We start from the raw sequence: 72,089 nt of genomic DNA on the forward strand, positions 1-72,089 counted from the left end.
ATCAACATCTTTTCATGTCAATAAATAAATTTCTGTAAGTTCATTTTAGGAGCTATCACCCTGTTATATGGCTTTAGGTACTTTCACTATAACTCTCTCTGCTGCAAGTGTTTTCACCACCACTATTTTTGTTGCAAATATTTTTGTTGCATGACAAATTGGCTGTAAGGAAATTTAACTGTAAGAAGATAAAATCATGAACAATGAAAGAGGGCCATTCTTTTATAATGAAACACGAAAAATGAATAATAAAATTAAAAACATGTTATTGCAAAATATAAAATATTTGAATGCATTTATAATGTGAGTAGGTTCATGACAATGCTGCTCAAATAACAGATTTTATTTTGTGGATTGTACCTAAGCACTTGTTTTCAAACTTGTTTTAAACTTGTTCTTTTTCTTTTCTTTCTTTTTTTTTTTTTGTTTGTTGATTCTTCTCATTGAGCATCACATTTTTTTCTGTTTTTTTTTTTAATTTTAATTCCTATATAGTTAATATAGAGTGTTATATTACTTTCAGGTGTACAATATAGTGATTCAACAATTCTATGCATTACTCAGTGCTCATGTGTTCTCTTTATCAGTAAAATTTCTTCATTAAGGGAGGCATTGGTTTCCAAATACTAGGATGTATATTTGTAACTGAGCTTTAGAGTGTGCTGTAAATGGTTTCTACACTTCTGTTCATTTCTTGGCATATGGTCACATGTCTGTTGATGGATATTCCAAAGTTCCATGGGACATGTGGTTTCAAAAATCTGTGCCACAGTTTAGACCATTATAAGGGCTAAGATTTATATCATATAAAAGTTGGAATACTACATCAATGGAGAAATGAAACCAAACTGTCCAACCAAACTGTCAACCAATTACTATTTTTTCTCCTTTACAGCAAAATTGCCTTACAGCCAGTGGTTTGCATGGTGAAAATATTTGCAGTGAAAATGCTGGGAACAGAGATGTCTAAGCAAAGGTGTTTACTGTGTGAAGCTACCGGATGAGGTGCTGTTGAATGATTATACTGTCATTTTTCTAATCAATATCCCATCCTTATAGATTTCAGTTCTTTTTATTTTCTCCTCCTCTCCAAAACATTGTGATATAGGGACATTTTACACATATGCACTCTGTGATCTTTTCTAATTGGTGGATTGAAGAAACGTTCACTCATTTAGAGCCTTAACTGCAGGCTGAGAAATGGCACTATGGGAGGGCTCTGTGCTCACTCCAGCAGTGTGGAAGCGTGTGTGTTCCCACAGCCTCCCCATGATGGGATCTCAGAAGAAAACAACAGATTCTCATTGTTGAATCAGCCTTTTCCTGGTTTCTAACAAGGCTGACATGTTGTGTGTATTTATTCCCTGTCTGTGTTTAAACTACTTGTTCATGCTTTTCACCCAAACTTTTCTAACTACAGTGTGCACTCTTTTCTTAATTCATATAGATGCTTTACATAACAGGGAAGTTAACACATTACTATATGTGTTACCATACGATGCTGGTTTTTTCATTTGACTTTCATTTTTATATGTTTGAGTTAACTCTAAATTGTTTAATTTTTATTCCATTAAATATTCTTCTGTTCTTTAAAGCAGCATAAATATAGTCACACTGCATGTATCAGCAATTTAAATTCAGGAGGAAATACATTTTGAGAACTCTCAGAGTGAAGGGCCAAGGTGACATCTATTATCAAACAATCCACACCATTGCCAAAACACACAAACTCTGCTGCTTTGTTTTTTTTTTAAATAAAGGTTTGCTGTAAGGTTCAGTCTTTTGCAGGGAAGCAAATGAATATACATAATAATAACCTCTATAGATCTGTGATAATCCTTTGGGCACATATTGAAATGTCTGCAAAGCAGCTAAATGTGTCTCTAGGATTTAAAAATGCTTAATACATTAATCTGGAAACACAGATGTCTATCTGGCCATACAAAAGAAAGCTTAATAAAGTTTTCAGCGGAAAAATTAAGGTCCAATCTCTTTTATAGACCCTAAAATGCCATAGACCATAAATGGCCAACAGCTGCGCATATGGATCCAGAATTCTAAACATCTAAATGCCAGGAAGTCACTCTATGTGAGCTATTTTGTTTTAATTGAATGCCCTTGTTATAATAAGAGAAATGTGTTCAATTGGTTTAATGCATAGCATTCTTTTGGTTTAAAAGGCAAATCATTAACAAGGCTTTGCCTTAATGATCTATCATGATAGATATGTAGTAAGATATAAATGCTCACCCACAATGCTTCATGAGTGACATGTAACTGTACAATCAGAGAGTCACTTTGTGCTGGACATCTAACATGATACAGCTCACCTGAGCACTACACTTTCCATACTTCAGATGGAAGCTTTAGAAGCTGACTTCTGCAGGTTTGATTCCCCCAACCCAATTAATATTCCAAGAATGGTGAGGGGTAGAGAGAAAACAATGATCTGAACTGTTAACTTAACCAAGGTGAATGTCACTTATAAACCCACAAAATGAATACATTATACCCAAAGAAATAATTCTTTTTCCCATTATGCCTACCTGGACAATCTAAGATCATATGCTGGAGCCAATTATTTATAAACCAGGCATTGATTTCATTTTTTTTTTCTTCAGTATGAAACAAGGTGGCATAAGAAATGATGGTTCACTACTTTGTTTATATTAATTACATACAGGCACTGAAAGCTGATAGTGTAAGATTGATTGTAATTGAGCCATAATTTTAACACAGAGAAACATCATCCATTTACCTGGACAGCTCTTTGGTGAAATATATTTCTAGAGCTGAGATAGGATGGAGAGGGTCTAAAGATAACAAATGATAAATGTCTCTTACTTATGGCCAAGTGAAGCAGTTCTTAGTGTGAACCAGTGACTGCTCAGCTAGCAAAGGTATTCTCTGGTGATATGAATCTTGCAAAGTTTGAACATTTAAAGAACTATTTATCACCCAAAGTTCTATATTTGGCAAATATACCTGAGAGATTCTAAATTTTTGGAAATAAAATGGTTTTTACGGCAACCTCTGTGTAGTACCCAGCCACTGGACATCCTCCGTCTCTGTCCAACTGGGTCAGGTATTTGCAAAGCCAGTTCAGATGTCCAGAGAGTGTCTGCTCCACAGCAGCATTGAAAAGAAAGGCCCTTGGGCTTCTGTGAGCTACAGTAGCCAGAGAAGAATCTGAAAGGAACCTCAAGTGTGATGAAAGGGAATGCCACCATGCCACTGAGACAAACACCTGCAGCTATGGGACATGGTTGAGTTTATAACTTTGTATTGGGGCAACAGAACAGAACAAACACAGCTTTTTTTTAAATCTTTCTTTCTTTCTTTCTTTCTTTCTTTCTTTCTTTCTTTCTTTTGAGATTGGGGGAGGGGCAGAAAGACAGGAAGAGAGAGAGAATCCCAAGCAGGGATCACTTCACTGTCAGTGTGGAGCCTGACACGGGGTTCGATCCCACAGTGAGATGATGATCTAAGCAGAAATCAAGAGTCAGGCACTTAATCGACTGAGCCACTCAGGTGCCCCCATACTCAGCTTTTTATACAAGATGTTGGAAAAAGAGGTAGGAAGAAGGAAGGTGAACATTCATTCTTTCATACTCTCTCCAGCTCCAGGCCAGCAAATATCCACCCAGGCTAGAAATCCTCACCAAGGTGAAAAGAAGGAGACCAAAGGGCAATGTTGACCATGTTATGAACTTGGTCTTGGCAAAGGCGTAGAAAGGGTCAAACCAGGGGAATACTGAGGTGCTTTGGGTTATGAACTGGTCCACAGGGCATGTCCAGGTTGGAATAGAAACTGTGAAATCAACCTCAGTTTGAGTTGTCCAGGTGCTGGGAAAATAGGGAACATTTGGGAGAATGATGTGTTGGTGGACTGTAAGGTAGGCAGCATGCTAAATTTACAAAGCTATGTAAAACCTTGAGATTTCCAGCTGATCTGGATTTGGAGGTTAATTTAAGATCAGCTTTAGTACTGTTTCAAGTACAATTTGTAGTAGGTTTACAGATGGGGTGCGTGCAAGCAATGTAAGAAAGTAGTGAACTGCACCAAAGAGCCTCTCCCAGATCTTGCTTCATGTATCCCAGGGGATCCTTGAAAGGGTGAGGATGGGAAGCATAGTGCTATTCCTAGTGGGAACCCTGGAAAAGTGTCTGTGCCCAGGAGACCCCCCCTCCCCAGAGACAGAGGTGCCTGGTGACAAAAGGATTGTCATTGTCATTGGTGGGGGTGGGGAGTGGGATGTGTCTGCCTTCTCCCACCCCCATCATAGCCCAAAATCTACATTTAAAATTTGAAAATTAATGAACGTGGGCACCTGGGTGGCTCAGTGGGTTAAGCGTCCGACTTCGGCTCAGGTCACGATCTCGCGGTACGCGAGTTTGAGCCCCGCGTCGGGCTCTGGGCTGACCGCTCAGAGCCTGGAGCCTGTTTCAGATTCTGTGTCTCCCTCTCTCTCTGACCCTCCCCCATTCATGCTCTGTCTCTCTCTGTCTCAAAAATAAATAAATGTTAAAAAAAAATTAAAAAAAAAAAAAGAAAATTAATGAACGAAATGACCTTTACTGTATACCCAATTAGTAACCTAACCATAAAGAAAAAAAATATTTTCATGACTCTAAAATACAATGATTTTACTATACTATGCTCTAAGGACAAAACACACATGGAGAAATTTCAAACACATTTAGTAATTACAGTTATTAATAGTATTGGTGCTATTTTGAAATTCATACATATTTGAGCAAATATTTAATTGTGCAAATAATAACATTATTGAACAAGTAAGCAATTATATTAATAGAGTTAAGAACAAAGATTTTTAGTGTAAAAGAGGTATAATTACAAATCAGTAGCATAAAAACTCTTTCATGTTATGTTTGATTTATTTTTCTTGCTTTCATAAAACAAGGACATATTTTCTAGCTGTATCCACTGTAAAGCCCAAGTAGATTTAATGACAGTCTAGTAGCATTTAATGAACCTTGCACATGAATGTGGCCACTGGGTACATTTTCCCACTAAAAGGAACTGCACTCCAGGTCTGAGGAAGGACTATTCAAGATAAGTCCAGCACATTTCATGTGGCCAGAAAGCAAGAGGGCTGTAGAGAGCCATGGGGGTTTTGTCAGGGACTCAGCCTGAAGGAAGGAGTTCCCAACAATCAAGGGGAGCTGTTCTGAGCAGTGATGGGGGCAGAGGGGGTGGGGGGGGATGTTGCAATTGATTAAAACATCAAATCCATACAAACTCATGCTTCAGAAAAATCTAGAAACAGAATGATCGCTATTGGACATTTTTGGAAACTGCTAAGGTATTGGCTCATTATTTTGAAAACTGGTACATAAAGGAAAAGGATAAGAATCAAAAATCCTACATTTTTCATACAAACATGTTTCAAGTATCCATACAGTTGAAAGTGGAAAATTCCTCAAAGAAGAATTCTAATTATTAAATAATGAGTGATGGCCTTAGAAAAGCACCACTTGGCAGTCCCTAATGAGACAATGGAGCTAGGAAACGGTCACAGGTGGATATGAACACCACTAAGAAGTTGAAGGGCAACATTAGGCTGCTCAGTTAGGCCAGCAACACTTGAACCCATTGCTCAAACCCATACCTGTGAAGGTAGGACAATGGGGTACCATGTGCCTCCCGTTGTGATGCAATAGGAGGCACACCACAGCACCTGAGATGTATTCTTGCCAAAAACAAGAAAGTGTTTTATTCTATTTTTTTAAGCTTATTTATCATTGAGAGAGAGAAAGGGAGAGAGGAGAGGCAGGGGAGAAGCAGAGAGAGGGAGACCCAGGATCCGAAGTGGGCTGTACACTGCCAGCATAGAGCCCCACGTGGGGCTCAAACTCGTGAACAACCTGAGACCATGACCTGAGTCGAAGTCAGATGGTTAACTGAGCCACCCAGGGGCCCCAGAAAGTGTTTTATTCTAATCAAGCCTCTAGATCTAACCACTAAGCACAAGTTACAACATGTTGAAGATACCTTCATGGATGCAACATGCAGTCAATTCTACTTTGTTTAAACCATCTGCTTCTCATCAGTGACTGTGTGGCCTGGGGAATAGAAAAGGAGGGGTGTCTAGGTGGCTCATTCGGTTAAGCATCCAACTTTGGTTCAGGTCACAACCTCACAGTTTGTGAGTTCGAGCCCTGCATGGGGCTCTCTGCTATCAGCACAGATCTGCTTAGGATCCTCCGTCCCCTTCCGTCCCCCTCTGTCTCTCTGCCTTTCTCTCATTCATGTGCATGCTCATTCTCTCTCTCTTTCATAAATAAATAAATAAACTTTTTTTAATGCAATAAATATTATTTTAAGAAAGAAAGATGAAAAAAAACAAAAAATAATAAATAAATAAGAAAGATGGAAGAGAAAAAAAACGACACAAGAAACATACCAACCAACTCCATGTTGAAACTTTTGGGGTCCTAATTCGAGTGGGTAAACTCTTAAAAGCCATTTTTGAGCTGTAAAAACTGGAGATTTGTACAGAGACTGTATATATAATAATATATAATAATACTAAAGAATTATTTCAAGTTTTGTTGAATGTGAAAGTGCCATTATGGTTATTTTTTAAAATATCGTCTGTTAAAGAAACAGACTGCAGTATTTATAAATAAAGTGATATTATGTCTGAGATCTGCTTCCAAATGCTTGAGGGAGAAGGTAAGGAAGGCGGGTGTATGAGAGGGTTATAAATGAAACAGGGTTGGCGAAATGAATTGTTGAAGTGGGTGATGGGTATATTCATTAAATTATCCTCTACATTTGTGCATGTTTGGAAATTTTATTAATATGAAAGAAAAATAAGAATAAATACAGTCCATTGTCAATTCCAAGCCATGTTGCTCTCCCAGAAGTAGAAAAGGGCCCTGGAGGTTCTGAATTGCAACAGTCACACTTACAGCTCAGCCTGTTTCTGGCTCCATCCAAGGGTCAGGAAATGTATTTGGTCAAAGCAGTGTCTGATAACATCATTCAGAAACCATTATCTTAACCCACTGAGAAGAAATCTGCCTCTGAGAAGACCAGGTTGTCAGCCTCACCCCAAATCTTGGGAGAATCTGAATGATATTTTCACCAGTCTCCAAAATGAGTAAGTCATATTCAGATTATGTCATCCATGGTCTTATAGTAGCTCTTAACAATCACTGGCATGATAGAGTGGGTGCATGGCAGCTGGTGAATGGAAGGCACCCTCCCCCCACCCCATCCCTAGGAAACTCATTTCAGGGTGAGGGATAAAAAGCAATAAAGTTGTCATTGCAATAACGCTTCACCTTGTCAGGCGTGGATGCTTTCATGCCTCAATATATTTTGTTTAGTAAATTATCCCCTTGTCTGCTAAGAATAGAAGCCACAGCTGCTTAGGCATGACAGGAAAGTTGTTCATTTCTTTGAAAAGTGCTATCTTCCTTCACATAAGCATCTAATTCTAGCAAACACTGGCCCAAAGCTATGTGAGGTCCTCCAAAGAATCTGTGGCTAACGGTGCACTAAGGCTACTAAGATGAAACTTATATGCTCATAGTTCGTAAAGAGCATTCTTTTTCCTAATTTTTTCCCAGTCTTAAGAGAGAGAACAGACTTTGTGCAGCCATCTCAAGTATGATAGTTAATTTTATGTGTCAACTTGGAGAGTGTTTATGGATTAGATTAACATTTAAATGGGTGAACTTTGGGTAAGGCAGATTGCCTTCCATAATGTGAGTGGGTCTCATTCAGTCAGTTGAAGACCTGAATAGAACAAAAAACCTGCTTCCCTGAGCAAGAGGGAATTCTCCAGCAGACTGCCTTGGGGCTTCATCTGCACTATTGGCTTTCCTGGGTCTGCGGCCTGACAGTCCACACAGATTTTGGACTTCCTGGACACCATAGGTGCATGAGCCAATTCGTTATGCATAATAAGCAAATCTCATGTGTATGTGTATATATGCATGTCCTACTAGTTCTGTTTCTCTGAAGAACCCTTACACATCAGAGAAAGGCATTATCTCAGATCCTCACTTGATATAGAAATATTGGGAAGCCCATAGCCTTTCCTGAGATGAATTCTTCCAGCGTTCAGTCGTGTGTGGGGCTGAGCTCTAAGACATGACACAAATGGCCCAGGTGGGCTTCGGGTGTAGCTCTCCACCTGCAGCCACAATATCTTTACCTCCACCCTTCTCTTCATGAACAAGCATGTATTCGGGTTTGCTTTTTAAAAGAAATACTGTGCTTATCTTTTTTTCAGAGAATATTAATCTTCAAATTAGAAAGACAAATCTGACCTGAAATTTAACCTCCAGGCTAATTACTATCTGTGAAACTTTGAGCAGGTTTCTGTGCTCCAATTTCCTCATCTGCAAAATGAGGATAATTAAAATTCCTACTTCAGAGATTTACTGTGAAGATGGAAATGAAATTATAGGGTGCCAGGATGGAATGCAGAATGTGATAAAACAGTCTAACTGAGTTACTAATGTGTGACAACCTTGCTGAAGGGGAGGGGGGAGAGGTGCTGACCTGAGTAACTTTGGAGAGAGGAGCAGAATCTGTAAGACCAAAGGCTAAAGGAACTGTGCATAAGCACTGTCCTCCATATGATAGAGTTTTTTCCACAGATACAGGTTAACAATTCTGATACTGCCATGCATATAAGCTGGAATTGAACAGTTAAATAAATGGATGGCTAATGTTATTTATGGATAGAAAAGAGAGGAGATTAAAATGATCCATGTGGTAAAGGATTGGAACTGGAGACAACTTATTAACTCATGTTTACCTTAATATAGATACAGATGGTTATCTGCGGAAATAGAGGTATGTGTACATACAGAGATTAGTATACACAAGTCTATTCCCTTCCTCTGACAGTTGAGAGGGGTTAGAAGCAATGCTTCTAATGCTTCCAGTAGTGGCAGCATAGATAGAGCCCAAAGTTTACTTTCTAGTACTATTTTCCAATAACAGAAACCAGGGCTCATTTGGAGCAATGGTAGATTCTAGGACTGAAGCAGAAAATACTCAGGAAATGTCTGGAGCATCTTGTGGTGGCAGAAAGAAAGGACATGCACAAAAACAAAAGCAGAAAGATAATACTCCTGGGGTACCTCAGTCACTCAGTCAGTTGAGCATACGAATCTTGATTTTGGCTCCAGTCATGATCCCGGGGTCATGGGATTGAGCCCCGTGTCGGGCTCTGTGCTGAGCATGGAGACTGCTTAAGATTCTCTCTCTGTGTGTCCTTCTCCCCTTCTTGCACTCTCTCTCTCTCTCTCAATAATAATAATAATTATTGTCAATAATAATACACCTTAAATGTAGACGGAACATAGTGACTTTCTGCCAAAGAGGACAGTATGGAAGGTGGGGGATGGCAGTAACTCTACAGTGGAAAAATCTGACAGACACACCTCAGCCAGATGTTCAAGGTCAACAACAACTGTGATAAATCATATTGATGGTAAGTACCTTGACATGATGTAATGAAAATGGCACTCTACCCCTATGGTAATCCTCCCAAAGACTCATAACCCCAGTCTAATCATGAGAAGCATCAAATTCCAATGGAAGGATATTCTGCAAGATACCTGACCAACACTCCTGAAAACACTCCCATCAAGTCATCAACCACAAAGGAAGTCTGAGCAACAGTCACACCGTGGAGGAGCTCAAGGAGATATGATGAATAAATATAGTCCTGGATGGGATCCTGGGAGAGGAGAAGCACATCGAGGAAAAACTAAGAATATTAAAAAAGAGTACTGACTTTAGCTAATAATAATGTATAACTATCAGTTTATTCATTGTAAAAAATGTCCATCACAATGTAGAATTTATTAACAGTGGAACTGGGGTATATGAAAACTTTCTGTGCTATTTTCACAATTTTTCTGTAAATCAAAAACTATTCTAAAAATATGTTTTATTTAAAAATGAAGTCATATGTTTTAAGTTCTTGACACGATGAACGGCTACCCAACATTATCGTTTTCCATCACTACGTAGTTGCTGTTGTTGAGTTTTTATTGGGAAAAACTAAAATATTAGTAAGTAGAACAAAATAAAATAAATCTTAAATCCCAGACCACTTTTCATAGTAATGATTAGAGGAGGACCAAGAAGATTCCCCTGTTAATTTTATCCATTGATTTCAAAGTTAGAGGACCAAATTAAAAGAAACAAAAAAGGGATTACCAATAAAACCCAAGCTAGTTTACAAAGCATGCATAAAATTTTTAAAAATTAGTTTCTTCTGGTTATAAAACTTGAATAGAATTATCTACTCAAAATTCACATTAAAATGAAGAAGTGGTTTTCCAATATTTATATGTGGTACCAGAAAAGAGTTAAAAAGACCATGGCAAATGTCTCTTTCTTTTGCTCAGAATTGAGCCATATTTCCTGCAAGATGCTATAGCGTATTAGTTTGCAAGGGCTGCCATAACAACATACCACAGACTTGGGGGCTCAAATGACAGAAATTTATACCTTTAGCGCAGAAGAAAGATTATGGGTTACTATGAAGATTAAGTGATGTCAGTAAAAAGCACTCAGCAGAAAACCTGGCCCAGAGGAAGCATCCAATAGAGTGGCTGGTATTTTTTTCTTCATGACCTCCATACAGGGCTAAGACAATTCTATCCAGGTGCTTTTGCTCCTTTCTGACCTCCACACATTTGGGGTTGGCCCTGGTCTTATAGTAGGGCAAGTGGTGAGTCTGAATGTGTGTGTGTGTGTGTGTGTGTGTGTGTGTGTGTGTGTGCATGTGTATGCATACATGTGCATGTGTGACTGCATGCATGTGTTTGGGGAGGCTGGAAGCAAGAAGAGAGGGAAGAGGACCATGGTTGGAAGCAGAAATGATCCTGGCTACCCTGAAATCAGAACAGGTATGTGGCTGCCAAACTACATTAAGACTAAACTCTGGGAACCTCATTTTGCTTTGTACCTCAGCTTGTTTTTCTGAAAAGTCATTTCTTGAGTCAGATGCCCAGGTGTGAGTGTGTCTGAAATTCCTACTCAGGTATTGCCAATCCCTCAAAACTTTAAAAAACTAATGATAACACATAATTATAAATGTATTTAACTTTTCATAGCACGTTTATATATATGACCTAATTTTTTTTCTCTAAATAGCTGCATGATGAGAGTAATATAAATAATATTGGCCCATTTTACAAATGATAAATGGACCTAGGGAAAATTCTACTCACTTAGAGCCAAATAATGAGGTCAGAAATCCAGGTCTTCTGAATTTTATCCCAGAAAACCAGATATTGTTTCCTTTAGAGTAGTATAATGAGCACTGCTTTAAAATTGAATAACTAGACTCTTGTCTCATTTGATTGATAAATTTTAAAGTTGAATTCCCAATAATTATACCCATACCATAATTTTATACTGTTTGAATTTTATTTCTGATGCTAATATAAAAGTATGTGTGCTTGCTATAAAACTATGCTAAGCATGACTATGCTTATGGCCCTGTGATACAACGGATTTAAGTATACAAATTGAGCTTCAGTAGGCTTATTTGCTTGGCTTGTTTCTGTGCCTTCTGGGAAATTTAACATGCTGTGAAATCACAAAAGACTTCCAGATTAATATAAAATATAATACAGCATAAAGAACCACATAGTTGTGACCATTCATCTCGCTTCTTAGCAGTCCCCCGTTACAGATTTATGAAGGGAGAACTTCAGTCTATAAAACCAGGTAGTAGATTCTTTCCAAAGTAACTTACAAAATATAGCACATTCTGATTTGAAATACTATAGTTTTAAAACAACTGATTTCAAATTCCATTTCTGGCCATGATGAAGCAGTTGCAGGAGACCAGCAATGCCACCAAAAAGAACTAAGAAAAACTGGATGAAAGACAAAAAAAAAAAAAAAAAGAAGAAGAAGAAAAAAGTTTAAAGTATGGATGACTAGCTGAGATGACCAGGACTAAGTTGCCAAGTCCTGTAAGAATGCATCTCAGAAAGTTCCACAGCTGTCTTTTCTTCTCTGGGGGCATTTCCAATTCTTCGGGGACTGTGGGAGGCTGAGCATGTAGCAGAGGGCTGGGCACATGGATACTGCCAGGAGGAAAAGAAACCAGTGGAACTTCTGGGAAACTCATGATACAGGAGAGACACAAATTTGAGATTTGCAAACTTGAGACTCCCAAGAAAATTTGGGGATCCAAATCCAAGTGATAGGAGAGGTCACGGGAAGTTGCCCTGCTTAGTTCATTCCTCTTGAGACATGTGCCAAGATCTGGAATTGCAAAGGTCAAGAAGATTCAAAAAATAGACAAAAGCTGCTGATAAGCAAAATTAAGTTTTTGCTGTCTTAGTGGACTTAGAGGGATCTCATCAAAGAGAAGAGGTCCTAGTAGACACCTCAGGATCCCAGGTGGAACCTCTGGACAGGACACAGATGAACTAGAGGTACATGTGGCCTCACAAAACTATAACTCAGTTCTAGTCAGATTAGTTCTTGCTTGGAATAAGATCATCTATTCCTTATCTGTCTGCCTTCCAAATGAAGGAAAGGATCCCTCTGTAATAAAATAACATCATCAGAGCCTCCAGAACTTATAAACTTATACAATGTCCAACATTCAATACAAAATATTTAAGCATGCCAAAAAACATAACCAAGAGAAAGAAATAAAAAGGTTAAAAAAAAGGCTGATTCATACATGGTCCTAATAACATTAATAACTTAAAAATGTATTAAAAGGACTTTTAGGAAACAGTGAAAAGAATGCTTATGTCTACTTAGAGAAGTTGAAAAAAAAGCTTCACAGAGGAGGTGACATTTGAGTGGAATCTTGTGGAAAGACTGGCAAAGGCATGAAAGGCACCAGAGTATTTGGCAACCTCAGTCCAGAGCAATCTCAGGTCAGGGTCCATGGAGCCTGGATGTAGGATTTAGGTTGGTGGAATACACTGGGGCCTTTGTGAGGACTCCTGAAGGTGAGACTAGTAACTAGGACTCTGTCCTTCAGGAAATGTGGAGCCCAGAGAGGTCCTTCCAAGTGTCATAGTATGGTCAGATGGCTTTAGGCGGATGGCACATGGAGGCTGGGCAAGGACTTGGGGTATTAATGGCAGATGCACCCTTAGGAGCCTGCAGTAGGTCTGCAGGAGATGCAGGATGCCTGAATTAGTCAGTGGCCCTGGAGTTGCAGAGGTGGGGGCAATATTAGGAGGTGACATAATCAGAACTTGGCAACTATTTGGATGAGTGGAAGATTGATAAGGGATAACTATGAGCCTTTATCTTGGAAGCATGGAAAGATATAGTTGGCACAAGTCAAATTAGTGAGTGTAGGATGGGGATAAGCTTAGGGGACAGGATGTAAAGAGACCTGATATAATAAATTTAACAGGAGACAGGATGAGTTGCCATGACTACAGATCATTGAAATAAATATTTCTAGTCCCCTCCTACATATTTAGAAATATAAGTCTATGCTTCAAGGGAGAGATTTGGGGACACAGATTTAGGAGTTCTTAGCATGTAGGAAGAATTGGAAGACAGGACAGTGAGTGTAGTCACACAGGGAGAGTTGATGGTTTGAAAATCAAAAGACTGGGGAACACTGAGATTTAAGGGGCAGAGAAAGCAAGTGAACATTTTATTGTTTATTATCTGCTGTCATCTTTATTATTATGTCAGACCCTTATCTTCCTATGGAGCTGCAGTTGCCTTTCCCCACTTGCTTCCTCATGCGTATACCACCCCAGCTTTTGACTATTGCTTACCTCCCCCGCGCCCCACTCAGCTTCCTCACCTCAGTTGATCACAGCTGACCTAATCAACATGTGACCAAAAGACAGGACAATACAAAAGGCCCAGGGAATGAGAGCACTACAGAAGCGAAACATGAGGTCACTGTTCCACTTTTCCAGTTAGCATGAGGAAGCATTGCCTGGTAGTTAAGGACTTGCATCTGCATTTGGACTTAGTTCTAGCACTTACTTGTTGATGGACTTGTTGATGGTTGAAACTGTCTAAGCCTTGCTTTCCTTGGGATGGTTCATTTACTCAGCAAAAATGTATGGGACATCCCACATGAGCTAAGCAGGCAGCTTGGCATTTTCTTCTGGCAAAAAAAACAACAAAAATCCTTGCTCGATGGAGCTTACATTCATGGTTCCAAGCTCATAGGAGTGTTGCAAGGATAATATGAAATAAGGCATGGGAACTGTTAAATCACAGGTAAACTCTCATTAAATAGTAGCTAGTTGTATTACATGCAAGGCATTAACCAAAGCTAAATGTTGACTCTCTACTTCCTGAGTGTTTCCAGCATCAGAGCAAGCGACCTGGAGTAAGACTTGAAAAGAACAGAAATATTACAATCACCTACATTGTTTTTACTCATAAACTAACCACACAAACAGCTATGTTATCCATTCTAAACTGCCAATATTAAAAATGAAGCATTGCCATTTCAATATTTCACTTCAGCTTAAACTGATAAAGTAAATTATTAAAATTTTAATATGCAAGTGATTTTTTTATGGATTCTTTACCACTGATACATTATATTTTGTCACAGAAAGAGCTGAGACCAGCAGTGGGGTCTATACATGACCATTAGGCACCAGCCCACTCAGCAAATGTCACCAACACAATGCAGGATGACACCAGCTGTGTGGTGTGACATCTTTCATCAAAGATTCAAGAAGGCCTCAGAAACAAAATTTTAACTCCCACAGTCCTGCCAGATCTGGGTGTCACAGTAGTAGAAAATGAAATCACTGCCACCACCTTACCTCCCTCTTACCCCTGCTCCTCCCCAGACTTACAGGCACTGAGACTCATGCTGCTCATTCCCCCAGATGGCCCATCCTCACCCTGAGCATGTTATGCAGAGCAGGGCAGGAGTTTACTCCCACAAAGATAATTGAGAATTATCTTTCCAATTTCTAGAAAAGGGGATAAATGTAATAAATATATGATAGGTTGTGACACAGCTCATTGAACTTTTCTTAGACAATTTTGGAAATACAAGTGGAGTACTTTGTTCAAAGCCTAGAAACTACAAAGGCAAGTGGTGGGAACTTCTCAGTGTGTGGTCAGAGTTGTTCAGGGCCCCTGACCCAATACCCCGGTATTTTGGCACTCCTGTGGTGTGCCTTGGAGGGATTGAGGAACATTGAGAGCAAGAGCACTTTTGTCCAGTTAGCAGTTACTTTGCTAATTATGAAATTTTAATGTAATATTTTATTCATAAATTTCCTATGCCTCTAGTTAAGTGATTTATTTCTCCAAGGCCTGATCACTCATGTTAAATTGTCCAATTGGATCTGTATTTATGATGAGGATACATCCAGATCACTTGTTCCCAAAAGAATATGAAGAGATAGATGTACTGAATCTTCTTATTACTTGGTAAGTTACAGAAATTCCACATGGTGTTAGGGAAATTCAGGGCCATTTGTGTTACTATGGTAAAGCAGCAATCTGCTGTGTTACATGTTATATCTAACAGCCTATGATAAAGAAAATTTCCTAGCCACTTTTTTCTTGAAACTTCTAACTAAAAAATAAATTAATAAAAAAATTAATAAAATAAAATAAAATAATAAAATAAAATAAAATAAATATAAATGCCTGCTTTGGTAAGGTTATTCATATTACAATACCAATGGTTATCATAGTACAGCTTAATCTTATTCCTTTGGCTTATAAATCATCGATTCATGTATCAAATTCTGTCAGATAAAACAGAGATGAATTGTTTCAATCAGAAAAGGTAAATACATCTGACCTTCAGGTAGGGGAGAAAATACAAGTGCCATGAGAAAGATGCCTTGTTTCAAGAGTGCTGATCAGTATCACTCCTCGGAGCTAAGGGGTCAATGATCTCTGGAAGTAAGGGGAACAGAAAGAGAACCTGATATTCATCGTTCCATGGAAGGGCACATGCTTTGTTTTGGTTAGGCTCTTTTAGGCTGGAAGGAAGACAGAAGTGATTTGAGTTCTTGAAAAGATGCAAGAGGAAGTAAGGGATCCAGGAACATAATCTCAATTATTTCCCAGCCAGGCAACCCCATTCCACCCCAACCCACCATGAGATTGGAATACTGTGCAGAAAGGGAAGGTCACTGAGGAGCAAGTTATCCTGACACGCTCTCAGGAGCAGGAGTTACTGTCCTTAAACCAGCGCTTCTCTATCCTGGTGACTCTCTGTTATAAGGAGACCAAATAATGAACTCCCTTTGTCTATGCCTCAAGTTCATATTCCCCCAAGAAATGGGATCTGATGATTCTGCCAGCAACCGTCTAATGTAGAGGTTGACAAAATACAGTCTGCAGGCCAAATCCAGCCACATCTGCTTTTATACCACTGCTGTCATGCTCCAGCTGGCACTCCCTCTATGCTCCTAGCTACCCAGCTACCCAGCTACCCAGCTCCAGATTTCTGCACCTATTTCTGCCTACACACTGGGACTCCACTGTTGGCAACTTCCAGGCACCAAGAAGTGGTGTTTCAGGCTGGAGGCAGTGATTTAGGGAGTCACTTGTCTCCAGCCATGTTGCCCATGGTGAGATGGCTGGACATTCTGGGAAGCCCTGCTAGATCTGGGTGTCACAGTGGTAGAAAATAAAATTGACCACTGCTACCACCTCCCTCTTATTCCTGCTCCTCTCCAGACTGCCAGGCACTGGGACCTATGCTGCTCATCCCCACAGATGGCCCATCCATCTATCAGGCATGCTATGCAGAGCAGGGCAGGAGTTTCCTTTCTTGTTACATAAGTACCTATATAATATACTCAAGCTGAGTATATTATATGGATCTAAAATATTTACTGTCTGGCCCTCTATTTAAACATTTCCTGACCCCTGCTGTATAGAAAGAAGCCCATTGAGCAGAACTAATGAAGCCAAACAATTCTCAGGCCACTGAGAATGTTCTAGGTGGACCAGGCACCCATTCCTTACCTGATGTGCTGCTGCTCAGGGAAATGGGGTCATTCTACAGAGCATGGCCCTCAAGAATAAGCAGCAAGCCTAAGCAGAAGAGAACAGTATTTGTGGCAAGCATTCCAGATCATCCCAGAAGCCTCAGAAGATCGACAGGCATGCCATTGCTTGGTCTGTAGGTGTGGGCTGTTTCTAACATGCCATGGAACCTACTGCGTGTAACGCAGTAGATGGCACATAGTAATGGCAGAAGAAGCATTTACTGAGTTTCTACTCTATGCCAAGAACTGCTCTAGGTGCCAAGGTACTGTAGTAACTTAAAGTCTCTTTCCTCCTTGTGCTTCTGTTCTGACAAGCTGACATTGGTAAGTCATTTCACTCAATCCTCACCATTCCCAGCATGAGATCACTCAGGTTCTGTCCAAATCCAAACTCTATGCCCTCTCTTCCATGCCTGGCTATTTTGCAGACTGGGAGTTTAATAAATGTTAGCAAAATCGAATTTCAACTAAGCATTTTCATCAGAAAATATTGTCAAGAGTAATATCATCAAGGTCGCAACAGACATTATTCCTGACTTCAGTCCCCTTCACAAAACCAACTGGCAACTATCCATAGACAAGAGAACACTGTGAAAATCTCAGAATAAGGAAATGAGACTGAAGCACTGCCATGGGTCACAGACACTGAGGAGGACCACATTAAGAGAAGCAGCTGCACTGTGCCCTCATTGATCATCCCCCAGATTGGCATAGTACCACACCAAAAGGGTCGTCTGGGGCCTCAAGTTGCTCCAGTGGGAAAAATAGAGCCCAAGGTGAAGATCCAACTCCCCCAGCCTTGTGGGTTGCTTCTCAAGAGGCCCATTCCAGGTCTCACCCCACAGGGATTGCTGGAAAATCTGCAGGCCTTAACTACTGAAGATCAGATTGGAATAGAGAAGGAGAATAGACCTTACAGCAACCATCATTAAGATCTTGGCAAATCAAGTTCTTCTTTGTAATCATACCCAAGTAAAAGTCCAAGCCTATTGTTTTGCCTAGCTGCAGAGCCAAACTAGTGGTTCCATCTGGCCAGGGACCTCGATATGGATGTCTCTCTGATTTAGGACTCCAAACAATGGCTTTTCTGGCTTAGAGCCTATTTTGCTGCACTTCCTGGGCAGGGAAGCTAATTTGTAACCCTATCTTTACACTATCTATACACTATTATCTATACACTATCCATAAATTATCTATACACTATCTTTGTTTTGTTTCTATACACTAACAGCAAATTAACTAAAAAAGAAAAAAAGAAACTATATCATTATGATAGCACCAAAAACAATAAAATATTTAGGAATAAGTTTAACCTAGGAGGTGAAAGATCTCTATACTGAAAACTGTAAGATGTTGCTGAAAGAAATTGAAGAAGACACAAATAAATGGAAAGATATTACACATTCATGATTGGAAGATTTAATACTGTCAAAATGCCCATACTACCCAACATCATCTATAAATTTAATGCAATCCTTATCAAAATACCAATGGCAATTTTTATAGAAATAGAAAAAAAATCGTATTCCAAATTCACTTTAAACCAGAAAAAAAAAAAACAAATAGCTAAAACAATCATCATAAAGAACAACGTGGGATGAATCACACTTCCTGATTTCTCACTATATGAAAAAACTATGGTAACCAAAACGGTGTGATATTGGCATAAAAGCAGATACATAGATCAATGGAACAAAACCAAGTGCCCCAAAGTAAGCCCATATGTATATGGTCAGCTAATAGTAGATAAGGGAACCCAGAATACTCAATGGAGAAAAGGAAGTCTCTTCAATAAATGGCGCTGGGAAAATTGGACATTCACATGCAAAAGGATGAAACTAGACCCCTGTCTTCCACCGCTTACAAAATTAACTAAAAACAGATTAAAGACTTAAATGTCAGACCTGAAACCATGAATCCCCTAAATGAAAACATAAGGAGAAACGCTGCTTGGCACGAGTCTTGGCAATGATTACTTGGATACGACAACCAAAGAACAAGCAACAAAATCCTGAACATGGAGAGGTAAGCTAAGTGCTGGCATATCACAGTAACCACTGTGTAAGGGAGATCATTGAAGAGCAAGAGGAAGCTGTCTCCAGATTAGACCCAGTAGTGATAGCAGGACCCATGATAACGTTACTATATAGAAATATCATTTCACCAGGACATTCTGACAGCCTCATCAAACTAAAGAGCCAAACCAAATCTAATCATCATAGAGTGGCTGTCTCCAGATTTGGAGCACTCTGGGCTCTGCTTGCCTTGCTTATTACCATCCTTGGAAAAGTACAGACAGTGCAGCCTTCTGTCAAAAAGACTTTGGACATAAAGCACAACAGAACTGTGGCTATTTGTAAATCTATACCATGACTAGAGAATACTAAAGACTCTTTATTAATAACCTGTAGCAAAAAACGGGTCAACAAACAACTTATTAAATTTTTGGTAAGATTTGACTTATTACATAATAAGTGGGGTTAAGTAAGATTTTTTTCCTGCAGTCCAATTAAATTGATTCCCAAGTGGAACAAATGGTTTTTGAAACCAGGGATTCAGACTGAGGTGGATGTCCTATACATTTGGCTGAGTCTCTCATGGTGTGAAAGATGAATAAGGACAAATACATGGAGTTGGGAAGATGTTTGTGACAGGCAGATATTACAGTGTCCCAGGACAGGGTAAGATGAACAGGACCAGTGAGTAAACACCTACAAGAGTAGAAAGCAGTGCTTCAGCAAAAATGATTTTATTTTCTGGCTCACCTGGAGAAACAGATAAACGCCAAGAAAAACAGTTCCTGTGAAGAACTCGTGTCCGTGAGTTCAATAGTCATTTGGTTTTATGTCCTATACCTTCCGCAGTCACACACTCATGCATAATTACTGCACAGAGAGAAGAGGAGCAGTGGTAAGCCGAGGGCATTACAAGATCCTGAACTACCACAGAATCAATTCCTGGTCACTAGATAATACTTACTCTAAGTACACTAATGTTTTTGTTGTTGTTGTTGTTTGTTTTTGTTTTTGTTTTTTTACAATGATCACCACACAATCATTTTACAATGATGAAAGGAAATGAAAAGATAAAATAGAAATGAAAGAAATTTTTAAAAAAAGGATTCTGTTTACCAAAGTATTCAATGAGACCAACCCATCTTCTGAGAATTCTACTTCATTATGGTTTTAATGCATGGTAAGTACACATCAGGGTGACTTAGAGTTTTGCCCACTAAATAAAAAAACCTCGTGTGAGGTTTAGATTATGATATAAAGATGTGTGGGTATTCATTCAGTTCTGTCACGTTCCTTCATCCTATAACTATTTCTAAATATTGTGCCATGCCATTAAAGTAACTATTTTTAATTAGCAGTGGAAAAAAGCTGCCAATTTTTATTTTTTCCCTTTTTAAAAATTGCACTTGTGTGGAAAGAAAAAAAGAGAAATTTTAATAATCTTTACTTTCTTTGTTTGGTTACTCACTGAGTTATTTTCAGTAGCTTATTTTAAAAAGATGCATAATGCATTTGTCTGGCTCTAGGAGTGTGTTCTTTGAATTACAGAGAAGGAAGAAAGAAGCAAATTACCATCACTTTACATTCACCCAGATAATGCTGGAACACAATGGGGACTCATGGTTGCCTGATGCTGCATAGAGTTCCTTAACCACCAGCATGAGCTTTCCCCCTTCTCTCCTTATAATTTGGAATAAGAAGGGTAGCACATCTGAGGAAATGCATTTTATCCCAAGGTGTTAAGCAAATTCGTTCTGGTCTTAAATGTTAATGGCACACCATGATAAAATGTTATTTGGAGACTCTATATATTCAGCATCATCAACTTGGCAGGATTGAGTGAAGGTGGATGTGGGTACTAGTAATGGTAGTGAGTGGTAAATCCAAAACCTAACCCCTCAAGTATCACCCTATCTCTGGCGGGCTCCTAGAGCAAATTTCACCTTCCTGGAGCCCATGATGGCTCTCTGTAACTGGTAGATTTGCTACTTCACACCTAGGACTGTTTTCCCATCAGAGCTACTAATCTCCATCATGTCAACCACTCTGCATATCCCCAACTTTGAAATATTCTGCTGAGGAGTGAAGAATGGATCCTCTCCAGCAAATCCCAGAATTATTTTATCAAGCCTACATTTAGAGGACATGTTCTGCTTTTCAGTCTATTCACTTATTTTAATGAAGAATCAAATAAAATGCCTAAAATTTGATTAGATCCTGGTGCAAAAACAGATCTGTTATGAAAAGATATTATCTCTATCTCACAGTCCCCCTTGATACCTTGACGTGTGTTTCAGTAAGTAGTGGTATTTCTTCTTTTTGATGCTCTAATTTCTTCAAATTTGGCCAGTGGAACTCTCTTCAACATGGCACCTGTGTTTTTTTGAAACCTTCATGTTAGTCTTGGAGCAATTCTAGCTTTCTGGCATATCAAGATATTCCAAGTTTATGTTACACTTTTTCTTCTCCAGATCAGGGATCAGCCATTTCTTCAAGGATTTCTTGTTTCTTTAAGTGAAGAAAGAAATTTAGAAACCAGTATATGGATAGAAGTTATGCCCAATGCTGTTGGGGTGTACTTTGAGGTCTTTCAGTACAAAGTTCTGGGGTATCACAGACACACACATCAAGTCATACGGATACATACATGCACATACACGCACACTTTTTCTTGACATTTTCAGTGCACTTGATTATCGAGGGGTGGTGACAATCAGCAATACAGAGATACTGATTCAACAAATATTTACTGAACATCCACCATGAATAGGTATCAGTAACAGGGACATAGGAATGAAAATAACAAAGTCCTTGCCCTCATAAAGCTACGTTTTAGTTCAGGAGAGAGGCAATAAACTAACAAACATATAACATGATATCAGACCATTGTAAGTGCTACGAAAAAATAATAAAGCAAGTTAGAGGAATACAAAGCACAGGTTTGCCAAAAGGTGAAACTGTACTTTAGATAAGGTGGCAAGAGTAGTTAAAGTTTAAGGAAGAAAGGCTTGAATAAATGTGAGAGGCAGCCATGAAACTATCAAGATAAAGAGATTTTCAGGCAGCAAAAGCAGGGAAGAGAGAAGACCCAGAGTTGGAAATAAACTTGACATTTTCAACTATTGGTGAAAAAACCAATGTGACAGGAGAGGAATAAGGGGGCAGTGACCAAAAATGAGGTAGGAAAGGTAGGCAGGACAAGACCATTGAATGATACTTTAAAGCATAATAAAGACCTCAGAATTGTCTCCCAGTGTGATAGAAGCTATTGGGTGATTTTGAGCAAAGAATTGGCATAACCTGGCTGCTAATTGGAGAAGATATTGTAATCAAAGCAGGAAATCAGCCATAGGGCTAGTGTGATAATCCAAGCAAGGGAGATCAGTAAATGCATCTGGTAGCAGTAGCTTGGAGGGGATGTGACTGGATTCAAGATGTATTTAGAAGGTGAGGCTGTCAGAATTTGTGAATGGATTCAATTAAGGTATGAAGGAAAGGAATTAGGAATGATTCTTTTGATACCATTTACTGAGAAGGGCAAGACTGAGAAAGGAATGATTAGTGGGGTAGATCAACAGTTTGAGCTTGGAACATGCAGAATCTGAGATGCCTATTCAAGTTCCAAGGGGCAAATGAGGAGTGGACAGCTTGATGTGTAAGTCTAGTGCTCAGGGCAGAAGTTGGAGATGGGGATGTCTGTTTGGGAGCACTGAGGTTAGAGATGACTTTTTTTTTTCAAGTTTTTATTTAAATTCCAGTTAGTTAACATATAGTGTAATATTAGCTTCAGGGGTAGAATTTAGTGATTCATCACCTACATGTAACACCCAGTGCTCATCACAACAAATACCCTCCTTGATACCCATTTCCCATCTAATCTTTCCCTCTGCCCACCTCCCCTCTAGCAACTTTCAGTTTGTTCTCTTATAGTTCAAAGTCTGTTTTATGGTTTGCCTCTCTCTTTCTTCCCCCTATGTTCATCTGTTTCACTTCTTTTTTTTTTTTTTTTAATTTTTTTTTCAATGTTTTTTATTTATTTTTGGGACAGAGAGAGACAGAGCATGAACGGGGGAGGGGCAGAGAGAAAGGGAGACACAGAATCGGAAACAGGCTCCAGGCTCCGAGCCATCAGCCCAGAGCCTGACGCGGGGCTCGAACTCACGGACCGCGAGATCGTGACCTGGCTGAAGTCGGACGCTTAACCGACTGCGCCACCCAGGCGCCCCAGTTTCACTTCTTAAATACCACACATGAGTGAAATCATATTTTGTCTTTCTCTGACTGACTTGTTTCGCATATATATAGAGAGAGTGTAGAATACACTCTAGCTCCGACCAAGCCATTGTAAATGGCAAGATTTCATTCCTTTTTATGGCTAAGTAATATTCCATTGTATATACTACAACATCTCTATTCCTCAGTTGGTGGATATTTGGGTTCTTTCCATAATTTGGCTATTGCTTACAATGCTGCTATAAACTATAAACATCATGGTGCATGTATCCCTTCGAATCAGTATATTTGTATCTTTTGGGTAAATACTTAGTAGCACAATTGATGATTGTAGGGTAGTTTCATTTTTAACTTTCTGAGAAAACTCCATACTGTTTTCTAGACTGGCTTCACCAGTTTGCATTCCCACCAACAGTGAAGAAAGAGGGTTCCCTTTTCTCTGCATCTTTGCAAATGCCTGTTGTTTCTGGTGTTGTTAATTTTAGCCATTTTTACAGGTGTCAGATGACTTTTATTTTATTTTATTTATTATGTTTCATTTTTTTTACATTCATTTATTTATTTTGAGAGAGAGTATTTGGGAAGGGCAGAAAGAGAGGAAGAGAGAGGATCCCAAGCAGGTTCCATGCTATCAGCACAGAGCTCGATGTGGGGCTCAATCCCATGAACCATGAATTCATGACCTGAGCTGAAATCAGAAGTCTGACACATAACTGACTGAGCCACCCAAGCACCCTGAGATGACATTTTAAAATACAGGACTGGGTAGTGAGGACAAACTCAAGAACTAAGCTTGGAGGAATTCAACCATTTTGCATTAAGAGCAAGGAAGAGAATCACTAAAAGTGATCCGGCGGGGGGGGGGGGGGGGGGGGGAGCCAGTGAGGTGGGAGGGAAATTGAGAAGGTATGGTGTTCTGGAGGCCAAGAGAGAAAGGGTTTAAGTTGGGAGTGGTCCCACTTGACAAATGGCTGATAGGTCAAGTGAGATGAGAGATGGGAAGTAATCCCTGGATGGGGCAGAATGCAAATTACTGGTGATACTGATAAGGAAAACATTGGTGGGGTGGTGGGTACAAACACTTGAGTAGTTTATATCTAAAGGAGAAGGTAGAGGAGATGCTGAAGCCATCTCTATAGGCAACCCAGAAGGCTTCTGCTATAAGGGGAAGCAGAAATGACTAGAAATTATCAAATAAGGAGAAAAGAACTTGAGGAGATGAATACAAGTGGGCTATGCCTTCTGCCATCATCAATAACTGGCACAACTCCAAATGGGGTATGCACTGGGGTTGCCAGATGGTTTCAGCAAAAATACCTGGCACATTGTGCAAAGGCTCATTATGTGCCAGCTTTTCTTAATAAGCAAACTGTCATAACAGCAAATGGTGGAAGTCAAAAGAATGAGCAATAACATTAATGTTCAAGTTGTGTTAAAATATAACAATAAAAACTTTCTTGATTTGAAAATGTCAAGCGTCAACTGTCAAATATTTTTAAAACTTTCTCCTCAGTAGCAAGCTCAAATATCAGGGGATCCAGTTCCAAACTGGAAAAAATGCAGCCCTCACAGTAACTGCTTTCACCATGACTTTCTGTGTACCTGTATATACAATTTGGAAGTGAAAGTTCAGTTGCTTGAGATGGTGTATGTTTCATTTGAAAAAAACTTCCTCTTGCCACTGGAATTTTCTCTCATTTAAAATTCTACTAAGAGGGGTGCCTGGGTGACTCGGTCAGTTAAACATCTGACTTCAGCTCAGGTCATGATCTCACAGCTTGTGTGTTTGAGCCCCACATCCAGCTCTGCGCTGACATCTCAGAGCCTGGAGCTTGCTTTTGATTCTGTGTCTTCCTCTCTCTCTCTGACCCTCCCCCGCTCACATTCTGTCTCTCTCTCTCTCTCTCTCTCTCTCTCAAAATAAATAAATAATAAATAAACATTAAAAAACAAAATAAAATAAAAAATAAAATTCTACTAAGAGTAGACCAGGACAAATGATCCTAAAATTTGTATGAAACTACAAAAGATTCTGAATAGCCAAAAGAAATCTTGAGAAAGAACAAAGTGGGAGGTGTCACAATCCCAGATTTCAAGATATATTACAAATAATATCAAAACATTGTGGTCCTGACACAAATATAAACACATAACTCAATAGAACAGAATAGACAGCCCCCAAATAAATCCATGCTTATATGACCAATTAATCCACCTCCATACAAAGGAGGTATGAATATATAACGGAGAAGACAGTCCCTTCAATAAATGGTGCTGGGAAAACAGGACAGATACTTAAAAGAATAAAACTAGACCACTTTCTTACCATATACACAAAAATAAACTCAAAATGGATTAAAGACCTAAATGTGAGACATGAAACCATAAAACTCCTAGAATAAAATATAAGCAGTAATCTCTTGGACATCAGCCATAGTAACATTTTTTCTAGATATATCTCATCAGGCAAGGGAAGCAAAAGCAAAAATAAACTATTGAGACTACACCAAAAGACAAAGATTTTGCACAGTGATAGAAACCACCAACAAAACAAAAAAGCATCCTATGGAATGGGAGAAGATATTTCCAAATTATATATATGATAAAAGGGTTAATATCCAAAAAATATTAAAAAACTTATACAACAGAACACACACCAAAAACAAACAATCCAATTAAAAAATGAGCAGAGGACCTAAATAGACATTTTTTTTTCAAGAAGGCATACAGATGGCCAAGAGATACGTAAAAAGATTCTCAACATCTCTCATCATCAAACCAAATCAAAACCACAATGAAATATCACTCTACACCTGTCAGAATGGCTAGAATAAAAAAGATAAGAAATAACAAGTGTTGGCAAGAATGTGGAGAAAAAGGAACCCTGGTACACTACTGGTAGAAATGTAAATTGGTAAAGCCACTACAGAAAACAGTATGGATGGCCCTCAAAAAATTGAAAATGATGTATAATCCAACAATTTTATCACTGGAAATTCAATCCCCCCTCCAAAAAATGAAAACACTAATTAGAAAAGATACATGCACCCTTATATTTATTGAAGCATTATTTAGAATCACCAAGATATGGAAGCAACACAAGTATCCACTGATAGATGAATAGGTAAAGGAGGTGTCATACAGATATAGATATATATACGTATTTATATATGTAAGTATGAATATTATATAGCCAAAAAAAAGATGAGATCTTGCCATATGTGACAACATGAGTTGACCTAGAAAGTATAATCCTAAGTGAAATAAGTCATACGGAGAAATACAAATACCACATGATTTCACTTAATAAGTGGAATCAAAAAAAAAAGAAAGAAAGAAAACAAACAAACAAACAAACAAACAAAAAGCAAACAAAGCTGAAACAGGCCCTTAAACACAGAAAACACACTGATGGTTGCCAAAGGAAAGGGAGGTGGGGAGGATGGGAAGATGGGTGAAGGGGGGTGGGAGGCTTCTAGTTACGGAATGAATAAATCATGGGAATGAAAGGCACAGTACAAGGAACATAGGGAACTGCAATAACGTTGGATGGGGACAGATGGAAGCTACTCTTGTGGTGAGCATAACACGACATAGAGACTTGTGCATTGATGCTGTGCATTGGAGACTGATATAACATGGTGTGTCAACTGTACTTCAACAAAAGTAAATAAATTAACAAGTTAACAAATTAAAAAAATAAAATTAGGGGCACCTGGGTGGTTCAGTTGGTTGGGCAACCGACTTCGGCTCGGTCATGATCTCACGTCTCCTGAGTTTGAGCCCCGCGTCGGGCTCTGTGCTGACAGCTCAGAGCCTGGAGCCTGCTTCGGATTCTGGTCTCCCTCTCTCTGTCCCTCCCCTGCTCACATGCTATCTCTCTCTGTCTTTCTCAAAAATAAACATTAAAAAAAAATTTAAATAAAATAATAAAATAAAATAAAATTCCACTAAGACTAGGTGCTCATGCTATGTTTGGCTAGATAGTAGTAATAAAAGTAAAACACCGACAGTTTTAATCACAAAAATGGTCCTGATTGATCACTCGTCTTTCATTCTCCCCTCCTGCCCCTCTTTGCCTCCTCACTAGCTTTTTCTGTTTTATGTAAGAGCAGGTGGCAACTGCAAGTCCAGGTTACACGAAGAGGCCGTTTCCAGAACCTTCTGAATGTTCCTCACTCCCCAATCACGGCTTCCCTTTTCAATGCTTTTCCCTCACTGCTGTCTTCCTACTGTACAGTTTCACCTCTTTTCTCTGCTTATGCTCTTCTGCATTAATATCTTTCTTTTCATAAAAGCTTTCCTGCCTGGTATTGCTGGTCTCTGGCTCCACCTTTCACATTCAGTTGACTCTTTCCCTTTCTTTCCAGGTCCCCACTCTCTGTGTCCAAACTGCCAGAGAACCCAAGTGCAGCATGGTAATCTGGACCTTTCCACCTGCCATCTACATAAACTCTTTCAGACTGTTTCTTTACATGTGAGATGGGAATGATAATAGTATATACTGCAAAGGATTTTAGTAAGGTTTAAATGAAACGGAGTGCTTTGCAGAGCGTCTGACATTTTTTTAAATGTTACTTGTTAGTTTTCTTATTATTTCCTTGATTTTATTATCTCAGTCACTATACAATAATTGAGATTAAGAAAGCAAACTTTAAAAAATATACAGATTTTCAGGGCACCTGGGTGGCTTAGTCGGTTGAGCATCCAACTTCCGCTCTGGCCATGATCTCAAGGTTCCTGGGTTCCAGCCCCGCATCAGGCCCCGTGCTGACAGCTCAGAGCCTGGACCCTGCTTCAGATTCTGTGTCTCCCTCTCTCTCTGCTCCCCCCACCCCCGCTTGTGCTGTCTCTCTCAAAAATAAATAAACATTTTTAAAAATTAAAAATACATAGATTTTCAAAAAGATGAGTTTCAATATTGAGTTTAATGCCCTAATTAATGTCAGTCAGGATCTAGGCAAAAAAACATATGGCTAACTCAAATTGGATAATTTTAAGAGAATTTAATAAAGGATTATTTACAAAAAAAATGTCAGAGTATAGTGGAATAAGAGTGCAGTACCTTGGAGCTGTCAAGATCCAAGAGCCATAAGCCAAGACCCGAAAGGGGCAAGGAGAGGTGGAAAAAGTAGCCAGTACTTGGAGAGGGCTGCTAGATAGGGGCCATGGCCATAGGTAGAAGGTCACATTATGCAGCAGGAAGGAAGGGCATAAAGGAATAAGTTCTCCAAACTCTCTCCCCTGCCTTTTATCCTTCAACAGTGTTCCTGTGTTTGCCAAACCCAACACAGAGGTCAGCATCCTGGGATACCAGCAGATGAAGAAGAATGGAAGATGGTCTAGAGAGACGGGAGTCCTGATTTGGTGATGATTCTTTTACATGAAGGTAGGGCTGCGAATCAGTTGAAATCTGTCAGTGGTCATGCTATGCAGTCTCGATTATGATTTATGCTGTTATTACATGCAATGAAATGGATTAAAGAAAGTTTAGATAGTCTAGATGTTTTGCCACCTTAGTGATAATCTCCATCCGTAAATCTGAACTAGATCCTTAACCATGAATTATTCTAGTCACTATGTACAAATTCATAACCTCATTTATGACATGAGATTATAGCTGTAATTGCCATTATATTTACGTATTTATTATAATGACTATGTGATAAGTATGCCATAATTAGATGATGATATTATAATTGGCAAAGCATACCACTTAATTAATAAAGAAGATGAACAACAAAATATATGTATTTACTTTCAAGTTCATACCTATACATTCTGCCAACTTGTTTTAATTAGCTCCTTCTGAAACATCTTGGGCTTTTGATTATTATTCGCACTTCAGGCAATTGTTGTTTGAGGGATAAATCTGTGGGTTAAATGTATATATTTACACAAATGTATGTGTTTGTCAAGATTTAAATTCTCAGTGGCTACATGGAGACTTTGAGAAAGAGATATTCCTCTGTCTCAAGGAAAACTGTTTCTCCCTTTCTGATACTTATGAGTTACATAACTTGTCACATTCCTACTTGCCTTGGTCGAAAGAAAGCTGAAGGCTCAACAGTTTTTGCTCATATAAAGCTACTATTTAATAACTACAATAGAAACACTTTGTTTTCTTCATTATTTTGTTTCTTTTCCCCACATTATGTTCCAATTTTAATGTTCTTACTTGATGTTCTTTTAAACAAACCTGAAGTGTTGAGGGTTTTGGCAAATGTACATGTACAAAATAATTTTTCAACATCTGGAAATGCCACAGCAGTCCTGTTTTTATAAGCTATGTGGATTATTTCCTGATAGACACCAGCCCCCAAATTGCAGAGCTCATTTCTTCACGGAAGATTGATTTGCTTATCAAATTATATCAAAATTGATGCTTTTAGTGTCTATCACTTTTCTATTGAACTGAATTCAGCCACAAACTCCTTTTTATGGTTGCACAATAATAATAACAATAAAAAATATATAGGAACAAACACCCAAATAAGAAAGCCTTTAAAGGAATTCTTCCAACCGCTCAGTGCAGAACTTGGCAGTTTCACCCAGATGCTATAATCAAGGAAACCAAAACGTTTATGTTGCCAAGTTCACCAAAAGGGAAAATGAAGCTCTCAGGAGAAGAGAGTTCCTCACTCTCACAACACTAGACACATCGAGAACAAATTTCATTCGTCACAGTTCCTTTGCATTGGCACTGAACGATATGAAACTTGTCCATCATATTAATAATCAAAAGAAATGCTGATACATCTAGAGCAATTTAGACTGGAAAGTTATTTGAAGCTGCAAAGTGTTGATGAGTCGGCCAGATGTTCCGTGATGAATTATTCCAAACAAAGGCGCCAAAAACATTTCAAGTTAGTACTGTGAAATTAGCTTTCCTTATTGATGGGAAGGGAAAAGATGTTAAGTCTGAGAGTCTCTACAGATACATCCAACTACCTTTTGATACAGAGCTTGCCCATGAGCCTCTCCTAACCCTTTGCTTTAATCTGGAAAGATGAAATGGTAGACACTGAAATATTATAAGTGACTACATTAATTCTCTGAAGGGAAAGCTTTTTAAAACAACTGCAGGTGGGCCCTCTAGGAAAAGTGAGAACCAATCCCCTACTTAACTGCCCAATAAAATGTAGCTTGCATCCCAGGATGTCGCACTTACTGAGTGCTTAAGCAACCCAATTCTCTCGCAGTGCAAATGGCTAAATGCTTTGAGAGCATCGACCGCTTTTAGCGTTAGGCCATATAATCCTGATTTTGAAAACTTTCCACAAGCACTCCCTAAATGAGAGGGAAGATTGAGGATTAAAAGTTTATACCAGTATGTGGATGAAACTAAGATACAAAATATGCATTAGATGGTACTTCACTGATTTTACTCCAAAAGAAGTTGATTATTTTAGGCTTCTCGTGTTAAGATAGATTTTTCAGACTTTTGGGATTGTGGATTAATGGCTTTGATGCAGAAAATACATCACATGAAGCAAAAACCAGCCATTTTTTGCCTGGTAAAAGTGTAAAATAGAAAAAAAAAGACCCATGTTTTTAATTTTTTAAATATTTAACTGTTTTTTTTTCCACGACACTTGTTAATAGGAAGATTGTTTGAAAAGGAATGAGGTAATTTCTAGTAGGTGACAGAAGCTTAAGCAGTCAGAGTCTGCTTGTCAGGGTCTGTCTGATGTATGAATGCGCAGCTTTTGACAACAGGGAAGTGATTTGTGACTTGCAGTCATCTTTCTTAGCTAATGATTACTTGTCCAGATAGGTTGTAGTTTCTGACCATTCTACTCAATGCATGATACTGATGCCAGTCTCTGGTTCTTACTTTGCTTCACAGACTTGTGTTCAGTGTTTCATGTTTTCTTTTCCTTTTTCTTTTCTTGTGGGATGTCCGGTTCTAATTTCCAAACATACACAAATAAACAAAAGTCATCTTCAAACAATCAATATAATCGTGTGAGCATTGCTAACCTAAAAGCTCACATTTTTAAGGTCTCATTCTTGACAGGCAATGTGTTCAGTACGTTAATAAGAATTAAGTCATATTTAATCTTTAAAAGGCTATGATATATATACTCTTTCTATCCTAATTTTATAAATGAGAAAACAGAGGCGAAACGAGGTTGTAACTTGCTCAACGTCATGCAGTTAATATAGGATAGAACCAGGATTCGGACCTGAGAAGTCTGACTCTAATTCATGCCCTTAAACACTATTGTATGAGCAATAATGAGATTCTTTTTGGGAGCCAGAGGATTCACTTGACATCTTTTTATAGTGCTAACAATGTGCCGGTGCTGTAGCTCACAGGGTTAAGCAAATTATCCACCCTCAAGAATTTAGCAATCTGCTGATAGCTAAATATTGAACCCGCAGGTAGAAGGTAAGGTTATTATACTTCGGTAAACACAGTGTGCTGTGATTGCACATATGTATATAAATAGACACACAGTAAAATGCATCTGCATATTTTACGTTTAACTCCTATAATGATGATAGTTATATAAAAACCGGCCATCCCAGCTTTGAATGAGGACTGAGCAGCAAACACTGACAGGTAAATCATTACCAGAATCTTTTCAGGTTAACCTGGTAAAGTAGTAAAGTAGCAGCAGAGAATAATTATTGACATAATAGAGTCACCAGATGCTGAAGGAGTGAACCAGATCATTCCAAATATGGCATTCACTGGATCTGACAATACGGATTAATAAATTTCAAGGTTATGGAGGAAATGTTTTTTTAGTGAAAACTTACCAGCATGGGTATCACATAAGTGGCCTAAGATTTGTTCCCTGCGCATATCTATTGAGTTGAGTAGAATGATCAATACATTCTCCATGTGGACAGCAGCAGCCCAGTATCCCGCTTCAGCACAGTGGGACTCCCAGCCACAGAAAAGGTCCCTGGAGAGGCAGTGGCAGTCAGGGAGGAGACTGGGGCGCCCAGTGGAAACAGCCTTGCATAGGCAACATTGAGGCAACACTCCTCTGTGGGCCCCCCTATGTGGGAGATGGGCTCCGCATCACATGTTAGTGGTAAGACAGTGGAATTTGGAAGCCTTCAAAGTGCAGTGAGGCAGCAGGAATGGAAGCAAGCTCTGTGTTACCAGCCCCAGGCACGTACGCATATTAGCTGTGTGAGTTATCTTTCAAGACCAGTGTGATGGGAAAGCTATTACAAAATCCAAAGCTTTAAGTAAGACTACTACATTCATTCGATTTTTTTAAAGGCTAATTTCCTATTAACTTTTGTGTTTTGCTGCTATTTTATCATGCAAAAACACTGTGAAAACTTAACGATGAGCATGCAGCTGAAACCAGGAGAAATCGTAAAGTCAAGAAAAATAGTTAATATGTAGCCAAAGGGCAGTTATGCAATCAGTCATTGAAAAGGACATTAAGCGGGCACAGAATCTAGATGGTGGAACCAAGAGGGACAAACGTGAGCTCCTGGTTCATTCCTGCCCCGGAGTCCCAAACCCTTCAAGCTTGCAAAGCTCTCTTAAAACTTGCAAATGAGGTACCAACCCTACAGAGAGAAAGAAATCCTTGGCTGTTCCAAGGAGAGAAATGCTTAATTTTTCAAAGATTCCCTTGGCCTTGGGAGTTGAGTGCTGGCTGAATCTCCAGATTGCTTATAAAAACGAGATATGAAGACATCCCTTTTTATTTCAAATAACAGATTGAGCTAAAACCATTCCCCAATTTGCAACATTTTCAAAATCTTACTCTCGATAGCCATCGTGACCTTTTCTTATTAAGTTATGTACAGCCTATATTCATTAATCATTTTTCTTCATAGGTTGAATTAATTAGGTTTTAAAGCTGATATAGCTTCATAGCTGTTAGTCATAATTAGTTGCTTAAAAGGGTGTGTGTGTGGGGGGGGGGGTGATTAGTGCCTCATTAGCACCTCTGTTTCTTCTAAAATGCTAGTGCGTTATTAATGCAGCAAAAAAGAGACTGTTCTGGAGAAACTGACCCATACTAACATATTAGTCTTAAAATTTTATCTTGTCTTTCTGAGCATAAATCATTGAGCTAGAGATAGAGACAGTGTCTTTTCCTTGCATGTAAAACAAAGGAAAGCAGGGAAGCAAGCTATTTCCTTAACTCCAATCAACAGACATTTGTTGTGTCTGTTGTGTCTGTTTCCTGCCCACCACTGTGCTTATTGCGGATAATAGAGGGGAATGCTAGCACAGAAAAATATATGCAAGGAGCAGAAACTTGTCTTAGAGTATATGGAGATGCTAATGTCCAGTAGGCAGTTAGGAAAAGAGCAGAAGGCTCTCTACTGGATTCATCATTGTTGAGCTGGACAGCTCAGTCATGTGGGACAGGTGGTGGATGGGCTTCTTAGACCAGCTGGGAAGTCAGCCTTGTACTCCTAGATGTGCAGCCCTACATCACCCCAGACTCTATTCTTAATTTTCCCAAGTTTCTTTTTTTCAGTTATAAAATTCAAACACAGGGTAAATGCATGGAAAGTGCTCCATGCACAGTGTCTGACAAAGGAACGCTTTGGCCAGAGAGCAGTACAGACCTGAGTCTTATTAGGAAGGCCAATGAAATCTCAGTTGATGGGAAAAGCCATAAGAGTCCAGCACTCATGGAGTTTGGGCCCCATTCTTTACTGACTCTCTCCTATTCAGTATTATGTCACAGTCAAGCCAGTTGATGAGTCAGTGACACTGATAACAAAAGACATCTGGTGGTTAGATCTTCATATGGGGTGTGCTGAGGATTTAACAAGCCTCATATGAAAAGCCATAGCAGATGTCAGGCACACAGGACATATTCAATAAATGACAGCCATTATCTTTCTTGTTATTATTTAATAGAGTATCTAGCTCAAAATAGGCATTCAAAATATAAGAGCATATTTAATGAGAAAATTTATGAGTCTTCAGCTATTGAAAAAGCTCACCATAGAAAGAGATGGTGAAGTGGATTCATTATTATTAAGGAAGACAGATTTAGGACTTTTTAACCAAGAAAGGGGTGTGTTCTACAAGAGGAAACTCTTTTCTGTGATTACAGCAGACCCATATTTCAATGGACAACCTTGAAGTATAGAGAATCCTCATTTGGCACATCACAAGAGTCTCCAGCACACAAATGAGTGTGTTCTCGATGAATTCCAATATCTTTTCCACTTGGCAAAGGATAGACGCTCAGCACACACGAAGTTATGTAACGAGCAAACGAGGCTGTATTCAGGAACATCTGCACAGACAGTGCAAGGTGATGATTCTGATTCTGATACCAATGCCGAGTGTGTTCTCCAGCCACAGAGAGGCTGAGGTTCTCTCTCCGCTGTGTCTCCAACCACCTCTGCTGACTTGGGTTCCCCTGAGCCTCAGTTTCCCCATATGCAAGGTGAAGGGAATAAAAATACTTTCTTGTGAGACATTGATGCAAAACACTTCAAAAGGCCAACGGTTAACAATATCATTCTGCTGATTGAGTATGGAAGAGAACTTTGTAAAGTGGGCAAAGAATAACCTGCATAGCAGTGTGGTACATGGTAAGCACTTAAAGGGTATATTTCAGCTGAGTAAGAGAGAACGATGGGATCAGTGGATTGACTGGGGTTGCAGGATCAGAGAGAGGGAAAGGGTGTCATTAGTGAAGGTCTTGGACACTGCCGTAAGGATTATTGATATGATTTTTATTTTTTAAAAAAGGAGGTGATAGAATGTGTCTAATGAAAAAGTAGCAAGATAAAAGCATGATCATCTGAGGACAATCTTTCTAAAAGAACTCATATTTAAGAAGCATGGTCATATACATATTATCACCTGACCTGTACAATGTCCCTATGAGGTCTGTGTAGCAGCTGTTATGTTATTATTACCAACTTTTGCAAGAAAATGAAAGCTCAGAGGAAAGAGCTGCCTTTATCTAATGGCAAAACTATCAAATAGCCCAAATTCATATCTCTTGATGTCCCATCTTTTATAATTCATCACAGTGCATCATAGAACCCAGAAAGGATTACAGAGGTGGACCTCAAGGTTCCACAAGTATTTGATGGTTCAATAGTAATATTTTTGTTTCATTGAAATTTTAAAAGTCATCATTGTAGTAATATCATTCTTATTCTATAGCATTGGCTGTTATGCTTTTGGTATTATTTGCTGAGCGAGATAAATGTAATTCTCCCTTTCTTCAATTTCTACAACTCTGAAATTAGCAGAGGTCTTTACAAAGTGCTTCTGTCAGTTGATGTAGCTTTTAACTAAATCACTCTTAGTCAGATCTTTTGGGGTTTGTATTTTCAATCCACGTTTCATGACGATGATTACATAATACAAATGGGTTCATTTTAGAACTCTAAGAGAAAGTAGATGTATGTACAATAACAACAGTAGTTAACATTCATTAGAGACTTACTATAAATCCGCTACTGTTCTAAGTTCTGTGTGTATGTGAAAAGCAATTTAAAACTTGTGGCGTGCCTGGGTGACTCGGTTGAGCACCCAGCTCTTCATTAGGCTCAGGTCATGATCCCAGGGTTAGGGGATAGAGCTCCCATGCTGAGCGTGGAAGCTGCTTAAGGTTTTCTCTCTCTCTATTTCTCTCTCTCTCCCTCTGCCCCTCTGCCCCACTTGTGCCCTCTCTCTATCTAAAATAAAATTTAAAAAAATTTAAAACTTGTGACAACCTTATAAGGTAAGTACCATTATTGCCCACACTTCACAGGTAGGAAGACTAAGCCCCAGAATGGCTATGAAATTCACCTAAGCCTCTACAGTGAGTAAGTGACAGATCCAGGGCTGAAGCTAAACATGGTTCTCTAGGACATGTGTGCACTGTGGCCCAGAGAGGGAGAAAGAACCTCTGAGAGGAGCAGTGTACATATGTGTCTGCACACGTGTAATGTCTGAGAGCAGAAAAATTGAGAACAACAATGTGATATCTGCCGGGAGCTTGACCCTTAGGCCAATCCCTACAGACTTCTATCTGAGCTCTCTGAAAAGAAGAACTGCAAAGATAAAGTGAAATCAAATCTCTGTGACACTTTGACACTGTAACAGCCTTCCTTTCGGTTCCTGAAGATGGTAGAGCACAGATGTGTGTTTTCGTGTTACAAGAGAGGCATCTTCCCACAGCCACCAGCCACTGAGTTTTTGGCTTAGTCCAAGGTCAGAGGCTCCCACGGGAAAGGGGGAGTTGTGGGGGGAATCTAGCAGCCCCTGCAGGGCTGTAAGGTAGCATCCTGCCAGTTTATAGGACAGCATCACCAAAGGGAAGGGTAAGGAATGGCAAATGTTGCTCAATGACATGTGTTTGTACCCTTCTTGGGAAGTTCCAAGTATATCTGGTAAGATTTGGAGAGTAAAACAAAAAGTCATCCCATAGCCTCTGCCAGATGGAAAAAGACAAAGCAGTTCAATCACCTCTGTTACAGCATCCCCAAGACCATGTACCCACTATGCACCATCCCCTTTGTACCTTTTCAACAAACCAAGTATTTCACTGTCTTACACTGTCCAACCCAGCATTGAAGACTGGCAAATAGGCAAGTAAATCAGTCACAAGTTTAGAGAGAGTTGATAAAGCTTTGGGGCTGTAAATTAACACTGAAAATAAGAGAGATAATCCAAAGACTTTCTCAATATAAAGAAATTACTTTTTTTATTTTTTAGATATTTATTTTATTTTGAGAGAGACAGGGGGAGAAAGAGAGAATCTGAAGCAGGCTCCTTGAACTCACAAACTGTGAGATCGTGACCTGAGCCGAAGTCAAGAGTTGGATGCTAACTGTCTAAGCCATCCAGGCACCCCAAAATCACTTTTTTAAAAACCAGGCATTGTTTGTGCAGTTTGACAGGAAAGCATTTTTGTCTGGGAAGACAAAGATTAATCAGTTCCTATAGAGAGTTATTTCCAATATTTGATAAATCTAGATAAACCAGAAGCTTGGTTAATCAGATAGGAATAATGTATCACCTATCTATTATTTTAGGGACTTGTCCTAGTTGTTTTTATAAAAGCATGAGAAAAGAATAAGGCTTCGAGAATGAGATTCTCAAAGTAAATAATAAACTTAAAAAAAAAAAAAGCATTTCAGCCCTGGACTTGAATAAGATGGTGGAACCAAGAAAGGTCTTGAAGGAGATGGGACAAACAATGAAACATTCCATTAGTATATTAAGTAAAATAAATCCAATCATCTCAGGAAAATTTTGAGGTAGAAGGTTTAGTGAACAAGAGATGATAATACATTTAATTTCACATACCCAATTTTATAATTTTCAGCTATGCAAAATGCCAATGCTTAGTTAGCCTCTTCGTGTGGCACCATCACTTTAATGAATATCAAACTATTTTCAAAGGTTTTCATAAGTTATCATAACGAGGATCCCCCAAATGCCATTTTCCCCATGAAAATAAATATGTAAGTTCTTGAACCTTGAATTCTTCTACTAAAGGATTTTCAGGGACATAACACTACACACACACACACACACACACACACACACATACATACACACATGCATGTATACCTACATGCATACATATATATACATATATACATATACATGGAGAAGGAATATTGTTCCATGACTCCTGCTCATAATGGTGAGAGAGATGTTGGAACATTGTGCATACACACACACACACACACACACACACACACACGTGATTTTATACAGTGTATTTGTGTGGAGGAGGAATTGTTATGTTAAATTTAAGAAATATGCTCATAAAATTTGACAATAACTTTAGGATCATGGAGAGATCATTGTATATTACATAGGAAATCCATCCAGAGTGATACATTCATGGCCTGTCAGATCACACAGGTTTTACAGATTTGGGGCGCCTGGTCTTATAACTGCCATTTTATTGCATAGAAAACAGAGAGAATCCTACCAGTCTCACACATCGTACTAGATATTTCTATAATTGTTCCCTATTCAATCTTCACAGAAAATATAAGAAAAGGATTTTGAATCCTAGATTTATAGGTTAAACTGAAATTTAGATTAGTAAAAAAACTGAGCCTACCTTACTGGTAGTTCCAGACTTTCCCTATGGGATAGACTTAGGGCAGCAAGCTGGTTGAAGATGAGGCTAAGGACTTGCAGAATGTCATGTTTACACAGCAAACAAGCCCTTTCAGAGATCATCAGTTCATGCAGAAGAGTTTGCTGTAGGACAGGGCTGCGGCAGAAAGGGTGAATCCCTCCAGATGACCCCAGTCCCTGCCACCACTTTTAATTTGCTCAGCCTTGCCAGGACACAACTCTGATTCTGCCTAATTACAAAGTCAATCACTTTCTAGAGCAGAAATCTGCAGCTAGAACCAAAGGAAAGGAAAGCCATTTCACATTTTTTATGTAAAATGCACCTGCAGTTTTTTTAATCACTTTTTTTTTTAAAAAGATCAGGATAATAAAAGGCCCTTACAAAAGAACATCACTTTTCTAAACGCCATCACGTGAGGACAGTGTGAAGCTGGGATGCTAGGCCAGCATAAGAAGCCTGCAGTATCCTGTACCCTTTCAGCTCAAATAGACATTGTCAAGAAGTGATGCACAGGCTGCTGTTTCTGGAGGCGAGGCGGCACATCTCAGATTTCCATCCCATTTAACCACCACATTTAGGCTTTTGCCATCAAGGTCACTGCCTTGATGAATGACTTACAGGTTAAAGTAAAAGTTACAGACAAGAGAGAGAGGAAGGGGTGGGTTGCCCGGAGAGGCAGTGTCCCCGCCAGCCTGGAGAACTTCGCAAAGGATAATACACTCGCCTGATGAAGATCAATGATGCGGGGCTCATGGCCATTAGTATTCCCTGGCAGTTCATCTTGAATGGAGAGATGGATAGCACTGGCTATTTATTTGAGAAGAGTTACACAGCTTGACATATTCTCTGTTTCCCTTTTCCTCCAGAGGATCAGTAACACCACAATTAAGGAAAAGTACGGTGTTAAAAGTGAGCAGTACAAAAATCCGGTTTGCTTCCTGCCTTTGGCAATCCCACTTGCTCTTTCCTCATTCATCTTACCTGTATTCTAGAAACAAGGACCTAATTTCCTAACAAAACTCTCTTGACAGTTAATTTAATAGCAAATGGTACATTGAGGCAGTCTTAGTGAATTGATAAGCTGCTGTACTTAATATTTTTTAAAGACTTAAGATAATGCTTGCTCTCAAAACTGCATATAAGTCAACACAAATACAACCAAAGGTTACACATAGTCTTTCAGTTCCACAAAATCTTCTTCGTTTCTTTTAGTAAAGTTTGAAATTTTTTATCATCCATATTGTTATTCTCACATCTTGAAATTTTACCCTGGCCATGTTATCAAGTCAAACTGATTCGATTCACTTTTTTTTTTTTTTTACTGATTCAATTACTGTGCTCACACTGATCCCACATACGATACATCTTTGTCTGAATGTCAAACAAAAAGAAAGTCTAAGGTTAGCAGATAATAAAGGGGAGAGCAGAGACTGAAAAATAGAGGAACTGCAAAGAGCTATAGAGAACAATAAGGCAGAAAATGGAGGCAAGATGGTGGGGAAGCAGGACTGGCCACATAAGCTGTGGATCCCAGTGGGAAATAAAAATGCAGGGCTCCTTGTTCAAAAGTTATTAAGAATTTCAAGACGGTAGAGCAGTAAGCCAAACACAGGGCTCTTCCCCACTCAGAGTTCTGTAAGATTGCACAGGTTACTCAATCATAAAGTCATCTCCTGAGGGGTGAGAAATGAGTGCACAGCCCAATCTCCTCAGCTCTACAGAAACGTTTACTTCCTGTGATGGTTAACTTTATGTGTCAACTTGACTGACTATAGGGTGCTTGGATTAGACATCATTTCTGGGTGTATGTGTGTGTTTTCTGATGATATTAATATTTGAATCAGTGACATCCATAGGTTGCCTTCCCCAGTGTAGATGGGTATCATCCAATCCATTGAGGGTCTCAATAGAACAAAAGAAGGAAGAAGGAAGAATTTGCTCACTTTTCCCTGCCTTAATGTTTAAGTGGGACATCTCATCTCATCTTATCCAGTCCTTGGACTAAGATTTACACCCTCAGTGCCCCTGGGTTCTCAGGCTTTCAGACTCAAACTGAATTACATGACTGGCTTTCCTAGGTCCCCACCTTGCAGATGGCAGAGTGGGACTTCTGAGCCTCCATAATCACTTAAGCCAATCCTCTATAATAAACCTCCTACTGGTGTTGATTCTTTGGAGAACCTTGACTAATATGCCTTCTCAGTAGGGCTATTTTGTTTGGTAAGTATGCACAAAATATGTTTTCTTAGATATCAGTGTTGCCTCCCAGGATGAGAAAAAAAAAATGTGCTCACAGAACCTAGTCTCCCTTTGGGCCAACCTTTCTGTTGAGTTTCAGCCCACTCCATTTGTACCTCATTAGGAATTCCAAAGAACTCCTAAATTTAGGGGTGGATCGTTTCTTTCTTATGACTTCCTGGGTTTTCATTCACATCTTATAGTCTAAATTTGTGACAGAAAAGGATGAGGATAGTGTTTCTTCTAAGAGACTTCTTCAATCTCAGAACGGGCCATGAAAAGGTAACTATATCCTATTGGTTTATATTATAAATATAAATATCATTCACCTTGCATCCTGATTGTCTTCCACCTACACATTTAGCTTGATCAAGTTTTTAGAGCAGACTTTACTGAAGAAAGGAGTATATTCAGATTCCAGTGATGCTAATTCAGAGCAAATGGAGTCAGTTTTGCTGTCATAAACTCAGTATCTATTTTACAGGAGTGATCCCGAAACTCCTTTGGGAATGTCCTCTTCCCTTCTGTGCTTCCCCAGTCATTATGCTTGGCTTGAACTTCAGCTTCCAAGTAACAATCTCATCTTCCCGGGGAAACCAATCCTTTCCCATGAACTGCATAACACTTGTCTGCAGCAGATTCTCCACAGTGATCCTTGGAAACACAGAAAGAAAGTACAACAACTTCCACTTATGTTACTTTTAAATTTGACCCTTAAAAAGCAAGTTTTCTTGCTTTTATGATGTTTTGTTTTAAGAGGTAGAGTAGAATGTTTATACAAATATTTATATAAAAATAAATACACACAGGTGCTATTTTGTTTTAGGTGGGGCTGCATAGTTAAAATATATTGGAACAACTAAGGTACTGGGTCCTTGCCAAGTCTTGTAGCTCAACCTTGTCCTTTGATGATCCAAGGGTTAGCAGAAGTTCTGCTTCCAATACAATAGACCACCCAGGATCATGGCTTTTAAAAATCCTCTGCTGCTCTGCTCTAATCTTCAGCTATGACCCTCTTGGATGCCAACATATGACAATAGAAACAGAAGTTTCTATGTTCTTTTGAAATTTATTCCCCACTCCCGGCTCACAGTATGACAATGATTAGATCTCTTAGTTAACTCTTCTTGTCTTTACATCTGGGATTCTAGGGCCCCAATATTTCTTAACAAGCCCTTATAAATTGTACTATACTTTACAGACAGCTGGATGTGGGTGTGTGTGAGTGTGTGTGTGTGTGTGTGTGTGTGTAGAAGGAGATGGGGAGTGTGAAATGAAGTGAAAAAGAAGTAAGGAGGGGAGCTTGGGTGTCTTACGTGGTTAAGCATCCGACTCTTGATTTCAGTTCAGGTCATGATCTCATGGTTTGTGGGTTCGAGTCACGTATTGAGCTCTGAGATGACAAAGAACCCCTGCTTGGGATTCTTTCTCTCCCCCACCCTCTGCCCCTATCCTGCTTGCTGTCCCCCTCAAAATAAATAAATAAACTTGAAAATGTATTTAAAAAGAAGTTAAGGAAATGGATTTGGGGTGGAGGAAGGGAGTAGCCACCCTTTATCTACTATTTAATACTTTCCAATTTGCTGAGAGACCTCTGTACACCTCCCTGTAGCCCCTGTATTTGTGCCATTAAAACTCATCTCTCACATACCCTTCCATTTTGGTGCCCCACCTGACTCACTCTGAATAGGGCCATGGAATGATTGAAGAATCAGGATCTCCACTACTGCAGCTACATGACAGCTGGCCCCAGTCTCATTTCAGTCTCTTAAAGAGAGGAGAAAATTAATCCCACCATCAAACATCTCATAGTAATACCATCTCCTAAAAGTGGTTCAGAAGCATAGTTTACTCACTTTTATATGTCTGCATGTGAAATGTTTGAGGAAGGAATAGTAAATTGCATCAACAAGTATCACATGTATTCCTATTATCTGATACAATAAATCCTACAGGATTATACAATACTGCGCCATTCATTTCCAAGATAGAAGACCGATAAGAAGCCATAATAAGTAGCAACAAGTTAATCACTCCTGAATCTGCACTAAGATGTGGGCAATTTGGGCATAAATTTTGGCAAATAAATTGAAATATTTTTGCTTTGTATCTAATTTTCAGGTTTAATCAGCTACTGGAGCCAGAGTCAGGTGAATGAAAGAATTTCCTGAAAACCAAACCCTTTTTGCTACTGGACTAATTCCACTTGTTGAGCAAAACTAGAGCTGGGTAAAGGACCAAAACAATAAGCAGTTGGCACAAGGAGATAACAATGAGATTAGCTAAGCCATAGAATATGTTGGGAGGATTCATCTCCTTTTCTTTTTCTTTTCTTTAGGTAGGTAGGTTGCCCAGGGCAGAGCCCAACTCAGAGCCCAACATGGGACTTGAACTCACAACCCTGAGATCAAGATCTGAGCTGAGATCAACAGTCAGATGCTTAACCAATTAAGCCACCCAGGCACTCCCATCTCCTTTTGAAATAAGAAAGGAATAGGGTTAAAGAAGTCCAAAATACCCTCTGATATTACTGGACGCTGGCTAAGATGCCAAGGAACACAGCCAAACCTAAGTAATAGGACATATCCAGGACAAAGAGAAGGCTCCTCAGACTCCGTGATGAAAATCCATCCTGGCTGTATTTAGAATTAATTGTTTTATCTCTTAACTAATCAAAACAGAAGTAGGACATTCCTCAAAAGAGAAAAAAGATTCCATATAAAACCATGAAGTTGAAAAAGTGGTCTATTTATAATATCTATACCATACTATGCTCATTTGAAATGCATACATATGCTACTGGAGCATGAAAATGCATCAATGCAAAAATAGTGCTGACTTCTGTGCTGCCGAAACTTGCTACTGTGTTCATGACTGGGATAGAAATACCTGCCATAAACCGTTGGAGGACACTCAAATTACACATTCCAAGAATGGTGCAGACAATAAATATTCAGTAATAGGCCCTAATGTTTAATAGCTTTAGCTTGAGCTTGCCAAGTGCCCTATGTTTTTTGGCAAGTATGTGCCCTAGATTTAACATCTACTTGTGAATATAACTATTTCTCACTATTTTGTTGGTTTCAAGAAAACTAGGAGGTTTCTGTCTTCTCTACCCTCAGACAGAACTGACTTAGCCAGTTTGTCCCTCAGAATTGTGCTGGCAGTATGAGGCTTCTTTTCAATTACATAAAAACCAAGTCCCAGTGCAGAAAACTGAAGACCACTCCCTTGACAAACTCTGAGCTGAGCCCCAATTTAGCTCACCAGCCTTATTTTGCACTCTTGCATCCTTTGCTGCAACAAGTGGAATAATCCTGGATTCCCTGTGAAGTCCATGCATAGTTAACCCCAGGTTTCTGAGACCCCCTGTCCCAAAACATTTTTCATTCTCCCTACACACATGATTCTAAATCTCCTTACCTATTGTTCAAATGGGTTTGGGCTCACATGGAGCCTTTCCACATCCTGATCGTGTCAGTGGGAAGTAATTTCTCTCCTTCGAATTTCTTTCTTCCTCCTTCAAATTGTAATACTTGCGTATTATCCAAAATATAAAGAACCCAGAAAAACTTGGTGGTATAAGAACTGTCTCAAAGGATCACTCCATAGCATAATATTTAATGACTACATAATTTCACACCACCAACCAATATCATTACTCACATATTCATTTTCCCTTTTGTGGAGCATGCAGATAATTGCCCATTTCTTGTTTTTGTAATTACTTTGTCTGAAGTTCTCTTATGGCAATATGAAATAGTGTTTGGAATTTGGAATTAGAAGGTCTGCATTCAATTTTTCAGGCTGCCACATAGTGACTATGACTTTTGATAAACCACTCACCTCCCTCAGTTTCTTTATTTGTAACATGAAGATAGTAATTAATATTTTCACTAAACACTTTCAATCATATCTCTCACTGCAGAAACCAATTTGTTAGTCAACACACAACTGCAGAGGAGTTATGATGTTCCTGCTCTATCTTCCAGCATTGTGGGAAGAAAAATCAGGTAAAACTGCACATTATCAAAGTATAAAAAAATATTTCCGCTTAGAGCTTATATTCCTCTATTTATGATTGTCCCCTAGGTCTATATACCCATCTGTATTATACCCTCACATGATGGCTGTTTGGTAAACACTCATTGAATAAATTAGTAGAATAAATCACTTGCTAAATAAGATAGTAGCAACAAAATAGATGTTAATAAGGGCACCTAGGTGGCTCTGTTGTTTAAGAATCTGACTTCAGTTCAGGTCATGATCTCACCGTTCATGAGTTGAAGTCCTACATTGGGCTCCACACTGACAGTGCTTGGGATTCTCTCTCTCTCTCTTTCTCTTACTCACTCACTCAAAATAAACTGTGAAAAAGATGTTAATAAATAAATATGTGTATATATGTATATCTAAAGAGAAAGGGAGAGAGAGAGGATGTCTACTATATGCCCCAATTTGTGCTCTGCAAATTTCTGCCTACAAATCTACAGTTCCAGGCCTCCCTTAGTCATTTCAGCACTGTGGATTAATGTAGAGAATTAACATCTCCTAACAGGATCCCAACTCATAAGTTCAAGAGGGTGGCAATATTTGAATAACATTTTCTATTACATATTCTTCCATTGAAAAGACTTTGTGGTGACTTTCTCCAGAGTTTCTGCCATTCCATTTTTGAGTTTGGGGAAGGTATGAAGAAAACCTAGGACCTGTCAAAAATGCCCATAAAAGGTCCATGGTGATTCTTGCCTTACCATGGTAAGTAGACTGCCCCTCCTCTACCCGGTTTTTCCTGATGACCTAGCAGCCTGTGATACCAATTTTCATGCTCATTTCCCTCAACTCTGTGAGGCCCAGAAATGAACTGCTGTGTTATCTCTATCCAAGGATGGACAAGTCAGGCCTTCACTTTAAAGACACTTCATCCTTTCAAACTCTGATATGTGCGACTGTTACTGTCTGTGACTACCACAGGCTGCTCAGAGCTTCTTGCTGGTGATGGCAAAAATGTGGAGTCACAGATGAAACAGTCTATTTAAAATGGAGTGACTGGAACTGACAGCTGCAGCGGATTAAAATTCATGGAGCTGCAGAAACACAGAGTAGAAATCACATTTAGATAATTCATCATTAAAATTCAGATGACGGCTAATGCTTGCAAGAGGAAACGCAAAAGCTTTGCAGAAACCAAATGCAAATACACTTCAGACAGACACCCCCCTCCTGCTGGGGAATACCTGATCAGCAAGGCAGGTCACATAGGAGAGGCCAAACTGGAGGGTTGCTTCTGACAATTCTCAGTGGTCAGAAAGACCAGGCCTCCTGGATAACAATGCATAGAATGTTGATTGCAGGTGGAGGCTGATATAAAACTATTTTAAGACATACACTTCCATCTATGCAATCTTATCCTGACAGCAAAAACAATGAAAAACATGAAATATATCACATATATAGGTTATAAGCTCACAAATTACTCCTATGTTGACCAGTTAGAAAATTCATTTGAAACCAGTGAAACAACCCAGTTTTAATTCTGTAGCTGTCTAGCTTCTGAAAGGACAGCTCCCAATAGATCTCTAACCTCGACCATGAACTTCAATACTTTCTTCAGCATCTTTAGTCCTAGAAAATCCAGAAGTTAAGGTGGGATTCTGATGCTGTCTTTACACCCCTAAAAAATCTTTGCCGTGTCTAGACCTTTACCATTTACGGCAAACATGCACTCATTTGATATTTGGTTCTTGGATTAGACTCTCATGCTGCAACAATAAATTAAACAATCCAGAATTATCTGATAACTTATTCTGCTTGTGATTTTTAAGTAGGTGTTTAGAAAATTTGTAATTAGGTGTTTTGGAAAGACATCACAGGACGTCATGGAGATCCAGGTACACTACGCTTCCCGTAAAATGTGGAACAGTCCCAGAAAGTGAAGGATTATTGTGCACCCTGCACAACTCTAATATATCCCACAGAAAACTCATGTAAGTAACAACTTATTAGATGAGCACGGACCTAATTTAAACTTCTATGAGCTAGAACCCACTTCTGGTTTTTATAAAGATCATAAAAATTTTGCATGTTTTTATTTTACCCTGAATTTCCCAGGAATGTAACAGAGTATAAATTAAAGAAAATTTGTGTTTGATTTTAGTCAGAATTTTTAAAAAGGTATTTATTGTTTTGGAAAGTCATGTCACCCAGAGTAGCACCGCTTGTGATATAGGGATATTGATAACTTTCCTACTAGCTTGATTACATATATAGATGTTAGACTCACTACCTTATTATGTCTTCTAGCATAATTATACCTAAGCATTTATATACCACACTGATATTATTACATCATCAATTACTTTCATTCTATTTCCCTAGTATATTATAACTGAAGAATTTTATTGATTTTTTGAAATTAAGGATGTAGATTCATTTTGTTATCTATGATTTTCATTTCATCATAGTAAAGGGCTCATTTATAATATAAGCATCTCCCACTTTGTGTCATTAATCCATTTCTGAAAATTAGACACTTCTTTGAAAAACACGAACCAGGAACCTTTCTTCATTATCTTAAATGGGAAAAAATTGCAATGTGTTACATTATCTGAACCTTAACCAATATTCCTAACCAACTTTCTAAAATAAAATGAAAACACAGTAAAACACTTTCTATAAACCACAAACTATAATGTTAGGATGAAATTTCTTACAACATTCCTTCCTGATCACAAAATAATTGATACAATTGTTTAAAAATGTAGTTACTTTGCATTCTTGTATGCATTTCGCATGAAAACCATAATACTATCATTATGATACAGCAAACCAAATAACAAACAATAATAAAAAATTAGTAAGAAAATGCAGAAAATACCTTACCAAAAATCGCATACAATGAACTACTGTTTAGCAAAGTGGAGGCTTGAAAAATGAGGCAAGCTGAAAGGGAAAGGAGAATTAAAGCAATCACGTTGCCACTTGTTAATAAAGATGAGATGAGTATTGAAAGTGCAATGTCAAGCAAGCTAACAGAATCAACATTGTATTAGCAGTCTCTGCTAATTCATTCTTGGATACTCATTCTTGCAGGGGAAAAAAAAGAACCTATAGGTAAACAATTATCACTGATAAGTAAGTTTATCAGATTTGCTGTATATAAGGTCAACCACCAAAATTCCAAAGAATTTCTATATGTAAGTAACAGACAATTATAAAATCAAATTTTAAAATGATACCATTTACAAAATCATAGAGAAACACCAAATATCTAGAAATTAATAACTGAAATCTATTCCGCAGAAGCCTGTAAAGCCCACTTTTGCTAAAAGTAAATAAATTAAATATATACTATGTTAATAGATTGGAAAACTCAATGTACCAAAGATATTCATTCTAAAAATAAATAAATAAATAAATAAATAAATAAAAGTCAATTATTCCCATCAGTAATTTGTGTCGGAAGATTGACAAGATAATTCTAAATTCCACATGGAGGACTTAGAATGATAGATATCTAGATTTACTAAAGCTGCAGCAATCAAGACAGTGTGGATTGGTGCAAGGACAGACATATGGACACATGGAACAAACTATAAAGTCTAAAATCAGACACACAAGTGATCACTTTGTTTATGACCAAGGTTCTACTGCAGTGCAGTAAAAAAAGGCTGGTATTTGGGGTGCCTGGGTGGCTCAGTCGGTTAAGCGTCCGACTTCAGCTCAGGTCATGATCTTGTGGTCCGTGAGTTCGAGCCCCGCGTCGGGCTCTGTGATGACAGCTCAGAGCCTGGAGCCTGTTTTAGATTCTGTGTCTCCCTCTCTCTCTGACCCTCCCCCGTTCATGCTCTGTCTCTCCCTGTCTCAAAAATAAAAATAAACATTAAAAAAAAAAAAAAGAAAGAAAAGGCTGGTATTTTAAATAGATAATATTGAATCAATTGGATATTCATATGGGGAAAAAATGAAGTTTGACCCTTATCTCACACCAAGTAAACTGTATACCAAAACATAAAAAGTAAAAACAATGAAATTTTTAGACTATAATATAGAATAACCACATCTTTATGGTATCTTTATGACATTGGGACTGGCAAAAAAAAATTTCTTTTTTTTTTTTCCTTTCTTTTTGTATTGAAATAAAGTTGACATACAATGTTATATTAGTTTCAGGTGTATAGCATAGTGACTCCACAATTCTATACATTATGCCACAGTCCGTGTAGTTACCATGGGTCACCATATAACATTATTGCAATATTATTGGCCATATTCTCTGTGCTATAATTTTCATTCCCATGACTTATTTATTTTATAACTAAGAAACAAAACAAATGAACAAACAAACCAAAACTGGCTCATAAATTCAGAGAACAAATTGGTGATTGCCAAGAGGGAGAGGGGTGGGGGGATAGGTAAAATAGATAAAGGGGATTAAGAGGCAAAGATTTCTTAAATTTTAAAAGAAGCAGGAACATAATAGAGAAGTTTAAAAAATTGGACTTTTATAACAATTATGAACTTCTTTTTGTCAAAATATACAATCAAGAATATAAAAAGTAAATTAAAGAATGGGGACAGTATTTGCTCTACTTATATCAAAAAGTTTATATTGGAATATATAAATAAATCTTAAATACCAATAAGAAAAACCCAATCTATCTATTTTTTTAAATGGGTAAAGAACTTGAGCAAACATTTAAAAGGTTTACTACAGTGCCAATGAACATAAAAAAGTTTTCTACTTCATTAATAATCATTAAAATCTGAATAAAAACCACAGTGACAGGGGCGCCTGGGTGGCTCAGTCAATTAAGTGTCCAACTCTTGATTTTGGCTCAGGTCATGATTTTGGCTCAACTCACAGTTGTTGAGTTTTAGCTTCACATTGGGCGCTGCGCTGTCAGCCTGGAGCCTGAATGGAATCCTCTCTCTCCCTGTCTTTATGTCCCTCCCCTGCTCATTCTCTCTCTCTCTCTCTCTCTCTCTCTCTCTCTCTCAACAAATAAATAAACTTAAAAAAACCCCACAATGACATACATACCACTTCATGCCCACACAATTGGTGAATATTAAAAACAAAAGATGTGATGATACTAAACAGTGGTGAGGATGTGAAACAACTAGAATACTTACTCACTATTGCTGGGAGTGTAAATTGGCACCATCATTTTGCATATTTCTTTGGTACTATCTATTTAAAAATATATGTAAATATGAATCAGTATTTCTATTCCTTGGAATATACCCAGGAAAGACACATACATATGCTCACCAAATGATGTATACTAGAATGTTCACAGCTGCATGATTAAGCAGAAATAATATACATCTCCATTAATTGCAGAAAAAATAAGTAGTGATATATTCATATAAGGAAATAATATTCCACAGTGAAAAAGAACTACCACTACACCCAACATAGATAAATTTCATAAACATAATGTTTATGAATGGCAAAAGAGTCTGACAGAAAAGAATACATGATATATTTTTCTGTTTATAAAAACAAGCCAACTTGACCTTTCTGTGAATGAAGGTGGATAGGTAATAAATAGGTGTGGAACAAGAACAGCTTCTGGGGTGCTATTCTATTTCTTTTTATTTGAGCAGGTTTAAATGGAGTTTTTCATTTTATAAAAAATTTGTAAAGACGTAGCCTCATGATTTTCTGTATGTATTATACCTCAGTAAAAGTTTACATAAAAATATGTACATATAGATGATAGGTAGATGATAGATGATTAGTAGATAGATAGATGATGATAGATAGATAGATGATAGATAGATAAGGCAGACATCTTTAGGCTGGGTTGAGGGCTAGCTTTAGCTTTTGTAGCATTTAGCATTTAGCATTTAGCATTTTCCTTAATGTTTTATGAAAAATGCATCTTGCTCACTTTGGTTACTGACATTAGTACTACTGCTGAAAATAAGTAGTCATTCTTAAAAAACATTTTTCTCCTTAAGGAAACCTTTGGACTACTTCTCCAAGTCATCAGTACACTCCAATCTACCAATCTAACTATAAGGATGCTGATGGGCACCTTGCCTACCATGAACTTTTTGGCATGGCTGGCTGAGGAGACATGGCAGTACACCTGGCCGTATGATTAATGGACATGTAGATCAAGAATCTTTCTCTAAAGGATCCATTTTATTAATTAGACTGACCTTCCACTTTACATTGAAATGTAATTTTTACATAAACCTTCATAAAAATTAATGCATTTACACATTCACCGGGCATCATTTGGTATTTATATTATAATAGGTTGAGAGACCCATGATACAATGAGTGTGTCTATTATCTCCAGCATCTTGCATCAGGGCCACCGTGTATGTTTATCATTGGTTAACACATGAAGTATCCTAACTGGGTTTCTCAACTTGGGGTCCATAGAAATGGGGACCCAAAAGTTGGTTTTAGAACAGTTGTTACTTAATGCAAATTATATGTCAATTTTTTGTGTACACATATATGTAAGTTTCTGGCAAGAGATTTATGGCTTGTATTTGATTATCAAAATGATCCTTACTGAAAAAAAAAAGAAGTCTGAAAATCTAGAGAATTTTGAATGCAGCAATTATCAAGAGAGTGGAAAGTAGCCAATAGATTTGGATGATTTTGTTAATGGAATGGTAAAGTAGCTTAGGGACATTTACCTGCACCTTGAGTCACTTTGAAGTCATATAAAAGCTTCTGTTGCTGTATGTTTTTAAGCAACTTAAATTTTTTGTGAGCTTGACCCCTGGAGGATGATTTACATATGTTGGCTCCTTGGTCATCATTGGTAGGATGTCAGTGTTGGTGGCCTGGACCACCTGGAGCCTCCTGTTTGCTCTCTCCCTTCCCTCTATCTTGGTACTTCTTTCTGGATTAGGACTCAGGTGTGTTCCTGGAACGGAGTTGGGAGAATCAAGGCACCTATTCTCCAGAGCTGTTTGTATTTTCAGGGCAGCTTTAGCTCCAATTCAAGCATAGGTTCCTGTAGTGGGGGGAGGCGAAAGGAAGGATAGTAAATGTTCTACCCATCCCTGGGCATTGTACCAGGCATCAAGGATAGAGAAATGAATCCAGTATACTTAATGTGTCCTTTCCTGGAATTGATATTTCAGTGAGATATAAGTAGTAATTGAGCAGCTTTTATGATCAACGAAATGCCACATGTCTTAGGGATGATACAGAGGAACAAGATAAGAAGCATAAGGAACATAACTCCTCACCAGAAAGTTAAGGCCCAGATGTGGATCTTCCTGCCACATGAGGACTGCCATGTGTTTAGGGACATTGGCCATTTACCATGCACTGTGCCAGGTGCTTTCCACATACTCTCTGGCTTAATCCTCACAATAGCTCTGTGAGATAATAATTACCTCAATTCCACAGACATAAAACAGCTGCTCAGACTAATTATGAAACCTGCCTGAGAATGCTAATAAATGTTGTAAAGGAAAATGTCACTACTGGGAACTTGGCTAGGCTGTGTACCAGGTCACATGTTACTGAGGCTCATGGAGGAGTGAAATCAGTATCTTATGAGATTAGAATCGGATCAATATAGCCTAGATCCTTTGGGAGAATGGTTGATACTTACACTACACGATTGACTATTACTGTGTTAAAGACAGTGAGAGAAGCAGCAGGACGGGGGGCGGGGGGGGGGGGGGAAGGACCATTATGAGGGGCTAATATTGTCTAGATAGAGCTACCCTTAAGAAAAAACTCTGAAACAAGAGAAAAAGGATAATTATTATCTCAGATGGTGAGAATCTGTGCCTAATGAAAGATGGAGTGAGCATTTGACAAAAAATGGGCACAGGAGAGATGCGTCTTATATGCAGGTGACAAGAAGTTAGCATTTGATCCCATAGACCCCTGAAATAATCAAATGAAATCTGATATCTTCTAAGTCACCACTCACAGAGAGTTCAATGATTAAATAAATACATACCATCTACACAAACATCTAAGGCCTTGCTTTGTAGTACAGGAGCTGATTTACTTAATCAGGGACTCTCCAAATGTCCATTGATGGATGAATAGATAAAGAAGATGTGGTATATATATACAATGTAGTATTACTAGGCAATCAAAAAGAATGAAATCTTGCCATTTGCAACTATGTGGATGGAACTAGAGGGTATTACGCTAAGCGAAATTGGTCAGAGAAGACAAACATCATATGACCTCACTCATATGAGAAATTTAAGATACAATGCAGATGGACATAAGGGAAGGGAAGCAAAAATGATATAAAAATAGGGAGGGGGACAAAACATAAGAGATTCTTAAATATAGAGAACAAATAGAGGGTTGCTGGAGGGGTTGTGGGAGGGTGGATGGGCTCAATGGGTAAGGGGAATTAAGGAATCTACTCCTGAAATCATTGTTGAACTATATGCTAACTTGGATGTATATTGAAAAATAAATTACTTAAAAAAAAACTTAATCAGAGGGCTCTGAAATTCTTTGTACCCCTCCCAATAAATTTCCTTTGACTCTACTTCCCCTTCTTTCTTTCTATGTTTCTTTCCATGTAGATGACTTTGGTCTCCAGAACGGTACTCTCTCCTCCCACCCCTTTCCTCACAATCTGTTCAGGCCTTTCCTTGTTCATTTCCTAGTTCTGCGGCAAAATCTCTAGGAAACAGACTGGCAATAGTAAGACTCTCCTGGGGTTGGTTTGACAGGGGTGTGGGCAGGAGCAGAAGAGGAAACAAAGGTTGTGAGCAAAGAATAATCTAAACGTTGGAGGAGTGAGAAAAAGGAATAGCTAGAAATATTACATGTTAACAACACTATGCAAAGGACTTCAGTGAAAAAGCTGGGGATATCCAAATAAGGTTTGGAGTCTGGCTAATACTAATATATTGAAGTTAACTTCTTAGTTTTTTTTTAATTTTTTAATTTTTTAATTTTTTTAATTATTTTTGAGAGAGAGAGAGAGAGAGAGGAAGCAAGCAGGGGAAGGGCAGAGACAGAGGGAGACACAGAAACTGAAGCAGGCTCCAAGCTGTCAGTAGAGAGCCTGACGCGGGGCTCAAACTCATGAACTGTGAGATCATGACCTGAGCTGAAGTCGGACTCTTAACCGATTGAGCCACCCAGGTGCCCCAACTTCTTAGTTTTAATAAGAATTCCATAATTATGTAAGACATTAACATTAGGGAAAGTGATGTCACCAAGATGGTGGAGAAGGAAACCTCAGCTTCTATATCTTCACAAAGATCAGCAATTAGACACCTATCAGTAAATAAAAACATCTCTGGGAATGCTCAAGAGTCCACTTAAGAAACTTCAGCAACACAATGGAAGAAAACCCTTGAGAATAAGTGCACAAAAAGGGAAGGAAGAACGGGTTCATTTTTTTTCCTACATCATCACATCCCTCAGCACTGCTCAGCTCTAAGAGGGAACTGCCCAGTTAGAAAGAGTTTCCCATGCCAGGAGAGGGAAAACCAAATAAACAACCAGCTTCCCCAGACTTTGAGGCACCACATGAGGGATATGCTTCATTTTCCCCCATCTGGAGACCAAGACACTGAGACACAGTAAACTGTCTTGAAACAAGGAAGAAAAGCAGCAATTATCAATATCAACCACGCAGTGGGAGGGGTCGCAGCTCCTAGTGATTAGCTCTGCAAAGAATCTCAGCAGCTTTCACCACTGAAGAAATCTATGGCCAGCACAGTAGTCACAGACCCTCTGTAGATTTCACTGATTTTTGCCCCACAGGTATTTGCTTTCACAAACAGCAGTCACCAGAGTCACTCCCCAAACCCTAGACTAGGCATCAGTTCTTGCAGATTCTGTGGATGCCCCACAGTGCTCACCAAAATCCACACAGTCGTCAGTTCTGTGGAACCCAGTGGCTTGATCCAATGGATCACCATGCCTCCCCAGACCTGGAGCCACTACACACTCCCACACTCAGTACATGCATCACTAGATGGGGTCATAAGATGTTCCAATGTGCCCATTCACGGGTGAAGATCTTTCCCTACCAAAGTCAGTGCATAACATCTGGAAGAGTTGACTGCTTCTTCAAATGAAAAGACATCTACAGAAGGCTATAGGGATCCTGAAGAATCAGGAAAAAATAACAACCAAAGGAACACAGTGAGTTTCCAGTAACTGACCCAAAAGGAATGGACATAGAGAATTTCCTGTCAAAGAACTCAAAATAAAAAAATTATTCTAAACATGGTCAGAGAACCACAAGACAACACAGATAAACAATTTAATAAAATCAGGGAAACATTCCAAGAACAAAATGAAAATTTCAACTGAGATAAAAAAAAAAAAAACATTAAAAAAAACCACTAATAAGGGATAGACCATGGATTCAACCTCAGGTCTTCTGGTGCCATATCCTGTGTAGTCTCCAACTCCCTGCCTTGATTTAAATGGCATATCAAGTCTTTGAGCTTCTATTTCATTGAAATCCCTCCTACGTATGACATTATACAATTTACTGAGCATCTGCTATGTAAACATAATAGTCTATGTGAATTATATGGATTTTAAAGAAATAGGATGTAAAATTCTGCTCTCAAATAATCATGCTGTAATTGGGAGACTACCTATACATGAGGCAAGTAAAACAGAAGTACAAAGCCACATACTTAGAAGTCTAAAGTCATTTAGTATTTCCAGTCATGTCCACAGACCCCATGCAACCTACCAACATATAGTCAGGAGTTTGCCAGTTCTTGATAAGATTTTTAATTAAGTAAATTTATTTTGAGATAATATTTTAAATAATTCATTGCCATAAAATTTTGTCCCAGTGTTTACGTTTGATTTGTATTTACAAATGTATCACAGCCAAATAATCACCTAGGGCAATAATGTTTAATTTTTAACATATTGAAGAGCATATCTGGCTGCCCTGGAGTTGTTATGTTGTAATGTCCAAAGGACACAATCATCCTTAATTTGCCATTGAACTCATTGACTTATTTTACCAGATATAAACATAACAAATATAATGGGAAGAATTCATAATTGAAATATACTTTCATATAATAAAACTTAATTTCTTTAATTATTTAGTAAATTGAAATGTTGATTTGATACCATGGAAATCATATAGTGTCTCTGAGAAATGTATTACTTTACTAGCTGAAGGCTAATGAGAAAAGGACAGAAGGACTTGATAAGTAAATGATGCATCCTCTCAAAGTGAAAGCCAAATGGCATATCCATTTACTGTACAAATTGTATGTTCATTTGCATAGAAAATGTGGTGAGACAATTGGTTCCTACTACAACTTATAGTAGTGTAGATACCCTAAACTAATAAATACCTGTACCATAGCAATCAGTATTATATTTACAATACAAGCTAAAATATTGTTCTATTCATATTTATTTGTAATTAGAATATCAGTAATACAGTAGTCAATATGCAGTGTTTACTCTGTTGTAAAGAGCTAGTACTCAAAGCTCTCTTGGGAGAATTGCTTTTGGACTACTGGAGACAATTTGTTCACACCCATAAGGAACCCTAAATGCTTGGGAGTGGATATTCCCTGGGCATCCTTAAGCAATGGGTGAGTGATTCATTGAGAATAAAAGGCCAGCTCCCTGGCCTCAACTCAGGGCAAACTCTGAGGTATACCTTACTTACATTTCAGAACACTTGAGGATCAGGCTAAGGCTAGAGCTTCTAGTGAAATCACACCTCTTCTTGGCTTGTTTCCTTTCCCTATTTAGTTTCCAACTTTCTATTCTCAGGTTCTTCTGAAAAGACTTCTTAAATAAATCACTTTTATGGGAATCTCAGGGCCTGACCCCAGGTACCCCAAACTAAGAAAAGATGCATGATGGAAATGATTGACCTTTAAAAATAAAGAATATTTGTTGCTTATTTAACAAGCTCCATGTTATAAAGGAAAAATAAAAATAGTAATAATCATGATTTAAAGGAATCATTTTCACAATCAAAAATCAAATCATCAAGTACTGAAATCAGGTAAATAATTTCTCTACTTAAAGCCAGAATCATCAATTTTGTCTCATCAAAAGAACCTCACATTAAATCAAGTTGTTGATTTTAGCTGCATCAACTTTTCAGTTTTTTTCTCTCCTTTTAAAATCTGTTTTTGCTTCATGAATTTATTATTGCTATAAGTATAAAAATTTTATATGCAACTTTGTTTATACATACTTAAGTAACATTAAGTGGAAATCAGTATAATTGAACAGTAAGGGGTCCACTAGATAGCTTTTACTTTAAAACAGATTCTGTAAACTTCTTCTGTTAAGGTCTAGATAGTAAATACTAGGCTTTGTCAGCCATACATTTTCTGTTAAAATTTCATAACTTTGCCATTGTAGCATGAACAAAGCTATAGGTAATACTTAAGCAAATGAGCATGGCTACTCCAATAAAACCTTATTGATTAAAGCAGGCATCAAGCTGCAGTGTGATGTAAAAGTTGTAGTTGTTGTTCAAGCCCCACTTTAAAAGTAAGCCTGGTGCCTTTTCTTCAAAAAATGAATAAATAAACCACTACCAGAGTGGATGTCAGCAAACTGGAAGAGTAGACAGCTTCAAGTTCCTGCCCCACATCTCTAGACACATTAAAAAATAAGCAGAACCTGTCAGAACAAGCAATGCAGAACTCTGGAAACCAGTCCAAGTTTTAAAGCTACCAAGAGAATAGAAAACCAGAAAAAGAGCAAGTTAAAAATGATAGGAAAGCATTGTGGCTTTTTTCCCTTCCCTTGTCCTCAAATCAGTAACAGTCTTAAAGATGGCAACTTCCATTCCCAGTGTGGGATCTAGTCTCTGGTTCCAGAAGGAACAGAGAACTTATTTAGAAAGTTTTGTGTATGTCTGTTCAAGGCCATTTGAAAGACAGAGTAGTTTTGGTTTGCCTAATGTGGAACCCACTCAGGGCAGAAAAGTAACAGGCAATGGTTGAATACATGTAAGGATAACTAACAATCTGAAATGACTTCAGACAAAATATTATGGTTGAGCAATGTAATAGAATGCCTAAGTCCTCAAAGGAAAAGCTGGAGATAATTTCTTGAGATATTCAGGAATTCAAAAGCACCATGTATGCAGGGGAATTTAAAAAGCCATGTGCATAGGCAGAGAAAGCCACATGCTCCGAAAATACTGGAGCTTAGGTCATGGTCTCACAGTTCAAGACCTGCATTGGGCTCTGTGCTGTCAGCTGTCTGTCTGTCTCTCTCTCTCTCTCTCTCTCTCTCTCTCTCAAAAATAAATAAACATAAATAAACATTAAAAAAATTAAAAAATAAACATCATTTGTGGATTTTGGAAATGCTATCCCATTTCATGCTGAACGTGGCAGTTAATTTCAAAATCTATTTTTCTTTATATTTTTGAGCAGTTCTATAAAAGCATACCAACAAAATCCATGGTGTCTAGTCAAGTAAATATTCTTCTACCTTTGATAGTAACATCATTTGTTCCTTTTTTGGAGATAATTACATTTTTTCAAGCCCTGGAAGAAACCATTCAGCCTTGAATTGGATCTTGAATCAGATCTAGTTCCGTGTTATACATTAATCTATAGGATAAAATTTTTGAAAAAAAATTTTTGGTGTTGATTTTTCATGAAGGAGAGTAACTTGGAATTTCACATTTATGCATAGATCATTTACTATCTATGTGCAACTTTCCCTTATAATTTAACTTGTCCTGCCCAGAAGCCATGGAAAACCAGCCACATATATCAACTGCCTTCCTAGCTCTAGATGATTGACCCTACGGGAGCCACCTAGTCCAATAGACATAACCATTCCAATTTAGAACTAAGAGGCTGTACATATTTTATATTGAAGGCTAGAACTAAAAGACTGAGTAGACTCAGAGGTGGAGGGCAGTATCTTGAATCACACATAAATGTAAGAAGATCTACATAGAGATGTTGAAAGAGGACATTGGCAGCTCTGAGAAATGGAGAGCCACCTCACTCCTGATCTCTCTCCAACACACCACAAAGTACAGCTACACTCTTTTACGATTCTAGGACATGGGTACTCCTACAATAAGCTGCCTTTTTATGCCTAAGCTTGTTTAAGTTAGTTTCTATTCCTTGCACCAAAGAATCTGAATAGAACATATTGAGACTGAGACATATTGGTTTAAATTGTAAAATAGGCATAGCTTTTACAACTTCAAAGACATTTTATGCTTATGGAGGGCCATTTCATATACTTGCCTCTATTACCTTAAGGGTAAATATTTAATCTCCTCACCACTCTGGGATTCTTTGTGAAATCACATAAGAAACATTAAAAGTCTCACTGTTCACATGTGCTAATACCTCATGTACAAAATCCATAGCAAATACTCATACAGCTTCCACATGAATTTTCTCAGCAACACATGGTACCCAGATGCTGAAAAGGGTGATGCACACAGTCCTCCCCAAAGGAAGCGACACCCTCCATCTAGGTGGCAGCAAACTCAGACCAAGTGAAAACAACCCGGGAAGCCTCTCACTGGAGGATTCAGCTCTGTGTCTCCGGGGTGGTTCACTTTTATAACATACACTCAGTCTGCAACATGACACATGCCTGACAGCTTGCAACTTCTAAATAGATGAACAGACTCTAGCTCTAAAGCACCTTTTGAAAATTGCAGGGGGTTTAGATAGTGTGGTGTCAACACAATCATGAAAAGTTCCCAAAGATGAACTGGACTCGTCGCCTTGTTCATTTTGCTGCCAAGCTGGAAGAGTATTTAGCAAAGCTTAAAAAGTTGAATCCCACCAGACTAAGCAATGAGCTTTATCACTGCTACTCTGACAGCAGTGGCAGTGTTGTGTATATGTGAAAAGAGCTATATTATACCACTGCTGGCAACAGCCGTAAAGGGATTAAACTCAGACAAGGAATAATGTGCAATTAGCCTGGAGTTTTCACCTTCTATTGAAGAGGAAATTCAATCATATGTTTCTAAGCATCAAGGATGTGCCACCAGACTCATACTAGTGGAGATGGCTTTTTAATTTTTCCCCACACTTTGTAGTTATAACATTTCAAAAGGGAGGAATGTCATGTACAGCCATATTTGTGGATTATTCATGGTAATCTTCATGGCAAAGTGAGCCAAAAACCCAGAGTGGATGAGAATGGCTAAGAACAGCTATGCCGTGGTCCCCCACTTAGCCCCACACACCTGGGTCTGCTGATGATCCAGATCAGTAAATCTGTCCTCCTCTGGTGGGCAAGCTTGATGTTGGTTTATTAATTTCTCCTAAAAGCAAAGCAGATTCTGCTGAGACAGTAGTTTGCCTTCTAATGAGGCATCGCATGAACTTTCATGGGGACATTTCCCTAAGTCATGACATTTCTCCATGTTCTTCTCATGAAATAACATTAAAGAAAGAAAAACAACTGCAGAATTTGTGAAGAAGAATGAACCTTTATTTTACCTCATGGGAAACCTAAAATTCTTGCTTTATTTCTTCCAAGTTGATCCTGAGACAGAGGGACCTGATGGTGACCAGTGGCATAAAGATTGGCATCTCCTTGTGATGTTTAGGGTGACAGAAAAGGAGAGGTTCCCCCGAGGAGTTCTCTGTGGCACCAATGCCACCTGACTTTTGCTACTGAATGTGTGTGTGTGTCTTTGTGTGTGTCTTTCCCATTCTCCATTTCCTTTTGCAAGTTCTACTGATTGAAAAGATGTGCGAACCTGGAAATTTTAAATTTTCTTGTATTTGCAGTAGTAGTCAGGAAGTAGAGATGACACTTTAGTTTCCTGCCATAAATTTAAAGGGAAAATTAAACTACCTAAAATCATCTACATGGAATTTTTTCTTTAGTCAGGATGGGGGTGAAAGGCAGCAAGCAGTGGTTGGCAGTGGTAAGAGGGGAGAAAAAGATGAGAAAGACATTAAATGAGGGGAAAAACCCATGGAGGCTAAACAAAAGAATAATATCTCTAAGCACACACTTCACTTAACCATACTCCCTTGGAGTGTAGACTTCGCATTCATGAGTCCTGTATCCTTATTCTCAACTCCCTAGCACAGAAATAATTATAATCCCTCACACAAATCAGGCACATATTCAAGAATATAGCATATAGAATTCCAGACAGAAAACAAAGTCATGAATAAACTGCTCTTTTAAAACCGTCTCTAAATCATAAATGGAGGGCTTTTTTGTCACTAGAAGGTTAACCCACTTTAAAACACAAACCGTGGATCAGTTTTGTATAGTCCATGGGAAGAATTGTTCTAATTCTCCTAAAAGGAAACACAGAGTCTGTGCCTTGGGTGAAATGTATAGAATCTCAGCTCATCATTCAGCTACACGAAGGCACCCGAATGGGTCACATCACTCAGGTAAATGTTTGCGTGCCTGCCTCCACCCAGGTCTCTTGCTGCTGTGTAGACCTAGCTTTAACAATTTTACAGGCTTCAACCTGTCTGCTTTTCAGAGAAAGTACTGAAATTCTTTAACAGCAATAATAGCAATAGCTGCTATTTGTTAAGTGCTTACTCTTTGCCTGGAGTTTAAAGTATATTTCTTCAAAGTCTCTACATGCATCCCAGAGAGATCTGATCTTATTCTATAGAAGAGTCAGAGAGATGAAGGAATGGCCCCACGTTACACATCTGGGGATAGCAGAACTCAGACTGTGAGGCCCTCACTCAGCTTTCACAATCACAGAATTTGCTCAGACAAAAAACATTTATGAAGAAACTATTCAATTTGGAGGAGTGGGAAGTAATTTTACCTCAGAGACACACACTGCTTTTTGTTAAGGTTCCCTAAGAAGTAATCATTTAGAAGTTCCTACGATTCTGGTGTTTAAAATGAACTGTGGCCTTGTGGGTCTGGGTACAAGGTTTGGAGACAGACCCATTTTGTTGGGGTCCAACTTCAGCACTTACACACTGTGCAATACGGACTAGTAACTCAACCTTTATCATCTTCAGTTTTCTCCTGAGTGAAGTGAGTATACCAACCAAAGCACCTCCCTGAGGTATTGGGATAATTGGACAAATTAATGCATATTAAATTGGCTTCTGGGTCATAACCACTTATGAATTATTATTATTGTTTTAATGTGATTCTTAGAGTGGTTGTTTTTGTTCGTTGCTGTCAGATATGTATGAAAGCTTGAAGAGATTGTGTTCTTCTTTTCCAATATTGATAAAGATTGGTTAAGTCTTTCCATGAAAACATGCTCTACAGAACTTTTGATCTGATCATCATGCCACCTAAGCATATGCATTTTCCTGCTGATAATCTACATTTACACATATTCACCTATTTATGTATCCCCACTGTGTTGGTGTCCTGTTGGATTATGAATGCATAGGTACCTTATTCATTCTGACGTTATTGGGAATGTATTTGGCTTGACCTAACAACTCTGTACTTGCCTTCCCTTGACAGCACTTGATTCTAGGAGCATTTGTCCCAGCCCCAGGCCCTGCTACCTAAATGACCACATTATAGATAACTATAGGATTTCTGGCCAAAGAAGACTAAACCAAGGGATGCCCCTTAATAAAAGGCAAGCACCCAGTTTATGACTAGTCACCTAACTAGGGCCAGCCTGAAGAAATGTCTGTCCAGTTATAAGTTTTGAATAATGTGCCAAGCAACAGGACAAAAATGGCATAAACATATGCATGCCCTCCAGGCTCTTCCCCTTATCCACTTTTACATATCTCTATTGGCCTCTTAATTCCTTCCCCTCTATTGAGAATTCTTCCTGTGTTAGAAAGTTCCTTTACCCTTTTGTGATGAAGAATTGAAAAAAAAAATCAAGTAATCAAATTAAAAAGAATTTTTACGGATGGATTTTTGAAAAACAGCAGAATTGACCTTTTGTGAGATAGATGGGAAGCAAGAGAGAAAATAAAGGGGATATTCTTCTTGGAGGAAAGTGAGAGGCTTTTGAGAGGTACAGAAGGTTAGTAATAACAGACTAAATCTTTTAATAATCATTGCTGAAAACTCTGTGGAGTCCATTTGGACAGAGACTCTTACTGAATTTGGGGCTGAACTACTTGGATCACAGGGCCAGCAGAGGATGTAATTTCAGGAAGTGTGTGAGACCACAGAATGTCTCAAATAGTAATGCAAGCTGATGTAAAATAAACCAGAGGAAATCCATGGGTGGCCATAATGGGTCACATGCAATCTGAGAACATAAGAGACAGATTCGAGTCACCAACCAAGGAAGGGGATTGGCAGGGAGAAGAAATGAAGTAGATGGAAAAAGAAAGACTTTTACTGGTACTGCTGGGCTAAGAGTTCCTTAAACTCCCTAAAATAAACTCCCTTTTTGTGGAGGTGATATTGAAAGTCTTTGTATTTTGATACCCCAGGAGACTAAAAGGAGAGTTCCAAGGACTTCAAGATGACATGGGGCTAAATCCCTGCCCTTAAAGAACTTCTCTTTAGAGTACCTAATGTTGCAGTAATTCACAGCTACCCCATGGAAGGTCCATGTGTCCAGGAACTGATGGCCCTGCCCGCAGTTAGGGATGACCCAGGCAGGCCAACCAACATTTGTTGAGTCTGAAAATGGAGAATCTCCCCATTGAGAGTTGATAGGACTGTAGCCTCAGAAGACACTTGAATGGCACCTTTGTGAGGCACCCTAAGATAAGTTGCACCTGGATTTTTGACCTGTAGAAACTGAAATAACAAATGTTTATTGTTTAAGCCACTAAATTGTGGGGAAAATTTCATACAGCAGGAGATACCTCATAAACAGAGTTCATCTTCTAAAAAGTAGGAATCTGATGGAGAAAGAAAAGACAGGTGAAGAGAAGAGCTTGTTGGCTTTTCTGAGAACAAGATTTGGCCTTAAATTCAAGACTGGTTGAGTTTGCTGAATCGACAAGGCAGAGCTATCACATGGGTCATGGTGATGTGGGTGATGTCTCTATCACAATCTCCAGGACCCTATATCATCCTCCAAATTCTCAGTGGTCTGTCAAAGGGTGTACTTTCAGCTTTATGGAAATCTTTCCAAGGAAAATAGTGAAGAGAATGTGGACAAAAAAAAAAAGGGCCCAGCAGGCAGGAAAGACTACCAATCCTTATTTCCTGCCCTGGAAAGAGATGAAATAGGGTCCTCCATAGACATCCATTTTAGTGTCCTTCCAACCTTCAGTCACTTGCTTCCTCTCTCCCACTTGCCAATTTCCACTTTAATTTCCTCTGATGAATGACGAATACTCTATACTGATGCAGACTGATATTTGAAATCTGTTTTAAGTCTTAACCTGGTTAATCAAGCCTTTACTAGAACATCTTTCCTTAAGAAGTAGGGATACCTATTTGTGTGCTGAGAAACAAAAGACAGAAAGAAATGAGGAGCAAGAAACAGAGACAGAGAGAGAAATTAACAAAAAATTCATAGGCTGGAAACATGTAGATAGTCCAGAACACAGAACTTATAGACCTTAGGGTAGTTATGTAACCTGCGAAAACCAATCAACCTCCTGGACATTTGGGCCTTTGTCAGGTTTTTTTCTATCAGCCCCAATGCAAGTTTTATTTAGTAAAATAAATCAATGCGTTTTACTTCAGTATCAGTCAGCCTGAGAAACAATGGAATTGACTCTTAAAGAAAGCCAACAATAATCAACTTTGACATGATTTCTATTTATTCTTCCTCCACCCCCTCCTTTTGATTAAGTACTTTTTGAATTTTGAAAAGAGCTTCATGAATCATTCTGTGGATGCTTAATATTAATAGTAATGGGATTTATTCTGTTGAAATGGGTTCATTATCATGCCAGCTGCCAAGCTTGTGTCTCCAAATAGGCTTCTGGAAATAGAATCTTCTAAATACCTTTCTTGCAGGAAAACTGCAGACTAAACATGGGAAAATATACAAATATTTCTGAGGTTCACACTAAGATCAACATAAACTGACAACTCAAGCTTATCAAACACTCATAGCTTATCCCTTATGCTCCAGCTATGGATGTCTTCAGCCTCCTCGTCTCCACCAAACTTTCTGTAAACTTGGGACATTCCCCTTCCTTAAATGATTTTTTAACCTATCTAAACCATGCCTCTTCCACTAAAACCTTTCTCACTCTCTTCAATCAAAAATAATGTCTTCCCATTTTGTGTGCATTTGCTATGTCCCCATCTGTCCTCTCTAGAACACTGTAAGCTCCTAGAACATCAAGTCTGTGTCTGTGCTGTAGCACCCAGCACCTGAAGTAGAACAATCATCCAACACACCTATGTTGAGTTCCACAGAGTTCAACTCAACTGAGTTCCACAGTTCAACAATCCACAGAGTTCCACAGCCCTTTTATGGGCATACAAAAAAGGCAAGTCACAGCAAGCAACACAGAAACTAGAATGTGCCTTTCTGGGTGCATTCTCTCAAACTAAGTGAATTAAAATTAAATTTTACAAACCAAAAACTATGGTTCACAGGCATTATTGAGCCCGTCAAGTGGGTTTAAGAAAACCTTCTAAAAAGGAAGGTCACAAGAGGAAGAATGAGCTAATTTGCACATTAGCACACAAGGTAGAGAGATTTCCCCAGCCTTGAATACTGTAGGATTTACTGCTTGATTACATGTGTGCCTAACTCTGTTCCAAGTTTCCCAAGGTAGGGACCATGCTTCATCTTTCATTTCATTCAAATAGCACCTTGTATAGTGTTGAATACATAAGAGATTCCCAATAATTATGTTTTTCATAAATTAGTGATGGAAAAAGGAAAGAAAGAGGAGAAAAAGCAGACATGAAATACACAGGCCCTGACAAATTCAGGTTAAACATAATCATCTTTCCTTAGATATTTTTTGAGCAAATATCTTGACAAGTGACACACTGACTTGTCTGTGTGCTTATGCATATATGAGTATATGAGTGCACACGGGAATTCAGTCACATTTAAAGTGTGCAAGAAGAGCTGAATATGTAGAGGAACGCTTTATCCTTTGTGCAAATCTGAATTTTCCCTCAGTAGTCTGGCTTCCTGTGTGAAATTCCCCAATCAATTCCCATTTTTACTTGCCTTTCCAGGGAGTGGAGAAACTGTGGGTTCCTTGAGAAGAAGCATTTGCCTCACTTACCCTGATCCTTGTTTAGAGGGACTATGCAACAGACAGAGTGCCAGATGGCAGCCATGAGGAGAAACCTAAATTTCCAAAGGCAAATGTGAGGAAAACGCCAAAATTCTGCCTCAAAAACAAATGGAACAGAACCCAGCAGCTGGCCTGGCCCCAGGCAATGTCAAGTGGGCCAGTTTGATATCTGGTATCCTCTCTCTCTAAGGAAACAAAACCCTGTTGTATTGCTGTCAGAATTTTTTTCTTGCTTTTCTATTTTTCTGATTTTCTGGGGAGAAAAGTCTTCTCTCAAAACATGTTTTGTTTTGGTTAAAAAAAAAAAAACAACCCTCATGTGTAAACTTCTCTCAACACGGATACATGCTAGGGGCACCTGGCAAAGTACCACATCTGTTCTTTTCCCTCCCAAGTGCCTCTGCCTCCCTTCCACCCTTATTTCTTTCTACTGGGGAGATCGAGAAATTGATCTTCTTCCAATCCCATTCCATGTCTTTGATCCTCTCCCTTTTTCTCCTCCATTTCTTTCTGTTCAGAGAACTGGAAAAGAGATTTTTTTTTAATTAAAAAAAAAAAAAACAGAAGGAAGAAAAAGAAAGGGAGAAAGGTCTTCCTGCTAGAGGAAGTAGGAATATAGGAAGAGAAAGAGGAAGAAATTGGTGGAAAATCTTCACAATGTTGCCTGGAACTGGTTTTGTGTCATTAATCCTACAACACTCCTTTCACTGGGTGTAGCAGTTCTCAGATTAAAAAAAAAGAAAAAAAAACTGTTCTCATTAAGTAAACCTTTGTGGAAATAAGGTGACTGACTACTTGTACTGAATTCTCTGTTTGGAATTTAATATTATCCATTCACTGTCCACAGGAATCCATCTCGAATAGCTGCATAAAACATAATGTGTATATGATATGGTGCGTTAAGTCAAGGAGGAAATAAAATAAATATTTATTGAACACTTACTCTGTTCTCATCTATTATCTGGTCAACCAGTGTGACCCTGTGAGACCACATTACCTGTTGTTAGCATGCTCACGGGAGAGAAACAGGAGCTCAGAGGACACGTGGGTATTGAGGATATTGCTTAAGTCAACCCTGTTGGGTTGTCGCAGAGTAATATTTCATATTTGCCTCTATTTGGCATTTTTTCATTTATGTTATGTTTGTTTGCTTGTTCCCTCAACAAATATCTACTGGCATATTTGGTACCTACCAAATATGTGCCAGGTATTTTGGGGAACACAATGGAAATCAAGATAGGCAAGATCCATGAAGGAGTTGACATTTACTTGTACCTGGCCTCAAATCAGTGGCTTATAAAAATGAAATGGTTTTATTTCTCCCTGTCACTGCCTTCATCTACACGCATTCCTTTTCTGCACATCAGATCTTCAGCACTCCCTCTTATTTTTCTTTTATGTCTACTAGATTTAAATCCCCATCCTATATCCAGTTGAAAAACCTACCTCATCCCCTCCCTGCTGCACCAGCCAGGCTTGAGGTCTGGGGGATTTGAGGACAGAAGTTCCATTTCTCGATTTCCCCTCTTCCTCCCTAAGGAGGTGCTAATGCTGATATTGATATTTGTCTTCTGAAACTCCTAGAGGAGTTTTCCCAAACTCTTCTGAAAAGTTGGGAAACCCTGCCAAAAGCCGGCCAAGCACTTCCTGTGGGCAGATGTCTACTCTGCCCAAGCCTAAGCCAGTTGTAAACACAAAAGCTGCATTGTCCTGGAAGAACCGTCTGCCCAAATCAAAACATCAGGCTTAATGGGACATTAGGATGACTGATTTCAATCATTTGGCTCAATCTGATGTGAGAAAAAGAATAAAGAGAGAAACAACAGACCAAGAGCAACAATAAAGAATTAGAAATACAATGAAAACTTTATAAGCAAGTGCTTTTTGTGCGCATTTTAAATGCTCCAAATATATTCCATTTATTTCTGTAAATTCTAAAATGAATTTTCAATTTAGGATTATTATGTACTAGATGGTTACATGTTCAGATCAGTTGACTTCTAAGCAATCGAGTATTTTTATAGCTGGTTAGAGAATAGAAGCAGAGGCGTAAAATTTCTCAAAGGAATTTAATGAGGTGCTAACTTAAAAAATTAATGATAATGATGTGAATTTCAGTAGCAATGAGTAAGTTTCTACAAAGTCCTGAGAATAATCACACTCAAAATGCTCAGTGGGGACTCTGAATTCTGACACATGGGAATAAACAGGGCCCCATCTCAGGTGGGAAGACAAGGCTGAGTTGGAGTCACAGGTCAGAGGACAGCAGCCTGACAGAAGGATCTCTAAAGATACAAATAAGCACAAGAATTACGCTCACCCAAGGGGAGCAGATTCTCAGGATTTTCAAGAAGCAAAGGAAGAGGTTTTTGATTTTTTAAGGTATTTTTTAATGGTAGTAAAATAAACATTACAAATTTCCTTGGAAGGTGTAGTAGCACTGGGACCTATGGTGTGTTGACATAGCAGCTTGACTGGATCTCACCAGGAGAGAGCAGGAGGAAGAATGTGCAGCCCCCCTCCTCCTCCCTCTCTCCAATGCCTGCCCATGTTCCCCATAAGCCGAACACAACAGAAGTCACAAGGCAGAATGATGTGGTCCATACTCCATGAGCCTGCCAGAATGCACATCATGCTAGAGGTGGGTGAGGGATAAATCAGAGGGGCATATGCAATATATTGCAACACTGACTGTCACAGCGGCCCTACTTGGGGTCCTTGGTCAGTATACCTAGTGAAGAGTTGGGTTACATGATTGAAATACCTCTCTGAGACTCCCAGAAATAGCAGGTAGTTGGTGAAGGGGTGATGGAGCACCATAAGGCCCAGACTTTCTGTGTAAGCAAACTAAGCCTCAGAGATGACTTGGAGTTAGCAAGGTCCAGCAATTACTGTCAACCCGACTGCATTTACAGCCACAAGTTTCTATTGCCAGGATGCTTGTGTTACATGAATGTATTAATTGGCTACAGAGGTCTAGTTCCGTTTATGCGCAAAAGTGTAACCTTACAGCTAAAGTTTTATGTTTCCTCATAAGAAGGGTATCCTCCTCCCAGCTCCTCTGCCAGAGCTGTAGGCTTTGAATGGATTCCTTAACCCAATATCTGAAGAAATCCTATCACCCTCATTCTGACACTTGTTACAGGGAAGCCAGTTCCTTCATGGTGAAATACAGTGATCCCTGTCTCACGGGCTGGTTAAGAGGACCCAAGAAGCCAGTGTACATCAAAGTACTTTGTGACCTGTAGGGTATGTAAACATTGTGACCCACAGACACAACAGCAGAGACAACTTGGTGCCCTGAGTTCTGTTCATCATCAATACCCAATCTTTTCATCCAAAGGTTTCTTAGTGGTATATAGGCACATAGTACCTTAGCCAGGGACATTTGGGAAAAGTTAATACATTTTATACTTTAACACTAAGCAAGAAAAATGGATCATACAGGAAATGCAAGTCTGACTGCTGACGCACAGGTTTCTGGCCTGCCACAGCTGATTCCTCATCTCAAGGCTCACCTTCTTTCCTGCAGTGCCCAGGGGCTGGGAGGTTTGACTGAGCCCCGCACCACATACCTGCTGGTCAGCAACAGCAACACCAGTGCTCTGCCTCTGACATCACCCTGAAGAACACTGAGACTCATGGGAAAGAGTTGGTGCTCCCTTTATTTCTGTCTGTCTGCACAGCCCAGCAGCACTATGTGCCATGATGGAAACTGATGGAAAAGAAGCCAGAACTTCTGGATGGTCTGTGAGAGGCTCAGTGTGTGATCTGGATGGTGGGTGAGTGTGCTGAGGGCCAGGGACAGGCTAGACTTGTGACTTTACTTGGCTCACTGGTTTAGGTGGTGCCAGTGCTGTGAATTTAATCCAGGTAAATCTGTAAGAAGCACACACAAAGACTTGTAAATTTTTTGGAGACTTTCCAGGCTCCTTAATTTGCAATCCTTCCCTATTTCATGTCATGTCTCCCTGTGTGTTCCCTGATGCATGAAGGTCACCACTTGTAATCTGCTTACCCAAGACAGAAAGTTGGAAGTCATTTTCATTCTTCTCCAACCTTACCTTTGCCCCATACAATCACTCATCAGTTCCTGCTGGCTCTCCCTTCTTAATACGATACTTCCAAAAAGCCTTCTGCTTCTCCCTCTTCCCAATGTCCCTTCCTAACTCTGAGAAATAATCCCAAGTGGTCTCTCTGCTTAGACTCTCCACTGTCCCATTCATTCAGGCCTCAGCTAGAAGGTAGCTTCCACTAGCCTCCCATTATGGTCAGAATGAAGCTCCAGCCTCTTAACTCAGAAGATGAAGGTCTGCAGGCTCAGACTGCGAGTTGGCTCCAGCCTCATATTTCTCTTTAACCAACCACTTCACACTCTTCTCCAGAGCTGGAGCTACTTTCTGTCCTTTGATTTTGCCTTGTGGTCCTTTCTACCTATAACGCCTGTTCCATTTTACTAGCAATACCTTCTCACCTTCCAAGCCTCAGCATCTGTATCAGATCCTTCTTCTGCACATGTTCCTGATCGCCCAAGAAAAGGCTGAAAACATTTTTGGTGATCCTACAGTACTTTTCTTGCCTTTGCCATTCTGACTTGCAATTCCTTGTTACTTTTCTGCCTCTCCCACTGAATTGTTCACATCTTGATGAGGGAATTTATGACTTGTTCACTATTTGATCCTCAACATCTAGTATAGTAGCTTGTACACAATGGACCATCTATTTGAATGAATGATTGAATGGGTAATATAATGTTTAGGAACATACACTCCAGAGCCAGAATGTCTGGATTCAAGTCTTTCTTCCGACATTTAGCAACTTTATGAACTCCATCAAGTTACTTGCCTTGTCTGTGCCTCAGTTTCCCCATTTATAAAAGATTTCAGTATGAAAGAGAAGTTGCATTTAAAGAAACTCCGTACTAGATAAAGTTCTCATATGATGAGTCATTTAGTAAGATAGCTATCCATTCACTAACATACCTGAAGCTCATGTCTTCTCTCTGCATATCTAAATCCTATCCATCATGATTCCACTATTAATCTATTTCACTATCAAACCTTCCCTCTGCACCCCATTATAAAGGACTTTCTTCTTCTACACACTGACACAACTCTCATATCCTCTTCACCTTGTGTGTTCCCCTGTGCACATGGCCTTGTATTTTAGTATGATAGGGATGTGCATGTTTTTTTTATGATCCTTGTGCATAGGAGTGATATCTTGCATTTTTCTGTGCCTTCACAGTGCCTAGCAATGTGGATTGTAAACGAGGCACCTCATGTAGGCCTGTAGGTAGAATTCAGATTTTCACTAATGAGATTTACTTCCCATGAGGTATAAGTAAACTCAAACTGGTTACTTAGAAGGAAGTATGGACCCCCAACTCCAGCTTCAAGAGATGGCACTTTCATTTGTATCCATTTTCAAATGCTAAAAAAGAGACTCCTTGATAAGGAGAAATGGAGCTGAAATATCATCTTCTTAGCAAGTAAGAAAAGGCTCTTCTCTGAGTGCTTTGGGCTTTCAACACATAGAGAATCAAAAAAGACATGAAGAAAGAGAAGAGGGTGTATGTACATGTGTAAGTGTGTGACTTTAGGGGCATCTGGGTGGCTCAGTCACTTAAACATCCAACTTCAGCTCAGGTCATGATCTCATGTTTCGGTTCGTGAGTTCGAGCCCCATGTCAGGCTCTGTGCTGACAGCTCAGAACCTGGGGCCTGCTTCTGATTCTGTGTCTCCCCTCTCTCTGTCCTTCTCCTGCTCACACTGTCTCTCTCTGCCTCTCAAAAAATGAATAAATGTTAAAAGAAATTGTTTTAAGTGTGTGACTTTAAGTCGCCTTCCATGTAAATGTTTCCATGAGAAAACTGATCAGCCTTAATCATCAAGTCCTATGACAATAAATAAATAAATAAATAAATAAATAAATAAAATAAAAATAAAACAAGAGTCACTGTCTCAGCCAGGACTGCAAAGCAAATAACCTACTGGGGATTCCAGACTCATGGTTCTACAAGTTCATAGCTTTTAAGTGGATCTAATGTAAAACCAGACCATAGCTATAGGTTCAGGGAACATCTTGGTCGTTATTAACTCATCTCCATCCACTCATAAGTAAATCCACTACTTTGCAACACCTATAACCAAGTGATTTTCGAAAAACATGCCAGGAAAGTGTTCTTTTCTCACCAAGTATATTTTAAGCTTGCTTTATAGTTCTACCTTATGAAATAGATACACTAAGTATTTAATACCTTAGAGACCTCGAAAGCTCTAACTATTGCTTACTCTAAGGTTTCGCAATGAATAACACTGACTGATTCTTTTAATACAATATTATACCAGTTCAAGAGTATTAGCACATTGATAACAGAATAGTCATGCAGATAAGAAATATCTGCATGCATGCGGTGGACAAATTAGGGTGAATTGACCCTATCGATATGCAGTGGCTTCTGTGGAA

This window comes from Panthera pardus, unplaced genomic scaffold (genome assembly GCF_024362965.1).
Source record: "Panthera pardus isolate Hobbes unplaced genomic scaffold, ASM2436296v1 HiC_scaffold_25, whole genome shotgun sequence".
NCBI lineage: Eukaryota > Metazoa > Chordata > Mammalia > Carnivora > Felidae > Panthera > Panthera pardus.